The sequence below is a fragment of the Diceros bicornis genome, chromosome 8 (genome assembly GCF_020826845.1).
Source record: "Diceros bicornis minor isolate mBicDic1 chromosome 8, mDicBic1.mat.cur, whole genome shotgun sequence".
Taxonomy (NCBI): domain Eukaryota; kingdom Metazoa; phylum Chordata; class Mammalia; order Perissodactyla; family Rhinocerotidae; genus Diceros; species Diceros bicornis.
The window spans coordinates 708603-773976 of record NC_080747.1 but is presented as its reverse complement, the minus strand read 5'-3'; the positions used below and the strand labels follow the sequence as shown (position 1 = coordinate 773976).

General features: G+C 50.4%; 1 protein-coding gene and 1 long non-coding RNA gene across 4 annotated transcripts; one reads left to right on the top strand and one right to left on the bottom strand.

The window, feature by feature from the left end:
• Nucleotides 1–8095: 8095 nt before the first annotated feature.
• Nucleotides 8096–49263, bottom strand: MAEA (macrophage erythroblast attacher, E3 ubiquitin ligase). Of its 3 annotated transcripts, XM_058546520.1 has the most exons (10): nucleotides 49172–49263; nucleotides 25148–25330; nucleotides 22823–23026; nucleotides 18265–18387; nucleotides 17460–17573; nucleotides 14578–14654; nucleotides 14038–14146; nucleotides 10574–10707; nucleotides 9321–9516; nucleotides 8096–9042 (listed from the first exon to the last, which is right to left on the bottom strand). In XM_058546520.1, exons 1-10 carry the CDS (start codon nucleotides 49238–49240, stop codon nucleotides 8947–8949), a joined length of 1305 nt encoding a protein of 434 aa, XP_058402503.1. In that variant the 5' UTR covers nucleotides 49241–49263; the 3' UTR covers nucleotides 8096–8946. The 3 variants fall into 3 exon arrangements, with proteins under 3 accessions (XP_058402503.1, XP_058402504.1, XP_058402505.1); XM_058546521.1 differs by lacking the exon at nucleotides 17460–17573; XM_058546522.1 differs by lacking the exons at nucleotides 14578–14654; nucleotides 17460–17573; nucleotides 18265–18387 and having other exon boundaries at nucleotides 9321–9512.
• A 1005-nt stretch (nucleotides 49264–50268) lies between these two features.
• LOC131409398 (uncharacterized) lies at nucleotides 50269–54229 on the top strand. The gene is made up of 3 exons (XR_009220916.1): nucleotides 50269–50404; nucleotides 53271–53406; nucleotides 54175–54229. It is a non-coding gene; the product is annotated as an uncharacterized LOC131409398 (long non-coding RNA).
• The last annotated feature ends 11145 nt before the right edge of the window (nucleotides 54230–65374 follow it).

The window sequence follows — 65374 nt, the reverse complement described above, 5'->3', positions numbered from 1 at the left end:
TCAGAACCCGAGCACTTATCACCACCCCGCTGCCACCACCAGGGCCCAGCTGCCACCCCCTCAGCAGCTCACTGCAGTCTCCTGTCTCCCCACTGCTGCCCTCGTACCCCCAGGGTCCATTCACCTTGCAGTGGCCAGACGGACCCTCTAGTCTCAGGTGGATCAGGTGCCACCTCCCCCTCCAATGGCTCCCATCCCAGAGTAAAGCAGACCCTTCCATCTGCCTGTGGGCCTTCCTGACATGTGCTTGCCCCTCTGCTTCCCTCCAGCCTCCTTGGGCTTTGCAGAGCCAGCCACTCTCCCCCTCTCTTGTGCTGTCACAAGGCCTCCCTCTCTCCGTTTTCTTAGAGTCCTCCACTTTGTACCACGGCAGTTACACCATGTGTCACACAAGGCTTGTAATTTTATTATCAGTTTGGGTTTTTTCTGTCTTCTCCACCCCCAGGACATATGCTCCATGAGCACAGGGATCTTTGTTTTGTTTCATGAGGTCAGGCACACAGTAGGTGCTCAATATTTGTTGAATGTTGAATGAATAAAGAAAATCAGCAGAGATGAATTATGGTGAGAACCAGAACATATTTTAAAAGAACCACTTGGAACGTTCAGAGGTGATAAACCCTGAGCAGGATAAACACAAAGAAAATCACCCAAGGCACATAATCAAATCATGGAAAACTGGTGACAAAAATCTTAAAAGCAGTTGGAGAGAAGAGGTGAATACAAACAGTTACAAAGACAAGAAAACGAGATTTCTGGGCTAAGACAATGCGAGCTTGAAGACAATGGAACAAAATCTTTAAGGTAGTAAAAGAAAAAATACCATCAACCTAGAACTGTGTGTGCAGTGAAAGATCCTTCCAAACTAAACTAAGATGAAATAAAACCATTTTCAGACAAATAAAAGCTGAGTGAGTTCATCGCCAGCAGGTCCGCAGTCAAAGAAGTGTTACTGGTGTTCTTCAACTGAAAGGAGAATGCTGTCAGGTGCAAACTTAGATCTATGAAAGGAATGGAGGATGTGTAAATGGTAGGTGTGTCACATCGATTTTATTTTAAATTTCTTTTATAAATCATAGCGTAAAGAAAATATAGCAACAAGATATTGTAGGGTATAGGACATCTGTGGAAGAAAAGTATATGACAACAATAGCGCAAAGAACAGAGGGGGGAGAAATGGTGGTATGTGCTCTAAGAGTTTCATTTTTCCATGAAGTGGTATGATGATGTTTGAAGGTACTTGTGGTAAAAGATGTGCACTGAACCACAAACAAGGAGGTATAGCTAAAAAGCCCACAAAGATGAAATGGAGTCATTTAAAAATACTCAGCCCAAAAGAAGGCAGGTGAAGACAGAGACGGGAACGGAGAACAGGTGGGACACTGGGACTCAAGTGCGAGCCGACAGATGTAACCACAACCATCAGGACTGGGTAAAAGGCAATGACTGTGCAATTGGATTAAGAGACCCAACTATATGCAGTCTATGAGAAACACAATTCAAATTTAAGACTTGGCTTAAGAGTAAAAGAATCAAGAAAGATACCAGGTGCACACACTAAGCCAAGAGCTGGAGTGCGGTGTTCACATCAGACAAAGTGGATTTTATAACCAGAAATGTTACCAGAGATGGGCATTTCCCAATGGAAAAGGGGCGGATCCTTTGGGAAGACATTAATCCTAACTGTGCTTGCACCTGGTAACAGAGACTCGAAATACGTGAAACAAAACTGACAGACCTAAAGGGGAAGTGGACAAATTCACGACTAGAGTTGTAAATTTTAAGACTCTTCTGTCAGTGATGGAACAAGTGAAAAGAGAACCAGTAAGGACACAGAAGACTTAACAACTCCACCAACCACCCTGACCGACTGACAGTGGAACACGCCACCTAACGCAGAAGGACGCACCTTCCTGTGAGGTGCACGTGGAATGTTCACCAGGACACACACGAAACAAGACTCTAAATGTAGAAGGATTGTAACCACACAGAGTATATTTTCTAACAACAGAATTAAATTAGAACTTAATAAGAGAAAATATTTGGGAAATCTTCAAATATTTAGAAATTAGCCAACAGACTTCTAAATAATCCATGGGTCGAAGAAGACATCACAAGGAAAATTATAAAATACTTTGAACTGCATGAAAATGAAAACAACAAAAATTTATGGGATGTTTATATTAGAAAGGAAAAGCCCCAAATCAGTAATCTCATCTTTCTCTTAAGAAGCTAGAAAACAAAACAAAATAAGCAGAAGGAAAAAAATAATAAAGAGCAGAGATCAATCAAATAGAAAGCAGGCAAGCAATGGGGGAAATTAATCAATCAACCAAAAGGTGGGTCTTTGAAATGATCTATAAACCTGATAAGCCTCTAGCGAGACTGATCAAGAAAAAAGAAGAAACAAATGAGCAACATCAGGAACGAGAGGGAGCATCAGGACATATCCTACAGACATGAAAAATAATAGAGTGTGTCAGGAACAACCTGCTTAGCAAAGTACCAGCAAACCGAATCTAGCAATATACAAAAAACAGAACACACCACAATTAGTGCGATTATCTCAGGAACGCAAGGTGTGTCCAACAATTCAAAAATCAATGGATGCAACTCTCCATAGCAACAGAATAAAGGAGAAAAGTCATATGGTAATTTCATCAGATGAAGAAAAGGACATTTGACAGAATTCAACATCCTTTCATGATAACTCAGAAAACGAGAAGCGAACTTCCCCAACCTGATAAAGAACACGAGAACCTACATCGAATGTCATCCTTAATAGTGAAAGACAATGCTTTCCACCCAAGATTGGAAACGACACGGACATCCATCCTCACCCTCCTGTCTGACACTGGGCTGGAGGCTGCAGCTGGCACAGAAGGGAAGAAAAAGAGATGAAAGGCCTGGAGATTAGAAGGAAGAAGCAAAAAAAGCAAAAGTCTTTATTTGCAGACGATATGATCGTGTACATAGAAGATGCTTTACAATTTACCAAAGAGCTACGAGAACTAATGAGTTTAGTAAGGTCACAGGATACAAAATCAATTGTATGTCTATATGTTACCTTATAGGAACAATTGGAAAGTTAAATTTAAAAGTTACATTCACAATAGTGTTAAAAATCCTGAAATAGTTAGGATTAAATTAACAAAATGCATGTAAAAGATGTTCCCTGAGAACTGTACGATGTAGATGAGGGAACTGAAAGGAGACCTGAATACAGAGCTCTCCTGTGATCAAGGACTGGAGGACTCATCTTGTCAAGGTTTTTAAGTCCCTGTTAGGGACTGAATTGTGTCCCTCCTCCTCCAAACTCTTACGTTGAACCCCAACCCCTCATGTGACTGTATTTGGAGGTAATTAAGGTTAAACGAGGTCATAAGGGTGGGGCCTGACCCGATAGGACTGGTGTTGTTATAAGAGGAAGAGCTCTCTCCCTCTCTCTCCTCTCTACCCACCCCCCTCTCTTCCTCTCTCTCCATGTCCATCTCCATCTCTATCCCTCTCTCCCTCTCCACATGAGGACACAGCGAGAAGGCACCGTCTGCAGGCCAGGAAGCGGGCCTTCACCAGGAAGCGACCCTGCCAGCACCTTGATCTTGGACTTCTGGCCTCCAGGACTGTGAGAGAATAATTTTCTGTTGTTTAATCCCCCAGTCTGTGGTCTTTTCATGGCAGCCTGAGCAGATCAGTCCCAAAACTGATCTGTAGATTCAGTGAAATTCCAATTAAAATCTCAGCAGACTTTTCTCTTTTGTTTTTTGGTAGACTTTGACAAGCTGATTCTAAAATTTATGTGGAAATGCAAGGGAACGATATTTATGATTTTTTAGCTGATTCTAAAATTTATGTGGTGTTATGAGAGGTTCAGGGGATTTGATCGGAGACGTAAAAGAAACTTTCCACTCCAAACAAATGGACTGAAGGTATATTTTATTATATAGAGGATAGTAAAGGCGATAGTCTGCAACAGATCCGAATACGTCAAATATTAAGGGGGAAAAACATCAGCTCGACTGGAAAGGGAAAACACCCACATCGACTGAAGAGAAATGACACAAATCAACTGGAAAGAGAAACACCAGGTTGACCGAAAACAGCACACATCAGATCATTACTTCACAATAAATCAATTACTTCACATCAAATCAGTTACTCACAACATCCACGCCCCACTGCTGGGAGAGCCCTGTCAATTGACGCGGCTGGGCAGGGATCACACGTCCTGGGCAAGGCGTCCCTTCCACAGGTGGAACTCTCACCAGGGCTCAGTTTCCAGCAGTTGTTATACCATCAGTAATTTTCAGAATAAGCAGTTACAGAGTTTGCAAAGCAAGCATTTAGTGTTTCCATGCACAAATGGTTATCAGTGGCATACGTGCACTGAGTCCCCTGGCTATCGTCCCAGCCCAGTAGTTGTGTACGTGCATTGTTTTCTCTAGTTATCGTCCCAGCCCGGCACAGATGGCCAGTCCGTCCCGCACCATGACGCCCAAAGAGCCTTGAAATGTTACAACTTGCAACTCTCTCCGTGGGAGAAAGGCCAGTTCCCGGGAAAAGGCCAGTTCCCACCACACAGAAAGCAGCTTTGTATTTCTTTGTGTGCTGGTGGCTATAGGTCAATGGAGTGGCCAAACATGGCTGTACTCATGTCAAGACATGTGGAAACGCAAGGAAACGATAGAAGCAGAGAATAAGTAACACAAAAGAGACTCCTACTGCCTGGTTTCAAGATTTCCTTCAAAGCTGCAGCGACCGAGGGCCTGGAGGGTGGTGTGGGGATGGCCGCAGGGCAGTTACACAGAAGACAGCACCCAGCCATAGACCCAGATGGGTACAGTCGGGGAATTCCTTCCTTCCCTCCCTTCCTCACTCCCTCCCTCCCTTTTTTTTTTTTTTTTTTAACAAAGGAGCCAACATTATTCATTGGGGAGAAAAAATGTCTTTTCCACAAATGATGTTGGAACAATACGATAAACATGGGGAGGGAAGGATCCTCAAGATCCTCCTCTCACCACACACAAAAGTCAATTTGCAATCAGTTACAGACTGTGACAGTTGGTCCAGGGAAACCTCATTTAAAATGGAGTCAGGGGCCGGAAGGAGGAGCTCTGAGGCAGTGCCACTCGAGGTCAATTACAGGAAAGACAGTCAATTACAGACCCCCGCAGAAAGAAGTCATCAACAGGAAAGAACTGCCAATTACAGGAGGAAATGCACATTGCATCACAGACAGAAATTGAGGACCCCAGTGAGAAGCCATCACCACCCTGAACTCTTGCTTTTCTCCAATGGGCTTTCCTTCAAGACAACCCCTCCCAATTTCCTCCTTTTTCTCCATAAAGTAATGTTCCTCTCCCTTGCTTGTTGGATTTGCCCATGGTCCGCCATAGCATACAAATTCTGAATGCAATTCCTTGGCTATTCCCAAATAAACTCGTTTTGCTTGTAAAATAACTAGCTTTTATTTTTAAGGTTGACGAGACCTAAACATAAAAGCAAAAAGTAAACTTTCTAGAAGATGTAAGAGACTGTAAGTGTGACCTTGAGATACAAGTATTTCTTAGAACACAAAAAGCCAATAACCATAAAAGAAAAAATTAGTAAGTTGAACTTCACTAAAATTAAAACCTTTGCTGATGAAATGACACTGTTGTTAAAGATAAAAACATATATCTGACAAAGGATCTGTATCCAGAATATTTAAAAAATTCCTACAAATCAAGAAAAACGAGATAATGGAAGAAAATGGGCAGAAGACTTGAAGAGGTATAGACTAACCAATCAGCACTGGAAGGAGCTTGGAGTCGTCAGGGAAGTGCAGATTAATCCTCCGTGAGCGGCCGCACACCCCCCTGCAGAGCTGCCTCGGGAGAGGAAGTGCTGGCAAACCCGGGGAGCAGCCGGAACCTCACGCACTGCTGACGGATGTCACGGGGTGTCCCCGCTTCTTAGGGGGTCTGTGGCAGCAGCGCCATGACCAGTCATTCTACCCACGAGAAATGGGAACGACGTCCACAAAGACTTGACAGCGGTGTTCACGGCGGCTTCATTCAGAGTAGCTGAAAACTGGAAACATACGTCCAGAAGGGAATGGGTCCACACCATGGTGCACAGGGGAGGGGTTACTCCTCCGCAATGCACAGAGGGCCACGGATGCATGCAGCAGCATGGAGGGGCCTCGGGCACGTGCTGGGGGAAACACGTGGGACACAGAAGAGCAGACAGGCTACAACCAACCTACGTGAAGGCAGAACTGATCTGTGGTGGCAGCCCCCGAGGGTGATCGCATGTGGGAGTGTGGGCTCCAGAGGAGGAGGTGCCGTGTAATGTTCTGGGGTCTGGGAATGCCGTGTGCCCAGGTGGTGACGTGTGCATACATTTACCAAAACTCATCCCACTGTTCACTAACATCTGTGTATTTCAGTGTGCAAACTGGACCTCAGTTTAAAAAGACCCACAGTCAACAGGATGCCTGAAACCACAGCCTCCAGCGCCAAGCGCAGGCAGGATGTGGGGCAGTGGAAGCCCGTGCTACACGGTGCATGTGAGCGGAGCAACCATGTGTGGTGTCTGGTGACCATGGGCCCAGCCATACCACTCCTCAGTACCTCCCCACAGAGTGAGTGTACGTGTCCAGCAAACGTCACGTGTAAGCGTGTCGACCGTGCTCTGTTCACCCAGTGGGACGCCACATGGCAGCGGGTGGCATGAGTGACTGCATCCCCACAGGTGAGCCACTCAGGGTGATTCCCTCTCTCAAGTTTCCAGAACAGGCTGAGCCACTCTGACGATGAAGGATGGTTGGGGAATGTTGCTGGGAAAGGACCTGAGGGCGGCCTGGGGGGCTGGGATGGTCTGTGTGGCTGCATGCGTGTGCACGCATGCAGAACTTCATTACGAGCTGTATGTGCATTGTGTTACGCTTTGATAAAAAAGGAAAGAGGGAGAGGAGCAGGCAGGTGAGGGCCCTGCTCACAGCACCCTGCTGCCCACCTCGGGGCCCAGGGTGGCCGCAGCGAAGGAGCCCCGTTACCCCATCACCGCTGACGACTCAGGGCAGGGCTCCGGGTGGAAAAGGCCAACGAGCAGGCCGAGGCGAGTCCGAGTTGCACAGGTCATGGGAGACCCCAAAGCAGAGCATGGCAAAGGCCCAGAGGCTGTGTCTCTTTGGGACGTGGACCCAGGGCATCAGGGAGCAGAGGAGAGGCGGGACCGGGCCCGGGGTAGGGGTGGGGACTGACAGAGGAGCCCCGGGCAGGCCAGGCAGGAAGAAGGCTGCAAAGGAGCCCACGAGGCATGGCCCACGTGGGGAACAGGTGTGACGGGGTGGCTGTAAGGGCCATGGAGACCTTCTGTGGCCTCAGTAGGAAACACTTAAGGCGCACCGGGGACAGAAGTTAATAGCACAGAGAGTGTCAGGGTCCGGGCACTGGGCAGGTGGGTGGGGCTGGCTCCCCGAATCACCAGTGCCCTGGCTAACCAGGCTGGGATGGTCTCTGGCTGCATCGGAGCCCCACTTTGGCCACAGCAAAGTAAGTTATGCAAATTAAGAGGAATTTGCCAAAGGGCAACTGGGAGCTCCCGGGACTGTGGGGGTGGAATGGGGGCCGGGTCCCCTCCCGGAAGGCAGGACCCCCAGGCAGAGGAGCCTCATGTCATCCAGCACCAGAGTCCTAACTTGGAGCCACCTTCAGCCCGTCCCTGCCCCAGTCCAGGGGTGGATCCGAGCAGTGGGAGGGGCCCTGGGGGTGGCCTTGCGCCTGGGACAGAAGCTCGGAGTGTGGGGCCCCCTCCTGGCCAGGCACCTGCTCAGCAGGAGACCTGCTCTGCTGCAGAGGGGCCCCCGTCACAGGCGCTGTTTGGGGGGCGGCTGTGAGGCGGACAGGGGCCTGGAGCAGGACTCCGAGATGGAGCTCTTGGGGGCGCAGCTGTGTCGTCGTCACATGGGGGCTGGAGGGGCTGCACCGGGGGCTGCCCATGGCCAAGCCAGGCCCCCGTCCCGCCCACCGCTCACCAAAGGGGCTGGCGTGGGGGCGCAGACATGACCCGAGTGTCAGAAATGCACAGCAGCTTCCGCCTCACACAGAAATAAGAAATAGAAAACCCTTTTATTAACATGTTTTACATTTACAGTTTATTAGCTAATCAACATCAACATGCAAAAAGAAGCACTAAATGCAAACCCCTACGTATGATACGGTCAAGTGTGAACTACAACAGTTGTTTGATTTGAAAAATCATCGGTGGTTATTTCAACTGAACTATTAGTTTCTGTAATGAACAGTGTTTAGATCCAGTCACGGAACCATCTGGCAAGGCCTCTGCAGAAACGCAGTCCCGTGGACTTCCACGCGAATACATTCTCAGGCAGGAGATGAGGCGGCACCGACGATGTGACACTGACCCACGTGCGTCCTGATGCCACGGGCAGGAGCAGTCCCTGCCCCTGCCGCGGCCTGGCATTTTGGCAGCAGGTCTACAAGAAGTCACGAGGTCCCTCGTGGCACTGCGTCCCAAGTCGCGGCAGGTCCATCGGCGTGGCCGCCCCTCTCCCAGGCCACAAGAAGGACCAGCCCATTCCCCAGGGTTCATCATTAGCAAAAGGGAGGAGACTGAGAACACGGGGAAATAATCCATTCCGACGTCTGACATGTTCTGAAGTTTCCCTCGGTGTGAAGTCAGTCTTTAAGGAAGTTTCTTTGAAGGTGAAAGTACTTTTCAGAAACATCAAACAGTTGACTCACGTTACAAAATCCTACCAATCAAAACGCTGTTTCAAGTACAAACCTGTTGCATCTCATTCCTTCTCTCCTAAGAGTATCTGTCGTCGCTCACTCATCTTTGGTCGCAAGAAACAGAAACGCCGCAGCAGGGGGGGCGTGAGGGTGAGGGGCTCCCCACCGTCGCCTGACCCCACGGCACGCGCTTGGCGACTTGGGCCTACATGATGTACACTTTCTCAGCTTGCGAGAAGTGGAAGACTTCTTTGGTTCTTGGGCAAACAACTTTATCATCTTGACGGATGGAGAGCAGAGACTGAAAAATAAGACCGAGTGCATTAAGACAAGCCAATGCAACACGCGTTAAGATTTCTATTAAAAATCCACACAACGAACTATCAGGGAATAAATCATTATTCTGCAAAGTTACTTCTGGAAGGTACTCCCATCAAGAAGCCCCAAGCTTCTCACCCACCCTGCCCCCCCAATCCCTCCTTCAAATGACAGCTCAGGGCTGGAGCCCGTCTGCTCCTGCTGCAAACGGAGAGGGGGACAGCCCGCCCTCCCCCGGCCCCCGCCCCCTCCGGCCCTCACATTGTAGCCGTAGACGTAGCCGTTTGGCAGCATCATGGGCGGGTTGTTCTCGTTCATCACATCGCCCGAGATCTTGCAGACCAGGCGGGAGTTGGCGCAGTGGGCCATGGGCAGGGGCTGCGCCAGCTTGTTCAGCGAGCGGCTGCACACGGGGCAGTCGGGGCTCTTGGAGCTGCCGTCCTCCTTGTAGCACTGACTGTGCTTCAGGTTAAGGAAGGGTCGCGGGGTGGCGGGCGACAGGGTGCATTGGGGCTGCTCCCTCCCAGCCGCTCGGGCACCAGGCAGAAAGCCAGTGTGGAGTTTTCTTTCAGGCAAAGAAAACACTACATTTGGCAGGAAACAGCCTCACTGAGGCCTGAGTGGGAACAAGAGCCCAGGGTCCCTCCTGCATTTGGAAAGAGGGAACAGGTAAGCTCGGCAGCCCCACGTGCCCTCCCCACCCCGTGCACCGGGACGGGCTCAGACCCAGAGAAGGCTGAGAGCTACAGAGCAAGTGCTTCTCTCGAAAGCGCTAGACATAGGCTACCCTGGCTCCCCGCCAGGCTCTGCTGGGCACCAGCAGTGGCCCCGGGACAGTCATTAGCCCTCTGGGCCCCTGTCCTCCTCAACAGGACCCAAGTCCTGTCACACATGGGGCCTGTCCAATGTGCCCAGCGTCAGATGACGGTGCTGACAGATGATGACTAAGGGGTCCTGATGGGGAGAAACCTAGGGGCAATCCGGGAGGGGACCACATTCTGTACTCAAGAGGGATCTGCCATCGGGACAGAGGGACCCACATGCTGGGGTAGGAAGGTCTCAGCTCTCTGGGGACAGGACTGCTGCTCCATGAGATGTGACCACCGTTTCATGAGTTCGAGAAGAGAAGACACTTGGCCAGGCCAACAAGGGCTCAGACCAACTAAAGTTCTAGAGGATTCTTGGGAATCTCATGGGAAAGTACTCTGAATGGTTGAAGTCCCAGCTGCCAGGAAACATGCAAACATCTGCTGTCTGATCACCAGGCAGTGCTCCTGGCACGTCTGGAACGAGACGGAGATGGAGCGGGCTCAGTGAGGTTTCTGCAACCAAGCGAAGACAAGACTCTCTGCCTCCGACCGTCTCCACACCGCGGAGCCACAACACAAGTCATGAGCCCAGTCTGCAGTTGGTTCTCCCGACAGAAGACAAAGGTTGGCAAGGAGCAGGATCACGGACGTGAAGCCAGACCGAGTGGGGCCGAGCACAAGGGGCCCCCACAGCCGGAAGGATACGGTGTCTTTATCGCCGAGAGGCCGGCCTGCAGGGTGAGGGTGAACACGGAGTTGTTTCCCAGCTGGTGCAGCCGGTAGTTGTCGTACCGGAACTGCTGGATCAGCATCCGCCACCGGGCCGGGTCCAGCAGGTCCTGTAAGAGACAGGGCAGGGCACACTGGGGACCCTCTGGGGACAGCTTACAGAAGCACGCTGTCATCACTGACAGCACAAACCAACCTGCAGCTCTTTCCCCGTGGATGACACAGGCAACAGACAAACCCCCCGAGAGCCCTCGCTGGGCCCCGACCTCCAGGCGCTGACGGGACCCCGAGACCTAACTTCCTGGAACACTAACGTTCCCGGGGACACGCTGCTCTGGAGGCCTCATGAAAAGAAGAGGACCCAGTGAGCTGGAAGGACAGCTGGGCACAGAGCACGCTCTGGAGTTAAAGGAAAAGCCTCATTCCAGAAAATGACTTGGTAAACGGGACACGCACCTCCACTGCAGGTGGAAGGGCCACAGGACACAGAATTAACCCTGGCTGACGTCTGTCCCTACCATGACCCGGCTCAGACTCAGAGGTCACGTCCTCACGCCAACCAGGAGCCCGCCTGCGAGGAGGCGCCGTCAGCCGCCACGAGGCTCCTCCAAGTCCCAGTTTTGGGACACATCACGCTGCACTTCAACGTTCCAGAAAGTGTGTTTTCAATGTTATTTTTATCAAAACGAAGTCCGTGGAGGTTAAGCCGTGGTCCCGAAGCCCGCACTGAAGGTGACAGCCCCGGCACCAGCTCCCGAGACCCAACTCTTTGGCTCCGGGCGGCCGCCTTGCCCTGCTTCTCGTGTGACATCTAGACACGCGGCCAACATCCCACCCCGAAGGACGAGCGTGCTGCTGCCCTGACATGGCAACTCAGCCGCCTCTCGCGACTGCTCTCGTTCTCTGCTCTGGTCGCTCTGGCTTCAGGACACCCCACTGCCTCGACTCTCCCTTAGGTTTTCTGTACCCTGAACTGCCTGTTTCCTCCAAGCCCAGGTTCTCCCGTGTGCATCTCAGTTTTCGCGTTGCTGAATTCTTCTGACCATCATTCACTGTTAAGTGTCCGTGGGCTGCGCCTGTCACCCGGCCGGCCTGGACTCTGCTGGAGACGCCCACGCAGATGGAGGGCTCTGCTCCGGGGAGGTGACGTGCGCGCTGGCTGCCATGGCTTCTCCTTTGTGCTGGCACGGAGCCTTCCCCGAGGCTCGGCCCTCCTGCCCTGGAGGTGGCGGATGGCAGCACTCCTGGCTCCCTGCTGCCCTGCAAGGCCCCCTCAGGGAGGAAGGAGACACGGACTCCACACCCGTCCTGAGCTGGACGCCTCATCTCCAAGGGCCGGTCAGCCTTTCCTGCATTTCTAACCAATCTTCTCCAGAGCAGGGAAGAGACATGTAAGATGTTATGAGTTAGAATCTGAGTCGACTCCCCCCCTGAAGATCTCTGTGACCTGATGATTTTAATTATAAGATATTCCTAAACCCCGTAGAACTTGTGAATTCAAGCAGGGTGGAGAAGCTTCCAGCCGCCTTCCGATGTGAGGGGGGACCTTCGGAGATGCTTAGGTCATGAGGGTGGAACCCCCACGGATAGGATTAGTGCTCTTATAGAAGGGACCCCACAGAGCCCCTAGACCCTTCCCCCATGCGAGGACACGGGGAGAAGTCTGCACCCGGAAGAGGCCCTCACCTGACCGTGCCAGCACCCTGATCTCAGACTTCCAGCCTCCGGAACCATGAGAAATAAATATCTGCTTTTTCTGTGTGTGTGTGAGGAAGATCAGCCCTGAGCTAACATCCATGCCAACTCTTCTCTTTTTGCTGAGGAAGACCAGCCCTGAGCTAACGTCTATTGCCAATCCTCCTCCTTTTTTTTTCCCCAAAGCCCCAGTAGATAGTTGTATGTCATAGTTGCACATCCTTCTAGTTGCTGTATGTGGGTTGCGGCCTCAGCATGGCCAGAGAAGCGGTGCCTCGGTGCGTGCCCGGGATCTGAACCTGGGCCGCCAGTAGCGGAGCGTGCGCACTTAACTGCTAAGCCATGGGGCTGGCCCCAATTTCTGTTTTTTATAAGCCACCTAGTCTGCGGGATTTTGTTACAGCAGCCGGAACAGACTAAGACAGGGGCCAAGACAGAAAACAAACCAAATAAATAAGCAATATACATATGGAAAAATGTGGATGCGGCTGTGGATTCAGGTAACAGGCAGAGGCCGGGAGTCTGGAGGTGCGTCTAGAAGGAGCCTACACAGCCGGGAACGGACCCTCATGGGTGATGCTGGTGGGAGCACAGGAGGAGAGCTGGAGAGAGAGCCCTGTCTTCTGAGAGAATTCCTCAGGGGCCACAAGCAGAAGGTGGGTGGAAATGCAGACGGAAAAGGCCATTCTGGGAAGTCTGAGACGGAATGAAGAACATGTTACTGGGAACCGAAGGAACGGCGATCATTGTTATACAGAGGCCAAGTGCTCAGCTGAACTGTGTTCCTGTCCCGCTGTCTGCGGAAGGTAGAAGCAGTGACGGATGAAATCGCATACCCGGCTGAAGCTGTTTCTGAGCAGAGTGTTGAAAGGGAAGCTTGGCTTCTCTTGAGTGTTTACAGTAAAATATGAGAAGAGAGAAATGACTTAAAGATGGGATTGTCAGTCAAAAGGAAGAAGAGCTTGAGGATCTGGAAAAGTCTCAGCCTGTCCACTCTGCCAACACTGAGAAAGCCTGCGGAGGAGAGAACTCTCAGGGCGGGCCAAGCGATCCTTCCATAAAGAGACAGTGGGGGTGTGACCAAGAACTTAACCAGCCACCCTGCAGGAACACGGCAGGTCTGACTTGAAGGGGAGGGAGACGGAAGGAACGAGGAAGGCTGTCAGACTGAGATCTGACAAGACAGGACCACAGAGCTACTTGGCTGTCAACGTGCAATATGCTTCAAGACGGGAAGAAGGACCCGAGAGGCGATTCAGAGATCATCAGGGCTGCCCCTAGGTTTCAACAGGCCAGATGACCCCCCCAAAGCCACGGCGGCTGGTTAGCGATGCTGCAGGCCCACACCCCTGCCCAGACCACACCAAGACCACAAGGTCAAGGGCAGCAGGGGCCTCCACAGGGGAGGGACCAAGCACGGAAGACGTGCCCAGTGACCCTGGCACAGGGAAGAGAAAGACCACGACAGAAACAATCGAGGCTGGAAAAGCACCAGCCAGACCACATCTGTCCAGCTTCTGACCAAGGTGTTCCAGACAGAGAAGGGCAAGGAGAGGGCGACGGAGGCAGGCAAGGCACCAGAGCCCAAGCCCTGGGCTTTCTAGGCTGAACACGTGTGACGCTCTCTGATCCAGCAAAACAGGAACGAAACACGGGAGAGAGCCACCTGGAGTGCTGGTCCTGCTCGAGCGTGGGAGCGGCCACAGCCCAGCCCTCTGGAGCCTGAGGGCACAGGCGCAGGTTACCTTGTAGGGGGAGATGTGCGTGTCTGGCGGGAAGGCCAGCATGCCCATGACCTGGCGGACTTCGTCCAGCTGGCTCCCTTCGGCCTGACTGAAGTGCTTTCTTGCGTGTCTAGAAAACAAGACTTTGGTTCATCTAAGTTTGCACTGTCATCTTTAAGACTCTGAGCTCAGTCTACACCACAGCCTCAGGACCAAGGGAGCCCCACCCCGTGCCACCTGGGCCAGGGGCTGCCGGGAGCTCAATGCACTGGGCGCGACCCCACCCAGACGCTGGAGAGCAGCGTCATGGAGAAGCCCCTCAGGGAGATGGGGCCAGGCCCACGCACCAAGCGCAGAATCCCACAGAGGAAACACCCAGGTGCGGCAACCAAGCCGCAAAGGGCACCCGCCCAAGCCCTTCCATGTGGCCCTGGCTACGGGCACCAAACCCCGGCAACACCAACTGCACCCAGATGCCCCTGCCCCACGCCCGCCCTGGGACGTCAGGGAGGGAGCCCCACCCTCCGGTCCAGGGACCATGTGCCCATCTGCACGTCCTACCTCACCGCGTCCAGTCTCTTGTTCTGCCGGATGAGTTCGATGAACTCCTGAATCCTTAGGCTGAACTCCAGGCAGCTCTGGGGACAAAGGCACGACGAAGCTCAGAAGACGCCCCCGCAGAGGCACGCCCCCGCACACCCCGCCAGACCAGCTCGACGCTACGCACACACCGCCACAGACGCTCAGAGCCACCGGGAGGCAGGTCTGACGCCAAAACTGCAATGTCAGCCCTGGCCCACACTGTTGGCTCTGGTGTCCGCGGCCCAGCCTGTGCCTGCACAGCCTTGGGGCAATGTGGCGCGAGCAGCACTGCAAACCAAGGGGCAATGGCCCCGAGCAGCCCCCGTGGGGCTGGGCCCTGGGCGCCTGACAGGAGTCACTGAGGGTGAGAAGCAGCTAGCAGTCACTTCGAGGCGCTGGGGCCACGACTTCCCGAGTGTCCACGTGATGGCAGGTTCCCAACTCATTGAGGACGAAGCGGCTCCCCAGAATGTGTTATCACCAGGAAAGTCACACGAGCCCGAGCATGCCACGCTTCCTTCTCCCAACCCCACTCCCCTCCTTCAGCACAGCCTCGGCAGGGGCCTCGGACTCAGAATCGCGAGCTGCTGGGTCTGTCCCCAGGGTCTGTCCCAGACAGGTGCTGCTCTGGGAGAGGCGGGCCACCCATGCCGAGGCCCTGACGCCTGGTGGAGGAGGTGCGGGATGGTGGCACCTTGCACGGGCAGAAGAGGAGCAACAAGCGCAGAGCGGGTGAGAACCTGGGTCTCTAAGCAGGGCGCACCGGAAGGACTCGTGGCGGGTAGGGGCCCTACGGACGCCTGGGGAGAAGGTTCTAGCCAGAGGAAAGAGCCAGTTCGAGGCCCTGCAGTCGCCAGGACCAGGCAGGTGGGCAGAGGTGGCGAGAGATGGTCAGACGCTGGCTCCTGTGAAAGGCGGGGCCCCAGGGTTTTCGGAGGGTGCGAGGGGCCTGGGGCGGGAGCTGCTGGAAGGAGGTGGGCCAAGGCGGCTGAGTGTCTGGCAGGCGTCCGGAAGGAGGTGGGCCAAGGCGGCTGAGTGTCTGGCAGGCGTCCGTCCAACGGCTCCGCCCGGGGTTCTGAGGGGTGCTAACCGTGCACTAGCGGCCGGGTCACTGGTACTGAAGCCTAAACACGAACACTGAAATCTTAGTGGCATCAATCCAATTTGGGCTAAAACTCTTGTGGCTGAGGGTAGGGAGCAAGCAGGCAAAATTCACTTTTGTAACTGAAGATGAAAAGCTGGATTATTTTACAAAAGAAATAATTTAAACTATATCTTCAACGTGGTTTCAGAAAACACTCAGTATTTCCCACCAGAAACAGTATGTGTGGAATTCATAGAAGAAGCAACTCTTAGGGTTCTTCACTCATTTGTCACTTTGACTTCCAGGGTACCCAGACCACAAGATGGCACCAACGGAAATTCCACACGGCCAGTAGTCAGTCAACCCTGCCCCCACCCCGAGCCTCCAGGGGTGCTTGCTGCATTCTCAGGAAGCACCTCAGCCGGACCCATCAGGGGTGCCCTCCATGCGGCCCCAGCCCACTCCACAGACACAAGGGTGGAGCACCGGCTGACGTGACTGATGATGGACTGTGCTGCCCAGAGCCGGGGGCTGGCCAGGGCAAAGGTGCAGAGAGCCACTCACCTGGCGCCCAGCACGTCCACACCACGGGTGCTCCCGGCAAGGCGGGTGTCCCTGCCCTCCCCCTCCTCCCCACCCTCTGCGCCCAGGCAGCAGTCTGGCCCGACCCCAACTGGGGGAGCATGTGCCGTGTGCTGAGCGGCAGGTGTGGCACAAATCATGAAGAGGAACGAAGTCCTGGCCCCAGTGACGAGCTCCCTTCAAAGGCCAGACCAGCAGGGGCCGAAGGGAGACCGGCAGGAAGAGGCCTTGCCTGCCTCCCCAGGGCAATGGATGATCTCCACTTCTGCACTCAGGGGCACTGGGGGCTGTGTCTAAAAGCAGGAGGGAGCCGCTGGGCGGACGTGCCAGACAAGCAGTGTTACGGGTAAACTCTCACTTTATACAACTGACGCGTTCAAACACGTCGTTATTTACAACAGCCCTTGGCTCTATGTGGTTAACGGTCAAACGGTCCACTAATAGGTAAACTACACATGTACTGAAACTCCAGGATTCAGACTCAAACGTATAACACCACGATTCTAGATGGTCACACCGAGTACTGCACGCTGGCTACATCCTGTGCTATCTGTGACAGGCATGGGGCGGCCACGTGTGTGGTTCCATCTGACTTTCCAGACAGGCAGCGTGGACCCCGCTGCGCCAGTGTCGGGCAGTGACTGGAGGCCTGAGTCAGCCCACAGATGCTAGGATAACTGGCACACCGTTATCCCAGAAGTGTTCTCCAACTACGGGAACTTGGCCTCAAAGTTTCCTTTCTCGTCTGGAGTCTCAGGACTGATCTGAGGGGTCCCGCTTGCGTCTGTGGCCCCTCCATGCTCCTCTCTCCTCTCCCCTCCCCGGCCTGCGTGTGCGCCCGCATGTGTGAGCTCATGCACATACACGAACTGTGTGGTCTGTCCACCTCACCAGGGCGTCTTCCAAATGCATTGTTGTCTGGGTACTTGTGTTCTTTCAAGGCAAATGGAGAGGTGACAGGATCTGCTGTCCTGGATCTGGCTCCCCGCCCCCCGCCCTGCCCCCATGGCTGCGAGGCCCCACCTGAGACCCAGCCCCCGTGGGCACGCCCTCGCCAAGCAGCAGCGTTGTCTGGGAGGCGAGAGGGCTTGCAGAAATGCCCATGAAGACGGGAGGCCTAGCTTCCTTCTGACCTAGCTCCCACCGTGTGCGCAGCTGTGGGGTTGGAGCAGGCGAGCGGGCGAGAGTTACATACCACTTCGGGCTTTCCTTTTATGGTTTCCATACCAAGATCCTCACTCTCTTTAGGGGAGCCACTGGCCACTCTACTTTTCCGTCCTGTCTTCGCGTCGTGCTCACTTTGGCGGCCCTGAGTGGCAGAGAGTGTCACCCTTGGCTGGTGACTGTGTGCACACAACAAGCTCAACCGGGGAGGGGTTAAACGCACTCGGTTTAGAAAAAAGAAAACAAACAGTTTTTCTAACGGAGGCAGGGGAAGGTTAATACCAGTTAACCATTTCTGTAAGCCCCGCGGTGACACTACCTTTTAGTAAGCATGTTCAAATTCTGTAATTTATGTTTATGTGTCTATTTTTTAAGCTGCTTGTGGGTCTCAAGAAAAGCTGTATTTGAGAAGAATATCTGAGCCCGGAACTCGACACCCTTGCCCGGGGGCACCAGCTTCCCCAGGGGCTCCCCGCGTCCTGACTGAACAGCAGGCACACGGCCCCAGGCTCCAACCCAGCAGCGCTGAACATGCTGCGCGCCCGGCCACCACCTCGCCCTTGACTCGCACGCTTGGAACAGTGGTCCAAGCAGTAAGGCAAACGGGCGCGCTCTTCAGGGATTTTATCTAAAAACCAAACATCACCACTGAAAAACCAAGACCCACACCAAACCCCACAAGCCCAGCCCACGAACCAGAACCAAAGAACTCGGAACCAGCAGGTGGAGGCGTGCTGGTTCCGGGGAGCTGGCACAGCCTCCGACCACCCCAGTTCCGCATGAGCGCCCCGCCCCCGCCCCCCAGGCGCGCCCTGCGCCCCCGGAGCCCCGCACACCTTCATCTTGCGCAGCCGGGACTTGTTATCGTGGCACCAGGCCAGGCAGGTGGCGGTCTCGCGCCTCTCCAGGGACTCCTCCACTTCTTTGGCCGTCAGGAACATCTCGATGTTCACTAAGTCCTTAGGGGAAGAAAGCGGTGCGTGCTCAGACCACTGGCACTGGACTCAGGCATTGGACCCCTGGACCCCCGCCTCAAGGGCCGCGGACGCCCTCGGGCTCGCTCCCGGCGGGCTCGCTGCCAGCAACCTCGCCCCGACGCTAACCCTGCGCCCCACTGTGCAGCCTGGCAGAAGGGCTGGGGGTGTTCTGATCTCGCAGGAGCACACCCTGCGGGGTCTGGCCATCGGCAAGGCCTGTGCCGCATTTAGATACCGTCTCCCGAGCCCCACCCAGAACCTTGGGGCCCCGAGGGCAGAGCCCACCCCCCCTTCAGCCCTACACCAGGAAAACCTGGAGACCCCGGCAGCCCACACTCTCACTTTCCGTGTGTTTTCTCTTGTTAAGATTTACCTGAACTCGAGGTTTTTGAGAAGGGGCAGGCTCTGGCCCAGTTTTCTCTCCCCTCCCCTTCTCTCCAATGCCTTCGCTCTTCGGGAAGACCGGCCCAGGGCGTGCATCCCCGAGCTCTGGAGGAGCCCACAGTAAGGAACCTCCACCAACTCAACCACACATCTGCTGCAGTTAAGGGAGCTCCGTGTGGTGCCCGGGGCCTGCAAGGCCGCCAGGAAGGATGACTTCCCCAGCTGCACAGGGTGCAGGGCGGGGTGCTGAATGCGCCCACGCCACACCAGCCAAAAACGTTAGCCGACATCAGTTTCTCAGTGAACGGGTGGAACAGCCAACCCAAGGGATCCCTTGCACTCTCAAGTGACCACGGACGCTCTACGTGCTGGAGTCCCACACCAGCAGGCGAGCCGTGACTCAGACATGTCTCCAGCGTCCCGGTGCAGGCCTCACACTGCGGCTCGGCACTGCTAGAGGGCAAGTCGGCTTCCTTGTCCACTGTCTCAGCCCAAGGTCAGCCATGGCAAAGCAAGTTAGGAGTTCACCACAGAACCTCCACGTCCAAGCAGCCAGGGCAGGCCGACCTCCGCGCAGGAGCTGTGGCTGGAGGAGGCCTCAGAGGCCCCCAGTGAGTGCAGCACGGGATACAAGCTTTTCAAGAGACGCAACCACAGCAACTCAGACACTGTTGTATCTCAGGTAGGCAGTAAGTTAACACACAGAAACAACTACATTATAGCTCATGACTCTGCAGTTAAAACCAGACATTTACAGCAAAATTAACAACAAAAAACAATAATCGGAGTTCATGGCAATGCACAGGCTCAGCATGCACTGCACCCGCGGACCAGCACAGGTCCCCCTGGCTGGCTGGCTGTGCAAACAAGTGCTTGCCGGTGAGGGCAGAAGAGCAGAAGACCAAAAGGGCAAAGGGTGTGCACCAGCGGAGGGCCGGGCGCTGGAGACCACCTGTGAGCGCTCCAGGTTCTGAGGAAGCTCTGCAGCGGGCAGTTCAGGGTGGCCATGCAAGGGCAGCTCTACTGTGCCCTCAGTAAGGATGACAGCTGGGCTGCCAGAGGCTGAGAGTGGGTGGTGCCCCGACGCCACCCCACCTCACACGGCCTGACACCCCACCAGGGCTCCCGGAGCCCATGTCCTGACTGCCAGGCCTGGGGATGAGGGGAGGGCACAGAGCAGGACTCAGGCCAGGAGGACCAGGTGTGTGGCCTGGACAAGCCCCTTTGCCCCCGGCCACACTGCCTCCTCCCCCTGCCCCTCTTGCGGGCCACAGCCCACAGCCCCATAGCCATGTGTGAAGGCCCAGCGTCGGGTTCCTATTCACTGAACAGGGTGAGGCGGCACCTCGCCTCAGAGGAGGTTGTGCTCTTAGATCACTTCTGTGACCTTTTCTCCACCACCTTCTGACTCTTTTCCTGAACCCATCCTGTCAGGCACACGCTGGCTCCTCCCACACGAGGTTCCAAGGCTCTTCCTCTCCTGTTCTCCATCCTTGTTTCTCAGCTCTGCTCTAAATCCCAAGAGGTGGCCTTCCGCCCACACATCACGGTCCACCGTGTGTCCTCCGTCCACACAGCTGCAGTGTCTGGATCTTTCTCTCTCCTGCTGACGGTTTCCCTGACGTCCACATGCCCTTGGCCGTGGAAGTCACAGGAGTGACGTTAAACCAGCTGGCTGGAGGGGTGCCAGCGTGTACAACATAAACCAAAACTAAACATCATCCAAGAAAGCCAGGTGTCCACACACGTGAGGTGCCAGCATTGCGGTTTCTAACCGGATGGACACAGACAGACATGACTGCAGGCATTCCTCTCCTCTGTGACCGTCGGCGCTGCCTGCGGCTCGAGGCCCCCCGTCTGGGCTGGCCTGGTGCTCTCTCTTCATGGTGTCTTTTGATGAACAGATTTCTTAATGAACCCCAATAAACCAGCCTCTTCCTATCCTGCGGGAGGCCCCGCCCCACCCTGAGGGCAGGAGGACATCCTCCTAGAAGTGACTTCAAGGTGCGCATGGTATGAAGCTGGGGGTTTCACATGGAGATCCTGCGGCGCCCCCTGTACAGGATGTCCAGGATCTGACTACCATCTGAGCAGGGCCTGGAGCAGAGCAGCAACTTCTTAGGGGCCCCAGCATCCCCCGCATTCTGTTCTTCACAAAGCAACCAGGGTGAGCGTTTTAAAGCAACTCCTCCACTGCACCCTTCCTGGGCCCATTTCAGTTGAGTGAACCCCCAGTCTCCCAGCTCTGCACGTGCTCTGACCCCATCCCAACACATGGCAGCTCCGGGGCCTGTCCTAGGACCCTCCCCTCATCCCCCTTCAAGCCTAGCCTCGTGTCTCCTCGACAAGGTCTGCCCCAACCAACCTTCTGAAATTCGCCCTCCTCCTGTCCCTCTCTGCCCTGTGCACCTCTGTAAACACGTCACCCTCACACAATCCCACTGGACTCCATGCCTCTCTCCCCCTACAGAGCACACATTCCTTGGAGCCAGGAGGTGCGGGTAGCTTGTGATTCCCCAGCCACTGCAAGGTGCGCTCAGCCATGCCCTCGCAGGTCTCTCTAAACACCACCGCAGATGGATGGGACATGCCAGGCGAACATGAGGCAAGGAGAGCCTGTCAGTCAGGCAGAAGCTGGCTGGTCGGACGGGGAAGAAAGAGGGTGGGTGGGACGGGTGGGAGGGGCTGCTGGGCACCAGAACTGAGACTGGTGGCCCCGCTGTCCACTGCAGGAGCCTGGGCACCTGGGAGCTGCCCAGGGCTGGGGTGCGCACGTGCCCCCTCTGCTGCGTCAGTGTGACGACCACGTCGAAGGAAAGGAGCAGAGCCCACAGGGGCCCAGGGAGCACAGGGGCCTGGGGGTGGGCGAGAAGTGTTGCGAGCAGGACACGGCAGAGGCAGGATGGCAGATGGCCGAGTCCAGGGGATGACAAGGAGCCTGCCTGGGCAGGGGGCTCCTGCCATGGCCTGGGGCTGAGGCCAGGATGGTGACACGGAGATGGTGGATTGGTGGGGCCAGGGCGCACAGCCAGGACCTTTGGACACCTGCGTGGGGTCGAGAGCATAGCACCGAGGGGGACCCGAGGCCACGTCCCAGGACTGGGGGACAGGGGGTCTTATGCTGGGCTTTGGAGCTTCCAGGGCTGAGGCCCATTTGGCCCTAGGTGGGAGCCACACACACGTGGGTGGGATTTAAGCCACAAAATGGGATGGGATCATGGTGGGGGAAGATGGGCCCAGAAAGGCCAGCAGTGTTTAGATTGGCTGAGGAGATAGGGAGGAGCACCCCCAGGACAGAGGGGTGGATTTAGCAAGTCCCAAGGGCATGGCAGAGGCCACAGCTCAAGGACAGAGCTGAGGCAGGATCCCACCCAGGATATGAAGACAATGAAGACACTGCTCTCTATAGAGATTCTGCCACCAGAGATTTCAAAACATGGTCATTTTAGTTAACGTGGGACATGGACATCACCTTAAATCTGGACGGGGCAGAGCAGGGGTGGGGGCGGGCATCTGGGCAGCTCCGACCGCGGTGGGCCCCCCACCATGGTGGGTGCTGCCCTCAGGGGACCAGGGGGACCACAGCCCGACAGCAGAGAGGCAGCCCCCAGCTAAACCAGCCCAAAGGCTAGAGAAAGGCGCAGCCACAGCTGTGAAGGCCTGGTCAGGGGGCGAGGTCACTGAGTGAGGCCACAGAGCCCCGCCCCTGCCGGACGCCTGCGCCACTGCCAAGCAGCCTGCTCTGCAGGCTCCACACTGCCCAGGAGAAGAGCACTGAAGGCAGCAGCACTGTTTATTTCTACGCCTGCACCATGGGTACCACTGAAAACAGACCCACCCTAGAAAAGCGGCCTCACGCCAATAAAAACAGCGCCAGGAGCACACCTGGTGTGGGGCCTCTATTGACCAGGGAACTCTGCCCCCACGGCACAAGCACACACGCCGCGCGGCAACAAGCACGTCCGAGGGTGGCCCGCGCCCTTCCCTCTCCCCGGCAGGCCGCAGGAAGCGAGCGGCGTGGATGCCGGCCCACCTCGATGCCGCTCTGCCGCGCCAGCTTCACGGCCGTGTTGTAGTAGCCACAGCGCAGCAGGTGCTCCACCATCATGCGGTCCATGCGCTTCCTCTTCCACATGCTGGCCGCTGCGGGCTGGTCGCTGCTGTGCTCCTTGAGGTGCTCGATCCTGCGCTTGCACAGCTTGGCGCTCTCGTCCTCGGCCTGGATGGACTCCACCGCCTGAGACACGTAGCACAGAGGAGCGGTCAGGATGGGGCGGTGACCAGGCTGCCCCATCCCGAGCGTCCACAAACAGGGGGCAAGGAAAAGTCAGAGGAAGGCTGGGGAGGTCCCTGGACTGCACAGGGGACGTAAAGGGAGGAGTGTCCCCCTGCCCATGAGGCATGTCTCCGCTCAGCTGTTACACTGCGAGGCATGTCACAGCCCACTCTGGATATTCAGCCTTCTTTCCAGGGACGTTATGTACATTCAGGTATATATCCTGCAGCTATGTTGCCAGATACGTATAATCTCAAATTTGTTATAGCTTCTTGGCCAATTAAACCAGTTATCATTATAAATTGACTTTCTATCTCTTATAGTACTTGTTTCCTTAAAGTCAATTTTGTTCAAAATGAATACAGCTAGACAGAAATGTTCTATTCCTGCACTGCCCAATACAGCAGCCACACTCAATCACCTGAAGTGGCTAGTGCAACTGAGGAACTGAATTCTTAATTTTATTTCATTTAAATATTAATGGCCACATGTGGCTGGCTATTGGCTACACACTGGACAGTGCAGGTCCAGAATTCTCAGTGACCCTGTTTTCTTTCAGCACATTCCACTATTTTCTGGCCTCCAACTGCTGTCAAGAAGTCAGCTGTCGGGTATTTGCTGCTCCTTTAGAAGTGGTCTTTTTCCTCTAGCTGCTTTTAAGATTTTTCTGTCTGTGTTTTCTTAAGTTCCACTAAGTGAAAATCCTACGTAGGTTTATTTTTATTTATCCTGTTGGGACTCTGAACTGGTGACCTCCATCAGCTCTGAAAACCTCTTGGTCGTTCTCCTCACACCATCTCCACTCCCACCCACCTCTCCTTTCCGACTCTGGCTGAACACAGCAGTCTGTTCGCTGATGTCTCCTATCCTCTTATGTATTTTCATCTTTTTACCTCTCTGTGCTGCATTCTAGATAATTTCCTCAGACGTACCTTCCAGTTCACTAATTCTCTCTTTAGCTCTGTCTGATTAAGTGTTAAAATGTTTGTTATAAGCAAATATTTGAGTTTTTCACTTCAGTTATCATATTTTTCATTTCTTGAAGTTTTATTTGGTTCTTTTTAAACTCTGAATCACTTTTTGTACTTTCTTTTCCCTGCAGATATTTTCAAGCTGTTGTGTATTCCTTACTCAGTAAAGTGCAGCATCTGACCGTTTGTATATCTGAAGTCTGCGCAGATCTCTTTCTGTTGTGTCTGCTGTGTCTTGTGCACCTGGTTATCTCTGAGTGTGCTGGGGACTGTACTTGAATAATGTGATACTCAGACTGACACGTCCCCCACACGAGAGAACTGCATCTACTCTGAACAGCATCTACCTGCTGGAACACCCACACCAGGTAGAAGGTGAGGTTCTGGCTCACCCAGGTGTTCTGAACCCAGCCTGCAGTGCTCTGTCTGGGAAGTCTGCTGCTGGGGACCCCTCCCCGATATGTAGTGCTGTAGGGTCCTGCCATCAGGCTTCCCCTCTGCTGCCCCAGGGTCACTGGCTAGCAAGGCCCTCGGAGGAGCTCCCATTGGTGTGGCACGGCTGGCATTCCCAGGCACCAGTGGCTCCTCGCCTCTCTGACCCCCTGCCCTCCGATTCTGGTGATTCCCTTCTGTCTCATGAGCTCTTTGATACAGTCAATAAGATGTTTTAAAATATCTTATCACACTTTTTGGGTTGCTCTCAGTGGCATATTAGTCCAAACACCCTGTCTGCCACTCCCAGAAACAAGAAAGCCTACCTGCTGTTTTGAGGTGAAATTCTAACAATAATCAATCTGCTCCCCGTCCTGGGCTCCCTGTCTGGGCCTGGGACACTCTGGAGCCAGGACAACCAGCCCTACAGGAAGAGGAACATGGGGCTGGAAGCCAGCCCGCCAGAGGCTCGAGAGTGCAGACAGCGCAGAGGGGGACACCTCTCCCATGCTCCTGCCGCGACAGCCCACCTCTCTACTCAGGACTTCCTGGCCCCAGTCGCGACCCTGTTCCCACAGAAGACGTCCCCTCTTCAGGACAGACTGGGTACACGGGGAGGCTGGGTCTGTGGGGCCCACACTGCAGCCTGACGGGAGCACGACCTGGAAGCAGCACTGACCTTCCTTTTGAGGACACTAAGCTTCTCCACCACGCCATCCAGAAGGCTGACGACGGAGTCCACGGCAGGGCAGCTGCTCAAGGTCTTCTCCAGCTCAGCCACCACCATGGTGACGTGGCTGGTCTCCCGGTCAATGTTCTTCTGAGCAGCTCGAAAGCGTTTATTCAGTGTTTCATAGGGCACCTAGAAAGAAAGGAGATGGCTCAGATTCACACCATCATGTGCGAGCACCACATGGGGGACGTGCCGGCTCCTTCATGGCACTTTTTGAGGCAAAAGTCTTAGGCTTCTAGTTCTCTAACAATGTGTCTACTCTAAAATTTGACTGAGGCCCACAAAAGAATGAAGAGTCACTCACTTTCCTGGATGAGGGGACTAATGCAAATATGCATACTGTCCCCAAATCTACAGACACAGTGCCGCCTCCATGCCTTCCAAAAAAATCTTTAAATGTATGTGGACAAAATTATCCCAAGTTCATCTAGGATAACAAATAGTTAAGGAAATGACCACAAAGGAGAGTAGTACCGGGGCTTAAACCGACCAGGTTAGAAAACCCACGATGAACCTGGGAGGAGCCGTGTCGTGCAGCAGAGGCAGGACACTGACAAGACAGATGGGTACCAGGTCAAGGACATACAGAAAGTGGCACCTCAGCTGGACCAGGGTTGAACAGTGAGGGCACCAACACTCACGTGAAATTACAAGTGCACATCGGACCAAGCTCAGCAAGAGAACACTTATCTTTGCCTGGGTATAAAGGTAACCTATTCCCTACACACATGTGAAAAGTGAAACCCATGAAGAATAATGGAGAGTCCTGGTCACTCTCCTGCCGTCTCGACAGAGCTGCAGCTGATGTCCTCTTCCGCCCTGTTCTGTGCTCCGGGCTCGTCACAACACGACGAGGCTGCGGACTCAGCACTGCACCCTCGGGAATCCTATGGAAACCCGTCGAAGACGAGGACTTCCCCACCACCAAGGCTGCTCAAATGGCCTGGCTGCACTGGCAGCAGCGGTCCCCTGCAGAAACCTGCAAGGCTGTTATAAACCACACCCAAGGGAACGCTTCGTCTTCAGCTGTGCCCGGCGATGCGGAAGGACCCCCTCCCAGCAGGCACTGCGGGCTCCACCAACACTCGCTAGGCACCAACTGCGTGCCAGGCACCGTGATCCGCAGGGAGAAGACCGGGCCTGGCTCGGAGCCTGGCTTCCTGGGGGCAGAGATGCTGGGGCGACGGCAGAGACAGGAAGGGCCTGGCCCCAACCAAGGAGGGGGCCACCGCAGCAGGACTGTTCCCCGAAGACCCGCAAGGCCAGCACTGTCCCTGCCCCCAGCTGCCACTCCCACCCAGCCTCCCGTGGGGACTCGGTGGCAGTGGCAAACATTCCCATCCACACCTTGGGTTTTACCAGCCTGAGGGGCAGAACGCCACTGGACGAGCCCCGTCTGCCACACGGGGAGACCTCAGCACATGGCCACCACCGTGCCGGGACTGAGGCCAGTAAACACTTGAACCTGCCACGGGTCAGAGGGAGCTCTCAAACCACAACACAACTAGGAAACCAGACACAGCGGGACATGGGAGGCGGCGCCAGTGTCGCGTGCAGAACCAGCTGGAACCGCCCTTGCTGAGGGAGTGCGGTGCAGGCTCTCGCAGCACGCCGTGACAGCGGTAGCTGCAGGCGGTGAGCGCGGGGTATCAGCTCCCATCCCCACGAGCCGGCCTGCCCGGATCCGTGCTGCTGGCCAGAGTGGTCTGCAGGGCCCTCCATCACCCCACTCGGCCTGCCCTCACGGATGCTTCCTCCTGAGGATTCAGGATTTCTTGTAAAAAATGAGGGGGTTCTTTCTTTCTTTTCGTCTCCACTGGGTGAGGAAGTCAGCCTGAAGACACCCGTTTCCCAGACAGCACTCACCACGGTGCCCGGCCCAGGGGGCTTCTGAACAGACATCAAGTCAATGACCAAAGGAGGGAAAGTGCAGACAGAACCAGGCCCCATGCCCAGCACAACGCTCGGCAGGCTCCCCAACCATGCTCTGCCACGGCACCTGGCACCTTCCCTGGCGTAGGGCCCCCACACTCGACTCCATCTGAGTGTGCCCTGCCATGAGATGGAATTTCTGGAGGTTATGAAGTATGACTTAGTCTTTCCTACGACCATGCCAGGGTCTAGTTTGAGCAAGACACAGTGACAGGGCCATCCTCAACAGGTAGAGACACAGAGCGTCCGCAACACCCACATGTTTCCAAACCACCACCAGGGAAAGGTGTCTGCAGGCATCCTCAGTTGTACTGAGGTCTGTGGCCTAACCGGCCGGTCCTGACTTTACACCCCAAAAGAGCCTTCCGCCTCACAGTCAGCTCCGTGGCGCGTGGGTAAGGTGAAGCCACTAGCAGACAGCCGGCGGCAGATACGAATCCCTGTCCTCCACGTCCAAGCCTTAGTTTCCCAAACGCACCTCAGAATAAAACAACACAACACGGCATAGAGACCTGAGTGCGTGTGTCCACTAGACTCCTGGACGAGACACGAGTAGCTCTTAGAGGAAGGAGCTGGAATCGCGGTTGGTGGCATGCTTACCGACAACTGCATACTCCCTTTCAGAATCTAAGGCTATTTTTTAAATCGAAGTGTAGGCATTAATTTTACTGCTTTGAAAGAGTGAGAGCTCTGAGCTCCGCTCCAAGACCGGGAGCTGGTAAGCCAGCTCTGCCCTGACAGACGGGCAGGCCTCCCAGCATGGGGCTCCCACACACAGAGGGAGGTGCCCACAGCGCACCACGGAGACCCCCAGGGCCAGGACTGAAGACCACGCAGGAGTGCAGAAGGCCGGGAAGGCCTGGCTCCACCAGCACCCTCCTCTCCCAACACAGTGGAGCCAAGGCCTCAGGAGCCACCACCTGCCCCAGGGGCCCTGCAGACTGTGCGAGGACAGTCATGTGTGTCCAGTGTGACCAGGACTGACGCTTTCAGGAAACACAATAAAGCAGAATTACTAAATAATGAACTGAAACAATCCCACAATGCACAATAAACAAAAGCTCCAAAGTTTTATCATCAGACTCAGACATTAAAATTATATTTCAATAAATGTAATCAAAACAACCATAACATAGGAACAGAGACAAGGTCACAGGCCTGCACACACTGTCAGTTCCCGCACCAGTGATCACAATGCTCCTGGTCTGGGTGGCCGAACAGCCGGGCCAGAGTCCCCTTTTGAGCGCCGTTACGCACGCTGTCCTCCCCCAGGCTCCTCAGCACCGGCAGGCTCCCCCATGACGCAAGAGCCTGCTCCTCGGGGACAACTTACCCAATCTTGCTGGACTACAGCACAGTGACGCGCACGAGGGACATGTCTCGGCCACCCTGCCTTCCGTTCTGTAACACCGACCTGGAGAGCTCGCCCCACAGAGCCAAGGGGAATGAAGGGGACATTCCAAAGCAAGCTCCACAGGCTTGGGACACCCACTTCTAACTTCTACCCAAAAAGGAAGCATGAGATGCTATAACACTCCTCTTCAGTCCGTCAGCAGTACCCAGTCCCAACAATTTATATTGTAAGGTTATAGTCACATTTCATTATTTTATCTTTTGACGAAAGAAACCAACTCTGGATCTGGTACACGTCTGGGCTGCAGTTAACAAAACCGCCTCACAGCGTGGCCGGCCAGCCTGAGGGCCCACCGCACTCTTCCACCACACGGCCTGCAGCCCACGTGGCCTCCAGCCCACGTGCTCCACTGGCCCACCCTGGGAAGTCGCAGCAGCATCAACGCCCGTACAGCTGCAAACGCTCACCGTCACCTGAGTGCCAGCCCCTGCATCTCCAGCGACTCTGACCTTCAAACGGCCCCGACCAGGGCTTCCTGCTGCCCCTCCTCCCAGGGAGGACGAGGACTCCTCCCTGTGCTCGCTCTCAGGGCTGCGCTTCCAGGCCCCTGCCTTATGCTGCCTGCACCCCAATCTGTCCCCCGCCCCTCACCAGTCTGTCCTGGGCCCCCCACCAGTCAGTCCCCCAACCGCCACCAGTTGGGCCTGCGCCCCCCACCAGTCTGTCACACACCCCCCACCAGTCTAGCCCGCGCCCCCCACCAGTCGGTCACACATCCCCAACAAGTCTATCACACGCCCCCCTCCAGTTGGTCCCACGACCCCCACCCGTCTGTCACGTGCCCACCTGTCTGTCACACGTCGCCCACTAGTTGGTCCCCCCCACCCCCTGCTCCTGCCAGTCTGGCCTGTGCCAAGAGCTCGAGATGCAGTTCCGGGTCAGGGGTGCAAGTAGCAGCCCTCCTTGCTGCAGGAGCTCCTAGAATTTCTGCCCCGTGTGCTCTGGTGTCTGAGCCACGTGGCAGCCTTCTGTGCCAGTTCCATCCAGAGGACACCGGGCAGCCAGCCTGGGAAGCTCCTCAGCCTTCTGCCCACGGGGCACCCAGCCCGGGGCCCTTGCCTCTCCTGCCTCCCCCAAACTGTCCCCTGATGCTCAGTCACCAACAGCTCCTTCCCAGGCTCCCTCCCACAGGGTTTTTGCCACATGAAAAAATGGAATTTCAGAAATGCTGAAGATCCTACACCAAGCCAAACTGCCCTCAAAAACGAGGGCAGAATGACGACACTTCAGCTCTGCAGGGGCTGCAAGCTCAGCCCCACAAACCCTCTCTGGGAGGAAATTACTTAGCGAGAGTCCTCAGTGAAACACAAATAACAGCACCAAGAAGGGAGATAGCGCGAGATGCAAGGAACGGCAACGAAGAAAGAAACCAATAAAAGATGTGGTCAGGCTAACAAAATATGTAGTTAGCCTAAAAGAAAAAAAAAGACATAGCCTAAATAAATAAACACGGATTAACACGACTATAAACTTAACAGCCTTTGGAAGAATTAAAAAAAGAGAGACAAATATTAAAAATATAATCCTAAAAGCACAGGCACAAAGGCAAACATAGACAAATGGGGCTACATCAAACCCACAATCTCCTGTGCAGCAAAGGAACTGCCCACGGGGTGGAGAGGCTCCCGGGAGCTGCAGGAGATCTGCAAACCACACAACTGAGAAGGGTGAATGTGCAGAACTCCCACAACTCAACAACAACAAAAACAAACAATCTGATTAAAAAAGGGGCAAAGCACTCGAACAGACATTTCTACATTTCCTATGTCATCAAGCACACAAGGACGCTCAGCATCACTACCATCAGGGAAACACACATCAAATCTACCACGAGACACCACCTCACTCGCAGGAGGACGGCCACTACCTAAAAACAGAAACACGTGCTGGCAAGGATGTGGAAACTGGAACTCTGGGCACCGTTGGTGGGAGTGTAAAATGGTGCAGCCGCCGTGGAAAACAGTATGGACGTTCCTCTAACAATTAATATGACCCAGCAATCCCAGTTCTGGGCATATACCCAAAAGAGTTGAAAACAGGATCTCAAAGAGACATTTTCACACCCATGTTCACTGCAGCACTATTCACAACAGCTAAAACGTGGAAGCAGCCTAAATGTCCATCTGTGGATGAATGGATAAAGAAAATGTGGTCTGTCCGTACAATGGAGTATTTTCAGCCTTTTTAAAAAGGAAGGAAATTCTGACACATGCTGCCACATGGATGGACCGTGAGGACATGATGCTAATGAAGTAAGTCAGACAAAAAAAGACAAAAACTGTGTGATTCCCCTTATCTGAGGCGTCTGAAGTAGTCAAACTCTCAGAAACAGAAAGAATGGTCGTTGCCAGGGGCGGGAGGAGGGGAAAATGCGGAGCTGTTATTCAATGGTGCAGTGGACTGAATGTGCCCCCCCCATAATTCATATGTTGAAATACTAACCCCCAATGTGACAGTACTTGGAGATGGGCCTTTGGGAGGTAATTAAGTCATGAGTGTTGAGCCCTCATAAATGGGAATAATGCCCTTAAAAGGGACCCCAGAGAGGGGCCGGCCCAGTGGCGCAAGTGGTTAAGTGCACGTGCTCCGCTGCGGCGGCCCGGGATTCGCCAGTTCAGATCCTGGGCGCACACCAACGCACCGCTTGTCGAGCCATGCTGTGGCGGCGTCCCATATAAAGTAAAGGAAGATGGGCACGGACGTTAGCCTAGGGCCAGTCTTCCTCAGCAAAAAGAGGAGGATTGGTAGATGTTAGCTCAGGGCCAATCCTCCTCACAAAAAAAAAAAAAAAAAAGGGACCCCAGAGAGCTCTCTCATTCTCTTTCTACCACGTGAGGACAGAGAGATGTCAGCAGTCTGCAGCCCGGAAGAGGGCCTCACCAAACCTGACCACATGGGCACCCTTATCTTGGACTTCCACTCTCTAGAACTTTGAGAAATATATTTCCGTTGTTTGTAAGCCACCCAGTCTATGGTAATTTGTTCTAACAGCCTGAATTGACTAAGACAAATGCATATAGTGTTTCAGTCACACAAGATGAAAAAGTTCTAGAGATCTGTTGCACAATGATGTTCATATAGTTAATAGTACTGTACACTTAAAAATGATTAAGATTGTTAATTTTATGTTATGTGTTTTTACCACGATAAAAAAAATATTCCTAATGACTTTGATAATGTATGGGCAATGGTATCTGATTTCAAGACTTACTATAAAGCGACAGCGATCAAGACAATGTGGCACTCGTTTTGGAATGCAGAAAGCGATGGACAGAGGGTGCAGAACCCAGAAGCAGACCCACAGGCACGGTCCACCATGTCCAACCACGGAGCCAGGGCAGATCAGGGCAGAAAGGACCGTCTCTGCAACACTGGTGCCGGGACCAGGTATCTATAGGGGAAAAGGACAGACCTCAACCCATACCTCACACAATCCGCAAAAATTCCCTGGAAATGGATTATAGAGCTAAACATAAAAGCTAAAACTGTAAAACTTCTAGATGGAAACAGAGAGAAAATTTTCACAATCTTGAGGCAGGCAAAGATTTCTTATAAGAACATAGAATGCACTAACTGTAAAAGAAAAACTGGTAAATTAAACCTTATCAAAACTACAACTTCTGCTCTTTGAAAGACAATTTAAGAATAAAGACAATTTAAGGTTAAGCTGCAGACTGGGAGAAAACATTCACCGTACATAAACCTGACACAGGACTTGTATCTAGAGCATATTTAGAACCCTTACAACTCAAGACCAAGAAGACAAACAATCCCATTTTTAAAACAGACAGAAGGTTTTAATAAAAAGTCACAAAAGGAGATATACAAAAGGCTAGTGATAAAGATATGCAACATATTAATCAGAGAAATGCAAATTAAAGCCACAATGGGATGTGGGAGGGTTAATTTAATGTGTCAGCCTGACGGGGTGCCCAGACATGCGGTCAGACATGAGTCTGGGTGTGCGTGGAGGGGATCAGCATTCGAAGGGCAGTGCGAGTAAAGCAGACTGCTCCCCAGTGTGCGCGGGCCTCATCCAGTCCGCTGAAGACTCCGACAGAATGAAAGGCTGAGTCAGAGGAAACTCCTGCCTGGCTGTGGAGCCGGGATGTCAGCTCTGGCTGGGTCTCCAGCCCACTGGCTTTCAGACTGGAGCTACGCCATCGCCTCTCCTGGGTCTCCAGCTTGCGAACTGCAGATCTTGGGACTTCTCAGACTCCATAACCACACGAGCCAACCCTTCATGATAAATCTCACACTCTCTCTCTTTCTCCCTTATTGGTTGTTTCTCTGGAGAACCCTGACTAATACAGGATGCTACTGCACACCAAGAATAGTTCAAGGTAAACAGGCTCATACCACATGTTGGCCAGGCTGAGCACACCTGGACTCTTGCTGGCAGTGGTGTGAGTGATCCTCTGGAAAAGAGTTTGGCCGTTTCTTATAAAGGTAAACATACATCTACCATCTCGCTCAGCAATCCTAATCCCAAGAAAAAGGAACACATAATATCCACAAAGAGACTTGTACACAAATGCTCATAGCAATTTTACTCATAATATCCCAAGACTGGAACCAACTCAGATGTTCATCCACGAGAGGGTAAACAAACTGCAGTGCACCCATCCAGTAGGACCTGACTCAGCCATCCACGGATGGATCATGGATGTGGGGCACAGCACAGAGACCCTCAAACACAGGCAGAATGATAGAAGCGAGACACAGTGCTCCTGTGGGGGTCCCTTTAGGCGACATTCTCACATGGACAGCGCAGTAAGAGGAGTGGCTTTCCACTGGGGCGACTACTCTCCAGGGGACACTTGGCCGGGTCTGGAGACATTTTTGATTTGTCACAACTGGGGTGTGGCTGTGAACTTGCCAAACCACAAGAGGAAACTAAATGGAACAAAGAAAACCTTTTCAAGCCACCAAAAAGGAAACACAAAAACAAAGAAAAAAGCATAGGAAATAGAGAACAAAATAAGATGGTGAGGATAAGTCCACAATATCAGTCATCATTATAAATCCAGACAGCTATGGAAAGACAAAGAGTAGAACAAGGTTTTTCTTTTTAAAATGTCTCTCAGAAACAGAACAAGTAGACAGACAAAAAATAAATGAAAATGATAAAGCCACAGAGCAGTGCTGTCCAAGAGAACTATCATATGAATCACATGTGCATATAATGTTAAATTGTCTAATAGCCATACTAAAAAGTAAAAAGAATAGATTGTTTATTTTAGTATATTTTATTTAACCCAACACATCCCAAATTATTTTCACTTGAACACAAAATCAATATAAATGCAGTCGTCCCTTGGTATTGGGGGGACTGGCTCCAGGAAGTCCTGTGGATACTCAAGTCCCTTCCACGAAATGGCGCAGTGCAAGGAAGACAGGTGGCCCTCCGTACCCGCGGGTTTCACACCCGCAGATCCAACCAACCTCAGAGCGGTCCACAGTTGGCTGAATCCATGGATGCAAAAGCCACCGATACAGAGAGCTGACTAATTATTACATTATTTTACATTCTTTTTTTGCTTGATATGAAATCTTTAAAAACTAGGGCGCATTCTACACGTAGAGCATGTCAATATGCACCAGCACCAATGCAGGTGCTTGACAGCCACACAGGCTCACGGCCGCCGTGCTGGATGGTGCGGCGGCAGAAAACGTATGGTGAGGTGTGGGGACACTTGGACCCCACACACTCCTGGGGGTGGGGAGGACAGGATTTCACGGTAGCGATCAAACCGCACACGACCCGTTGACCCCACTCTTCCACCTCTATGGATGTATCCTAAAAACTAACTGCCTGCGTGTGAACCTGCCTAGCACAGTCCATGAGTATTCCTTAAGTGTTTAGTAAGTTGAATTGTACGCAAATGCTGATATGCCATCATTTTTTATTTTACTAATTTTTAAATTGAGATATAATTCAGATATCATAAAATTCCCCCTTTTAAAGAGTACAATTTAGTGGTTTCTAGTGTAATCATCACTACTATCTACTTCCAGAACGTTTTCATCACCCCAAAAAAGAAACCTCATACCTACTGAAGTCCTCCCATAGCGACGCAGCCAAGCACGAGTCTACTTTCTCCCTGTACGGATCCACCTCTTCTCGACACTGCACAGACGTGGAACCACACATTATGGGGCCTTTTGTGTCTGGCATATTTCACTCAGCATAAGGTTTTCAAGGTTCCTCCATGATGCAGCATGTACTCCATTCCTTTTTATGGCTGAACAGTATTCCTTTAGATGCATATACCACATTTGTTTACGCATTCATAAGCTGATGGACATTTTGGCTGCTTCCACTTTTTGGCTATTATGAATAAGGCTGTGAACATTCCTGTACAGGTTTTTGTGTGGATATGCTGTCATTTCTTTTGGGGATATAGCTAGGAGTAGAATTGGTGGGTCATGTGGTCAGTCTATGTTTAACTTTTCGAAGTACTGCCAGACTGTTCTCCCCAGTGGCTTCACCACTTTACACTCCTCAGTAGCTCACGAGGATTTCCGTCTCCCCATATCCTCATCCAGCACTTGTCAAGGTCCACCTTTCTGATTAGTCATTCTAGTGGGTATAAAGTGGTACCTCATTGTGGTTTTGATTTATATTTTACTAATAACTAATAAGGCTGAGCATCTTCTCATAGGCTTATATGCTCATATACACATGCCATCTGTATATCTTCTTTGGAAAAGTCTATTTAAATGATTTGTCTATTTGTTCTATTTTTTAATGGGGTTCTTTTTTTTTCTTTTTGCTGAGGAAGATCTGCCCTGAGCTAACATCTGTACCAATCTTCCTCTATTTTGTATGTGGGTCACTGCCACAGCACAGCTGCCGAGTGGTGTAGGTCTGCGCCCGGGATCCGAACGCGAGAAGCTGGACCGCTGAAGCAGAACACACTGAACTGAAGCACCACGCCATGGGGCCAGCCCCAGTTATTCATCTCTCTATTGTTGAACTGTAAGAGTTCTCTATAAGTTCTGGACACTAGATCCTTATCAGATACGATTTGCAAATATTTCCTCCCCATTCTGTGAGTAGTCTTTTCACTTGCTTGATAGTGTCCTTTGAAGCGCAAGCTTTTCACTTTAATGAAGTCCAATTTATTGATTTTGTTTTTTTGTGCTTAAAAACTACTGTGTACAGGCTGGCCCAGTGGCATAGCGGTTAAGGGCACGCACTCCGCTTCGGTGGCCTGGGGTTCGCGGGTTCGGATCCCGGGCACACACTGATGCACCGCTTGTCAAGCCATGCTGTGGCGGCGTCCCATATAAAATAGAGGAAGATGGGCACGGATGTTAGCTCAGGGCTAATCTTTCTCACACAAAACAAAACAAAACAAAACTACTGCCGAATCATGAAAATTGACACCTTTATTCTTAGCTAAACTATTTTTAGCTCTTACGTTTAGGTCTTGATCCACTTTGAGTTAATTTTTGTGTGTGGTGTGAGGTAGGGGTCCAACTTCATTCTTTCACATGCGGATATCCAGTTGTCTCAGAATCATTTATCAAAGACTCTGCCTTCCCTATTGAATTGTTTTGACATCCTTGTTGAAAATTTTGTATGGGTTTATGTCTGGACTTGCAATTCTATTCCACTGATCTGTTTTTCTATCCTTTCACCAGTTCCATAGTCTTGATTACTATAGCCAGTAATCAAGTACCGTAGTTTGTAACAAGTTTTGTTGGTTTTTTTTGTTTGTTTTTTGTTAAGAAGATCAGCCCTGAGCTAACATCCATGCTAATCCTCCTCTTTTTGCTGAGGAAGACCGGCTCTGAGCTAACATCTATTGCCAATCCTCCTCCTTTTTTTCCTCCCCAAAGCCCCAGTAGATAGCTGTATGTCACAGTTGCACATCCTTCTAGTTGCTGCATGTGGGACGCGGCCTCAGCATGGCCGGAGAAGCGGTGCGTTGGTGCGCGCCCGGGATCTGAACCCGGGCCGCCAGTAGCGGAGCGCGTGCACTTAACCACTAAGCCATGGGGCCGGCCCCTGTAACAAGTTTTGAAACCAGAAAATGTGAGCCCTACAACTTTGTTCTTTTTCAAGATTGTTATGGACTGAATGATTGGGTCCCCCAATACTCTTATGTTGAAGCCCTAATCCCCGATGTGATGGTATTTGGAGGTGGAGCCTTTGGGATATAATTAGTTTTAGATGAGGTCATGAGCATGGGGCCTCCAAAATGGGACTAGTGTCCTTACAAGACGACGAAAAGAGCAGCACATCCTTTCTTTCACGTGAGGATACAGCGAGAAGGCGGCCTTCTGCAAACCAGGAAGAGGGCCCTCACCAGCAACCAAATCTGCTGGCACCTTGACCGTGGACCTCCAGCCTCCAGAACTGTGAGAAACAAATGTTTTTTTAAGCCATTCCAGTCTATGGCATTTTGTTATAGCAGCCTGAGCTGACTCAGATAATTGTTTTGGCTATTCTGGGTCCCTTGCATTTCCATATGAATTTTAGAATTGGCTTGCCAATTTCTGTAAAAGTGCCAGCTAGGATTTTGATATGGATTGTTTTGAATCCGTAGATCAATTTGGGGAGTATTGCTAGCTTAATAGTAAATCTTATTCCTAAGCCTTTTATTATTTTTGGTGCTATTATAAATAAAATTGTTTTCTTACTTTCCTTTTTGATTGTTCATTTCTAAGATAAAGAAATACATTTTTTTTTTTTTGTGAGGAAGATCAGCCCTGAGCTCACATCCATGCCAATCCTCCTCTTTTTGCTGAGGAAGACCGGCCCTGAGCTAACATCTACTGCCAATCCTCCTTTTTTTCCCCTTTTCTCCCCAAAGCCCAGTAGACAGTTGTATGTCATAGTCGTACATCCTTCTAGTTGCTGTATGTGGGACGCGGCCTCAGCATGGCCGGACAAGCGGTGTGTCAGTGTGCACCCGGGATCCGAACCCGGGCCGCCAGTAGCGGAGTGCACGCACTTAACCGCTAAGCCACGGGACCGGCGCCAAATACAACTTATTTTTATATCTGATCTTGTATCCTGCAAACTTGCTAAACTAGTTTATGTGTTCTAATAGGTTTTGTGGGGTGTGTGGATGTGTGTGTGTCTTAGGATTTTCCATATACAAGATCATTACATCTGCAAAGAGTTTTACTTCTTCCTTTCCAATCTGAATGCCTATTATTTCTTTTTGTTGCCTAACTTCCCTGATTAGAACCTCCAGGACGGTGCTGAACAGCAGTGGTGAGAGCAGGCATCCTCGGCTGACCTTAGGGGGAAAGTTTTCACTACTAAGCATGAGGTCAGCTGGTTTTTTCCATAGATGCCCTTTATAAAGTTGAAGAAGTTCCCTTCTATTTCTAGTTTGTTGAGTGTTTTTACCATGAAGGGGTGTTGGATTTTGTCAAGTGCTTTTTTCTGTCTATTGAGATGATCAAGTGGTTTTTGTCCTTTATACTATCAATATAGTGTATTATATTGATTTTTGCATGTTGAACCAACCCTGCATGCCTGGGGTAAATCCCACTTAGTCATGGTACATACTCCTTTTTATATGTTGTCAGATTCAGTTTTCTAGCATTTTGCTGAGGATTTTAGCACCTATATTGACTCATAAAGAACACTGATTCATAGTTTTCTTGTGATCTTTGTCTGGTTTTGGTATCAGGGTAACACTGATCTCATAGAATGAGCCGGGAAACGTTCCTTCCTCTCCTACTTTTAGAAGAGTTTGTGAAGGATCAATGTTAATTCTCTAAACATTTACTAGAATTCACCAGTGAAGACATCTGGTCCTGGGCTTTTCTTTATGGGAAGTTTTTTTGAATCTCTTTACATGTTATAGGCCTATTCAGCCATCATTTGTGTGTGTGTGTGTGTGTGTGTGTGTGTGTGTGTGTGTGTGTGACAGAGAGAGAGAGGAAGATCAGCCCTGTGCTAACATCTGCCAATCCTCCTTTTTTTTGGCTGAGGAAGACCGGCCCTGGGCTAACATCCGTGCCCATCTTCCTCCACTTTATATGGGACGCCGCCATCGCATGGCTTGCCAAGCGGTGCGTTGGTGCACGCCTGGGATCCGAACCGGCGAACCCCGGGCTGCCGCAGCAGATCGCGTGCACTTAACTGCTTGCACCACTGGGCCGGCCCCCGCCATCATTTTTTAACCTAAAAACCAGCAATTTTATATAGTCCAACTCAACACATTTTTCCTTCTACACATTTTCTGTTTGTGCTCCTTCCCCAACACTCCACAAGGAAGAAAGGTCTTGGGACTTTCTCATCAATTTGTTGCATTACAGCTTTTAAGATACCGGATTTCTCCATTTAGTTAGCTGACGTTAAATTATATTTCCTCCAGTACACCTTTCCCCTTCAGTGATTCACAGAAAGTAATCCTTCCTGTTTTCATAGTTGAAGCAGAATCTAGCAAACGCCCTAAGCGGCGACTTGTATGAAACATCTGTACTTTCATCCAGCTCTACAGCAACCCTCACACACTGCATCATGTGTTTCTTCAAACCTTCTCCAATGTTTGCTGTGGGTTTTCTGACAGTATTTGCTGACAAAGAAATGCATTTTAGTTAGTTTGTCATCATCATGTTTTCAGCCATTTTTACCAGCACAGGAAGGAAGTATTTCCCCAACGGCATGAGGCTTTGTATCCTTCATAATTAAGAAACCTCAGAAGAGGTTTCTAAATATTTATCACAAAGCTAAAAACATCTTCTAAAGTGCTGGACGGAGCCCTAAATGGCAGTACATATCCCTCTGCATCCTGGAGAGCTGTCTGTGTCTGGTGTGTGGCATGGGACTGTCTCACAAACCATGGTGGCTTCATGCTATCCTGAGCCGACCTCCCCAGCAGAGCATACATCCTGAGGGAGGCTCACCACAAACAGGAGTGATTCAAATCCCCTATTTTAACTTGGCTTCTTGAACAATGACACATTTCTGGACAACTTCTAGAGGGATGTGATGAGATAAGACTTTTCACTTCCCAGAGTGGCTGACAAAGCTCGAGGCGGGAAGAGTGCTGTCAGCACCTCCATGCTCTCTCCTCTCAGGTGCTTGCATGATCATCTCATCTGTAATCCACTGGTTACTTACAGAAAACTCTTCGCGCCACTGGCCCATTTTAGAAAGGGCAGTAGAAGTAAAACAATACAAGCTGCAAATACTGAGTCAGCTGGTGCGCACACAATGCAGCACAGCACCAGCCACTGAAGCTGGCGCCACGGAGAGCGCCAGGCCACGCCTCCACACGGTCGAGTGCCCTCACCCCCTGGGATGGCTCATCGACCAAACACAACACACAAGCCACAAGTGGGCATCAGTGTCGATTCGTATACATAACGCCAGCAAAACTTCCTTTCTCACTTTTTAGACAAAATATATAAATGGAAGCCAGCAGTTCCGCAATAAGCTTGTTACTTTAGGCGTTTCATACCCAACTCTGGTGTCTAGCAGGGTCCGGCCCTTCTTGGTTCCTCAATTATAAATAAGAAATATGTGGTCAAGCATACAAAACGTCAGATGCTATCTTTACAGTTGTCATTTGTATTTTCCAACAGAAACACGATATTCTCTGCTGAGGCCAGTCTTCCTTCTGGCCTTTACTAAGAAATGAATGTTGTATCTCCTTCACACTGTCCACCACATTGCCTGGTAAGATTAATCCTGACATTTTATTTCTGTTGTTAGGTTCTTGTGAATGGGTATTTTCCCATGATGTGCTTTATTTGGTTACTGTTGTTATATAGAAAAGTGACTGATTTTTGTATATTTATCATGTGCCCAGTTATTATGTTGATCTTTCTTATTAACTGTAATCATTTTCTAGTTATTTTGCTTGTGTTTCTGGGTACATAAACATGTTATGTGTCATCCATTCTAATAGTTACATTTACTTCTATTTCAGTTCTTAGTGCTTTGAACAGAACTGCCAAAATAATATTTAATGGTTCATTTGTTAATTGAAGAACTATTTCTTCTCTTCCCTCCACAGAGCTTATAATCCCAGTGGTTAGAAACAGACACACAAGCAAAACACAGTATGTCAGATGGCAGGAACAGCAAAGGAGAAAAACAGACCAGGAGAGGGAGATGGGGTGCTTCCAGTGTGAACAAGGTCAGCTCACGGAGAAGGCGACACCTGAGCAAAAATCAGAGGGAGCGAGGAAATGAGCCACATGACGTCTGGGGGGGAGAGGATGCCAGGCAAAGCACACAAGTGCAAAGACTCTGAGGCCCTCCCATGCTGGCCCGTCTTGTTGGAGCAAGGAGGCCACAGTGGCTAAGTGCCCAAGGAGAGTGGAAGAGGAGGAAGGGGGAGGAGGAGAGGGAGGAGGGAAGAGGAGAGGGTGAGGGAGGAGGTGGGGGGAGGAGGAGGGCAGGAGGAGGAGGGAGAGAAGGTGAGAGAGGAGGGGGCAGGAGGACAGGGGAGGGAAGAGGGAGAGGAGGGGGGGCAGGAGGGAGGAGGAAGAGAACAGGAGGAGGAGGGGGAGGAGGAGGGGGGGCAGGAGGATGGGGGGGAAGAGGGAGAGGGTAGAGAGGGAGGAGGAGGAGGAAGTGAGGAGGAGGGAGGGAGGGACGGAGGAGGAGGAGGGGGCGGCAGGGAGCCCAAGTCATGAAGGCCCTGGTGGGCCACTCTAACAAGCATGGTCTTTACCCCAAGTAAGACGGGAAGCTACTAGGACAGATCAATGGCCTTGTCTGGCAATCTGGTGGCTATGTTCAGCATGGGCAGAGCAGGGGACCACTTAGGAGGCCACTTCAACAGCCCCGAGAGGGTGATGGTGGCTTTGGCCACAGTGGCAGCAGGAGAGAAGGTAAGACACAGTCAGATTCTGTATTTATTCTGAAGTTAGAGCAAAGAGGGTGTATGGGTGGGTTGGATGTGAGCTGTGAGCACAGAGGGGTCAAGGCTGACTCCAAGGTTTTAGCCTAAGCCAACTGAGACAAGGATGATGTGGGAAGCAGTTTGGGGAGGAGGCATTTAAGATTAGCAGTTCAGATTTACACATGCTGAGACACCTTACAGAAATCCAAGGGAGGATATCCAATCAGCTACTGGGTCCAGGGTTCTGGGGTTGGGGAGGATCTCAATTTGGGAGTCATCAGTATGTACAGAGGGTCCTCACAGCACATGAGACCACACAAGGTCAGCAAGACAGTGAGAGGTCACAATGAGGAGGGGCCAGAGGTGGGATGAGGAGCAGCTATGAGCTTGGGAGGAAACAGGTGAGGGTGACGTCCTGGGAGCCAAACAGAATCGTGTCTCCAGGAGGAGGGGTGACCAGTGGTGCACACCGCAAGAGGTGGCGACAAGAACCAAGACACCATCGGGGGCTTGAGCAGAACCACGGGGTCACCTGGAGACCCTGGCCAGAGCACTGCCAGGGAGCAATGGGGCAAACTCAGACGAGAAGCCACTCAAGAGACTGCGAGGCAGCTGGTTTGCAGAGGGAGGTGCCCTGCAGGTGTCACCCACTTGTCAACTAGAAGGTAATGGCATGTGTACATCTTCAAACCACGGACGGGGTGGTGCTGCATGTGAACAGAGAGGTGCAGACAACTCCTCCCCACAAGGACAGGGAGTCAGTGAGCGCAGGCTAGGGCTGGAATTCTGTCAGTCACTTCTCGATGGAAGAGAGGGCAGGGAGCTGAAGCTATACCGTGAAGGGGAGAATATGCCAACCCAAAATATGCCACTTTGGCCTATTAATTATTTTTAATTAAAGGTACTTGAGAAATAGCCAGTGTAAGAAGAACACTCTGACCCTCCCTTGTCCCCCTGAAAGCAGGAGATAAATCTCCCATGCGAAAGATACCCTTCCTGTACCAGGAGGGTAGAAGGCATCATTATCACCAGAGATAGGGAATTTAGGGCCGAGAAGGCTGTATAAACAAAACTTGTTACTTCCTCACTAATTTACTACCTCAAGCCCAAACTTCTTTGTCTCGTCAGTTCTTCACAAATTTATTGTTTCTTTGTCTAAAAGCTGCCTGCTTTAGTCACTTCTTTGAGTCTTATATTTTTATGGGCTCCTGTCCATATGAAATTAAATTTGTTTTTTCCTGTTAATCTATCTTATGTCAATTTAATTATTAAGCCAGCCAAAGAACCCAGAGGGAAGAAGTGAAAAGTATTCTGCTCCTACAAGTGCAAGGGCGTGCAGGCTGGAGGAGGGGATGAAAAGGAAAGTCAGAAGGTTGCTGCACCAGAGGGCTGTGCAAGCCTCGGCAGGGTGCGACGGACAAAAGGGAGAGCAAACGTTTACGGAATTTCCCAACCAGACAGAGGGGAAGCTCATTTAGCCAACAACTATTTACCGTGCCCCCTGCAAGCCAGGCACTCCTCTGGGTGCTGGGACTGCAGCAAGGAGCACAGCACAGCCCTCCTGAAGGAGCCAATGTTCTGGTGGGCATCTGACAGAAACAGTGCAGACAGACAGAAGCCCTTCTCTCAGGCTGTGATTCAAAGGATAAAGACAACCAAACAGGAAAAGGGATGGTGCAGCAGGAGCCACAAACCCCAGCTCCATCCAGGACCAGGGCAGCTTAAGCATAAATGCTGAACAGCACTTCCAGGAGGCCCCATGAAGGGAGCTGGCACCTTCCCCCTCCCTGCTGCCCCTGCCGTGACGCCTGGAGCCACAGCAGCCAACGTGGACAAGGAGGGGCTCACAGAAAGATCTGGGAAACACGGGAGTGAAGAGCATCCCCAGGCTTTGACCAAGCGCTGAGCAGTGGCAGGAGGATGCTGTGTCACCAGAGATGGGCTGGCTGGGGGCTGAGGAGCAGGTTTGGGCAGGGGGGCTAAGATCAGGCGCTGTCTGGTTTTGCACACGGTATCTTCCATGCATCTCCCCAACGCCTGAAGAGACCCAGGAGGTGGCTAGCTAACAAGGTGGGAGTTCAGGGAGAGACCTGGCTGGAGTGGGAGTATGGAGACGTAAACACAGAGACCTCCCCAGGGTGAGCTGGTAACGGGAAGACGGAAAAGATCTCCAGACTGGAGGATGCAGAGGAGACAGCAAAGGCATGCGAAGAGGACGAGCAGTGAGAACGGAGAGAACAGTGCCTTGGAGGCCCAGTGAAGGAGGTGATCACCTGGGGACTGGCCACGTGAGCAACATCGAGTTGACAGTGACCTCGACCAACACGTTTTGGTGATGTGTTTGTGGCAAAAATCCCGACTTAGAGACCAGGAAGAGCGACACTGGAGTCGGGGGCAGAGAAAAGCAGCAGCAGTTGGAGGAGGACTCGGGCCCAGAGAGGGGTCTGGTTCAGGATGGCGCAATTAGGGCCACGTACACATGGACGGAATGACCCAGTGAAAAGAGGGAAACTGAGGCAGGAGAGAGAACCAAGTGCTGGAGCTGCAGGCAAGAAGGGGAGGGCTCCAAGCATAAGCTGAAAGCCAACAACGTCAATGGGCAGCTCACCCATACGGGTGAGGGCAGGCGCAGGGGGGCCGGTGGCTGTTGTGATGGGAAAGTGGGTGAGGAGGCGGGCCCTGGGGACTGTGCGCTGGGACAGGAGGCTGGAGAGGGGCACGTGTGAAAGCACCCCCGGGAGCATGCAAGGCTCACGGTCAGGAATTGAAGGTCAGCAAGACCACCAGCACAGCTGGAGGTTTTTCTCCATTCAGCCACCTTCAGTTGAATAGTTCCGGTATTAAACTATTTAGTAACATTTAGTCATTAACTATTAGTTTGTAGTTATTGAAACCATGGATAGTTCTTCTTTTCAGAAAGTTTTCAAACAGTGGTCCCCAGGTAGGGAGATTCTAACACAACGTACAGCTGACGTGCCCCCTGCGAGCCAGGCACTCCTCCTGGAGTCACCTGAGAGAGTCACGATGCAGAAACTGTGCTTCCCCACGTTCAGGCCAGCACCTCACACCCTCCCCCTGAAGCCCACGGAGAATGCCACGCCGCCGAGCTGGGAAGTGCACACTGCCAGCCTCCTCTTTTCTCTGGTGCCAACTGGTCTTCCCAGCTTGCTTCCCATGCCTGCTGACCGGCACCCGCAGTCCGCGTCACTGGCCCAGGCACTCAGGGGCCCCACTGTCATAACCTCTCTGTACGGCTTTGGGAACATCCCAAGCCACACTGCTCCAACGGGACTGTGTGCCTATGTTGTTAGGATCTGCTGAGACTTCAACTAAGCCCACGAAGCTTCTCCCCAAAATATGACTTGCCTGGCCACCCACTAAAGCCACTGCATCCACCCTGTAGGTCCCCACACCTCCCACTGTCCCACACTTGCCTTGACTTTACCACGGTCGTTAAAGGCTCTGAAATGCTTGTGTCCACTTGTTTAATGTCCCCTCCCACCAAGCACAGCTGCACCAGGCAACTTAGTTGTCTTTTTCTTCCCAACATCCCAGAGCCCCCAACAGTGCCCACAAAAGGCTCTCCAAGAGCTGCCGAGGGAGCATGTGCCAGAGCTCGTGGGCATTGGGGTCTGGACTTCAGCTCTGCAGCCTGTGAGATGGAGGCGCCAACAGGACCTGCCTTCTAGGTTTGTTATGAGGATTGCAAGAGAGCAGATGGGATGTGCTCAGCTACCACGGTCACTATACACCCTGAAGCTAGGGGTCCGAGGTGTGGGGGGGGGGATGGGGGGGGTGTGGGTGCATGCGTGTGTGCGTGTGTGTGTGGTGGGTCACATAGCTCCCCACCAGCTGCTGCTACCATGTGCCCAGAGGTTAGCACTGCCTCTGATTCAGCCCATTTGTCATAGAGAACTGGGTATTAGAAAGCCTCTTCCTTTCTGACTAGTTTAAAATACTAATAATACTTACAAACACAAACAGCCCGCAGAGAGCAGGGAACCCAGCCTCACATCAATCTGCGCATGTCCAGGGAGGCCCAGGCATGAGGAGGTCAGCTGCGCTCCGGCACAAAGAGGACACACCACCCAACGGGTCTCGTGTGTCAAATATCTGACGAGGGGTGTGAAAGACAAGAAGAGCGAGAGGTCGGGTGGACACATGCGGTAGGCATGGCTCTCCAGAAAAGAAGGCGTTTCAATTGTGCTTCAGATGTGGTAGGATTCTGGGAGGCCACAGGCAGCAAGAGGCTCCTGTAGGGGAGAGCAGACAGTGCTCTGAAGGTCTGACAGGGAGAGCCTGGGAAGACGAAGGGAATTATGACTTCAGTGCCCAGAGGCCAGAGAGAGGACCAGTGTCTTTAATGTAATACAACTGCCTTCTGAGGGAGGGATCGGCTCACTCTATAAACCAAAAGAGCTAAAGTAAAAAGAAGTTAAGACCTAGCCTACGGCCACCATCTAGGACACAGCATACCCAGGATCAAAACCCACGCGTGCTTGTCTCTCAAGTCCAAGCACCTCATGCTGACCGGTGTTTCCCACTTGAGAACACAAGATCCCCCAAATCCAGCCAAGACCAAGTGTGGAAAACTGCACTGAAAGCTATAACCTGAGGCATATAACTGGCACCCAGACTTTCTACGACAAGTACAAACCCAGGCTTTGAAATCGCAGGGCAATACTTGGTCAACAAAACTGCCACCAAACTAAAAGCAACAAATCTAAACATTCCTGTAGAGAACTAAAAGACACAGGAGACCATGCCCACAGACCCTGTTAGGAGCTGGCCTCGCCCTCCCCAGCCTGTCACACGTGACGAGGAGAGGACAGCTGGAAGGGGGACTGAGCTGGGGACCCCCTGGCTGGGCGAGGCTCCAGGTGAGGGCAGAGGTGAGCCCAGGTGAGACTCAAGGAGAGGAGTCAGGGTCCAGAGCTGGGCTCCCAGTGACCAACGCCCGTCCCCTTCTCCTGGGCTGTGCAGACTCCCTCCTGATTTGGCTGGGGATAAAGACGGTCTCTAAAATATTACTTTACTTCAGCTATTTGAAGGCAAAAAATAGAAGTAAATACACCAAAATATTAATGGGATGATTAGAGAACAATTTGGAGAATAAACATAAATTACTTTGTAATCAGAAAAAACTTTTAAAAATATAATTAAAGCAGGAGTTTCCAGTTTAAGATGGTGGGCTACGCACCCAGGTTTCTCTCCCTTCCCTCGTGGAGGCCCGAGGGACATGACCTACAACCTGATACAGGACGGCACTCAAGAGGGAAGGTTCAGAGCCAGGGCTGGGAAATGAGGGTGCATTCTCATGACAGCTTCCCACCCCCCCGTGCTGCTGTAAGAACATAAGAACAAGTTCCATAAAGCAAGATCCAGCCCAGCGGTTCTCATGGGGGCGATTTTGCCCCCCAGGGGACACCTGGCAGTATCTGGAGACATTTCAGGGGCATGCTACCGGCATTTGGTGGGCAGAGGCCAGAGCTGCTGCTAAACATCCTACAATGCACAGCCCCCAGGACGTGGAACCACCCAGCCCAAAGGTCCGCAGGTGGTGGAAAGGCCTACAGCAGCCCACCCCACGCAGGACCAGGCCCCAGTGAGGAGAGGGGGTGGGTCAGAGCGTGCCAGCAGCAGCAGCTCATGGCCGCTCCACTCTCTTCCCACTTCAGCAGGAAGTAAGTGCAGAAGCGCTCGCCAGGTATCCTGAGGCTGTGAGGAACCGGAGGGAGCTGCCAATCCTCCCAAGAGAGAAGAATCCCCAGCACATTTGAGGAGGATGTGCTGTCAGGACAGCAGCGGGGTTCGGTCTAGCACATGCCTGCTCCTACGACCCGGGAGGAGAACATGCCCTGGACTAGAGAAGCACAACACGTTCTAATCCTGTACTAACAATGCCTCTGAATCAAGGATCCCTCATTTCCCAGTGAGACCTCCTCATTATGCACTAAGAATGACTCCTGAAAACTTCTAGGAAAAAAATGTGGACTCAGCAGTGACACGTGTCAAGAGAAAAGAGGAATTCTTACATGTGATCTAAACAATCTGCAGGGAAAATGGTGGAAGTAGCTTCTCCAATTGCAAAAATTCTGCTTTTAAAATCTTTCTGAAAAAGAAGTAAAACTTGTTTAAAAATCTGGCAAGCTCACTTGAAATGACACCATAATACTTCTTTACCTATATGAGCATCTGCAAGACTGTTTTCATCAAAGGCTATTTAATAACTCCGGAACACAAATCATATTCATGGTTATGAAACAACAGAGGGAGAAACCCTTTCCCATCTGATGCTGCCCACAGTCACCAGCCAGGACCAAAAGATGAACCGCCAGAGTTCTCATCTTTGAACCTTCTTGTCTGTCAGTTCAAATGACAGGCCTGAGGTGAGCTGAGTGCGACAGAAGGTCAGCAGTTAACGGACCCCTCCGTGCCTCTTTTTTTTGGGTGGAGCAGGGGTAAACATCAACCCAAGGGAAGTTTAGTTGGGGGCTTCAGGCAGCAGGGTCCCAGGGTCTCTCTGAGCTGCAGGGTCTTCACGGAGTTGAGTATAAAAACACCAACCACCTACATTTTGAAGGGGTCCAGCAAACAGGCATCTGAACGTGTCAGCAGTGTCTCCCTCCCCTCCCTTCACCAGTAAGGTGCTGCACACGCAAGTCACTGGTTAACAGAGAGCAACAGAACCTGCTGCTGCTGTCCTGTGAAGACCACGCAGCAGGGCAGTCTGACCTCAGCAGAGACGACCGTACAGGCATCTTGTAACAGGTGCCAGCACTGTTCTGAGCAATGTGGAGTCCCTCAGGTGACATAGGTACTATCCTTACCTACGTTTGACAGGAGTAAGCGATCTCAGAGCAGTTAGACAAAGGGGGCAGGATTGAAACCCCTGCAGGCTGGCTCAGAGCTGGCAGCCACCCAGCCACACTGCACCCACCACCACCTGTCACCACCGAGGTGGACGGGGGCGCTGGGGTTCTCCGGGAGGAGAGAAAAGCTACCCGGCTCCCCAGGAAAGGAATCCAGAAGAAGGAGTGCTCAGCCACAGTTCTCCTGGGAATGCTATGACCTTGATCTTGAAGGAATTTATTCCCAGGTGCTTCATTCTAGCCAATCATCGTCAAACCCTTTACTAACCAGGGAAGGAGCAAGTCTGGCCCTTGTACCAGGAAGGCCGATTTCATACTAATGGAATGCGCCTTGGCCAAGTGACCATCCAAGGTCACGCAACCGGCAACCAAGTGGCAAGGGCGGTATTTCAGGTTTGGTGACGCCCCGTAAAACGGGTTCCTCTTAGGTCGCTAGGTCCGTCCTCGCAGCTCCCCTAATGAGTGACTGGAAGCCAGCACACCACCATCTTCTGCACCAAGCTTCCGGGGGCACAGCTGTACACCAACCGCGAGTCCCGCCGGGCACTGGGGCCGGGCGCCCGCGACCCCACACCCCGGGGACCCCGGCCTCCACGCCGGCCCCGAGTCACCAGCCTGCCCACCGCCGGGCTGTCCCCGCCGGTTCACGCTCTTCTGAGGACCCAGAAGAAGCCGCAGTCGGGCTCCGGGGGCGAGGCGGGGCGCCAGGCGGACGCGCTCTCGCCCTGCCGTGAGACCCTCGCAGGCCGGGCGGGGCAGGGACGGCCACACGCCGCACCCGCCCGGCCCGCGGGCCCCGGGACCCCCGGACCCCGGGGAGCCTCCAGACCCCGGGCCCCCACCGCCCCCGGGGAGCCCGGCCCGCAGGCCCCCGCCCCGCCCCCGCGGCCTCAGGCCGGGCGGCCGCCCAGCCCGCAGAACCCACCTTGAGGGTCGGGTACTCCTGCACCTTCAGGGTCATGGACAGCTGGGCAGCCGACTCCTGCACCGCCATCTTGAATCGGCCAAAACAGTAGCGGGCGGAGGGGCAGCGCCGCGCGGCACGCCGGGTAGTGACGTCGCGGGGCGGGGTGGGGCGGGTCCACGCGTCTGCACCAATCGCTTCCGCCCACCGGCCTGGCGGCGGAAGAAGGCGCGGCCGCGGCGTGCGCGCCGAGAGGCGTCCGGTCCAACCAATCATCGCCGACCTTCCCTCGTTAGGCCAATCAGCGTGAAGCCCGGCTGGGTCGTTCCCTCCTTGAACTCGCGGCCGGGCGGGACGGCCTCTTGGGCCCGGCCGGGGACTGTGAGGGGCATGGTTGTGGGGCACCTGGGTTCCTGCGGGGCCCCTCGAGGCAGTGACCCCCCCCCGTGGCAGTGACCCCTGGAGGCGGTGACCCCTCCTGGCAGTGACCCATCGAAGCAGTGACCCCTCGAGGCGGTGACTCCCTGTGGCAGAGACCCCTCATGGCAGTGACCCCCCTGTGGCAGTGGCCCCGTGGCATTGGTCCCCGGTGGTAGTGTGGCCACGTCTGCAGGCCCCCGTGCCTGCCAGCCGACTGCTCTCCGCTGGGCCGTCCCGCGTGCAGCGCGGACTCCACTGGGAGAGCAGAGGCCGAGCGCTTAAACCACTTACGGGAAAGCAGCCCCCGCAGCGGAACAAGGGCTGTGTGTGGCCCCGCACCTCGCGCCGCATTCTTATCCTTTCAGATGCGACTGGTCCTTCGATTCCCTTGTTTAAATAGAAATGAAATTAGGTTTCATTAATTAGAAGACTTCCACATTAAACCATCTCTTGTGTTTCACATTTCACGCTCATTTCTGAAAGAATTCTTAAAAAAAAATAAAGTCTAGCGTTGGAAAAAACCCCTAAGACGACACAAGGGAAGCCGCTGTCCCCAGAGTGGGAGCAGCCAGGACCCAGGACGGCAGAACCACGAGGGTGAGAAGCAACTTCCCGTGCTAATGAAGCAAGTTCCTGTCCCGGATCATGTCCACGTGGCTGGATTCGTCGAGACAATCAGGCGCTCACAGCTCCACGCTAATCGGGCTGCTTCCTGTTGGTGAGCAGACAGCGTGGTGAGCGTGTCCACGCCCAGGTCTCAAGTGTGTGAAAGTGCGGCTGAAGATGGGCTCCTGTGTGGGGTACCTCTCAGGAGACTTTGGAAGGAAATTGTTGGTATGAGGCTAGAAAAATGCACCTATTCTAGAATTTTTTTTTTTTTTTTTTTTGTGAGGAGATCAGCCCTGTGCTAACATCCGCCAATCCTCCTCTTTTTTTTTTTTTTTTTTGCTGAGGAAGACGGCAACCCTTACGAAGGAAAAAAAGGGATGTTCCCCACTGAGATGGGTCAGTTCATCTAATCACAGATCATCAGAACAGTGTTCCTGCCTAAGTTTCAGGAAGTTGTTTTTGTAGTTCAAGCAGAAAAGCTGAGCTCGAAATGAGCACACACAGCTTTGGAAAACTATATTATTTAACCTAGGCTCTCGTTTTCAAATTTCGGAAGTTTAAGAATAAAATACTTTGCATTCTAAGTTGCCAATGAAATAGACCGTCGAGTAATTGAATGCACTTTCCCCAATAGGATCTTGCAATCTGAGCACTCAGAGAGACATTAAGTTTCTCTCTAGGTTCATAGAACCAGCCAACTTTTTTTTTTTAATTGAGATATATTTGACATTCAACACTGTGTGTAAGTTTAAGGTGTAAGAGGTATTGATTTGATACATTTATACTGCAAGATGATTGCCATAGTAGTGTTACCTAACACCTCTATTGCGTCACATAGTTATCATTTCTTCTAGTGTTAAGAACTATTAAGATCTGGTCACTTAGCAAGTTTGTTTATAATACAGTTTTGTTGTCTATAATCTCTATGCCATGCATTAGATATCCAGGACTTATTTATCTACTAGTTGCAAGTATGTACCCTTAAACAACATTTCTCCCATTCCCCCACCCCCTAGCCCCTGGTAACCAGCATTTTACTCTGCTTTTACAATTTCAGCTTTTTTAGATTCCACATATAGGGGATATCACACAGTATTTGTCTTTCTCTGACTGACTTCTCTCACTTAGCATAATGTCCTCAAGGTCCATCCATGTTGTTGCAAATGGCAAAACTTCCTTTTCTCTCATGGCAGAATAATAGTCCTTTGTATATATATACCACATCTTCTTTATCCATTCATCCATTGACAGGCACTTAGGTTGTTTCCATATCTTGGCTACTGTGAATAATGCTGCAGTGAATATAGGAATGCACGTGTGTCTTTGATAATCTGTTTTCATTTCCGTCGGATAAATACCAAGAAGTGGGACTGTGGGATCATACGATATTTCCATTTTTAATTTTTTTTTAAATTTATCTTTTTTCCCCAAAGCCCCAGTAGATAGTTGTATGTCATAGCTGCACATCCCTCTAGCTGCTGCATGTGGGACGCGGCCTCAGCATGGCTGGAGAAGCGGTGCGTCGGTGCGCACCCGGGACCTGAACCCAGGCTGCCAGCAGCGGAGCACGCGCACTTAACCGCTAAGCCACGGAGCCGGCCCAACCATTTTTAATTTTTGAGGAACCTCCATATTGTTTTCCATAGTGGCTGCACCAATTTACATTCCTACCAACAGTGCACAAGGGTTCCCTTTTCTCCACGTCCTCGCCAGCACTTGTTTCTTGTCTTTTTGATAAAGCTGTTTTGACAGGTGTGAGGTGATAGCTCACCATGGATTTTATTTGCATTTCCCTGATGGTTAGTGATGTTGAGCACCTTTTCATGTGCCTGTTTGCCATTTGTATATCTTCTTTAGAGAAACGTCTGTTTAAGTCCTTTGCCCATCTTTTAATTGGGCTGTTTTTTTTGTTATTGAGTTGTATGAATTCTTTATAGATTTTGGATATTAACCCCTTATGTGACACAAGGTTTACAAAACTTTTCTCCCATTCTGTAGGTTGCCTTTTCATTTTGTTGATTGCTTCTTTTGCAGTGCAGAAGCTTTTAAGTTTGATGTAATCTCACTTACTGATTTTTCTTTTGTTGTTTGTCCTTTTGGTGTCATATCAAAAAAAATCATTGCCAAGAACAATGTTGAGGAGCTTCTTCCCTATGTTTTCTTCTAGGAGTTTTAGGGTTTCAGGTCTTATGTTTAAGTCTGACGCATTTCAAGTTAATTTTTGTGAGTGGAGTATGATGGAGGTCCAGTTTCATTCTTCTGCATGTGGTTGTCCCAGCACCATTTGTGGAAGAGACTATCCTTTCCCTACTGGATGTTCTGGCTCCCTTGTCAAATATTAGTTGACTGTATATGCAGAGGTTTAATTCTGGGCTCTCTTTTCTGTTCCATTGGTCCACGTGTCTATTTTTATGCCCGTATGACACTGTTTTAATTCTATAGCTTTGTAGTATAGCTTCCAATCACAGCCAACTTTTTATAGACGGATTCTACTCAACTAGAGAAATCTTCTTAAGAGGATCTTTAAGCATAAATTGTCAAGCAAGGCCTCCCCAAAATGCCTTGGGTATTTGGGTAGCAGAGTAAATGGGGATGTGTGAGAAAACTCAGAGCTGCTGCTCAAGGTTCTCGATCCTTAGAGAAGTGCACCCCAAGGGGACACTCTTGCGTGTTGAGAAGGTCTTCCTGGGTCTGTTCTATAGACATAGAATGCACACAGCCAAACACCACTGCCCCACAGGAACCTTGAATAAGTTATAAATGTTGTCTAGTTTCTTAAAAGGCCCAGAGAAAAAACGAGTGGCATTTATTCTGTTTTGGATTTTCTCTGATCTCAGAGCTCAGACTTGAGCCGCTCTGAGAAAGGAACAAGCAGTTGTGTCAGCTTCATTCCTGAGGACAGTGTAGACAGCTCAGAACACTGAGACCAAGAGCATTAATGTTCAGATGCACTCCCTCGGCCTTTTGTCTTACGTTATAGGTGATCTGTGTTTTATGTTAACTGTGGCGAAAATGTCATTAAAGCTCTTATATTTTTATATAAGTATTATACTTATATAAATCTTATATTTATATTTATCTTATATTTCAGTTATCCCTTTTAGGTCAAACACAAAATTCCCTACTCTAAGTGCCCGTCAATTGTGAAGAAAACACAGCAAAAGGAGAAATGTGCTCTTCACAGATATTAAAGTCAAGAGTTAGACATCTTCCACGCCCAAGCTAAGGTGAGTGATGCGTGCCCCCTCCACCTGCTGGAGTCACGATCTGTTCTTCCTGTGGGAGTGCCACAGAAGGTCACAGCGAGGCCACTTCAGACTCTGCACCTAGCAGGTCACAGCTCACGCTTGTGTACTTATGCATGTGGAATATCTGTGTGTCAGTGGACATTCTTTACACTAATGAAGGTGGAGGGAAGCAACGTTACTGCAAATGTGCCCTCGACCCCAGCCTCCCACCACCTGCTCCTCCTGCTGCGTGCATCTGTCACATGGCTCGTGTTTAATGTGTACACTTTTACACGATGTAAACAGTGAATCAGCCTGTCTTGTGTATATTGTACACTTCATTATATCTGACATTCTTGTAACTACTGTGTGATCAATAAGTTCCTATAAGATACAGCTTTTTTTTTTCTTGTTTTCTGTGAGGAAGATGAGCCCTGTGCTAACATCTGTTGCCAATCCTCCTCTTTTTGCTGAGGAAGACTAGCCCTGAGATAACATCCATGCCCACCTTCCTCTGCTTTATATGGGATGCCACCACAGCATGGCTTGACAAGCGGTGTGTTGGTCCGCGCCTGGGATCCGCACCCGCGAACCCTGGTCTGCTGAAGCGGAGGGCACGCACTCAACCGCTACACCACCAGGCTGGCCCCGAGCAATACTGCTTTTTAAAAAACAAAAATACCCCACTGAGAGGGATGACATATCCCACATTTTGGTGGTGGTCACTTTATATATAGGATCTTTAACACAAGTACTTTTTTTTTTTAGAGAGGATTCTGGGAAGATGGTGGAGCACCTATGAAGTGAGAATCTGTCTCCCCACTGGACAACAACTGCACTGGCAGAATCTGTCTGATGTAACTATTTTAGAACTCTGGAGTCTATTGAAGGCTTGCAACTTCCAGGGGAAGTCTTGGACAATAAAAGTGGTTAATTTTTCAATTTCAGCTCTTAGCACAGTAGCCGCTACCCATCCCGTCCCCCAACCATGCAGTGGGCAGCTGTGCACGTGTTCCTGGAGCAGCTTGCGCACAGCTTGCGGGAACCAAGGTGGGCAAAGAGGACCCTGTCCTCCAAATATCAGGGGTCTGTGCTCTGATGGCTGCTTCTGATCAAGAGGTGCAGACGAAGAGCCACTGTTGTTGCACCGCCCCCACTGTTGCAAGCCCCTTCCGCTCCAATGAAGTGACTTCCAGGGGGTTTAAAGGGCCAGTGCCCTTTTTCCTCCTCCTTTGTTTTTTGCTTTTTCTCCTCTCGGGAGCCAGACGTTAAAGACAAGGACATTCAAAAGCAACCGCATCTATGGGGGGAAATAGAAAGTGACTGTGCGTGCCCAGAGAAAGGCTCAGAAAACAACTGAGAACACCTTAAGTTTACACCTCAGGCTGAACCTCAAAACAGAGGCAACCTACAACATGCAAAACAACAAGCAAACAAACAATAACACAAAATGAGCAAACCCTGGGGAAAGGGAAGAATCTGATTCCAGACTTACCACATCATTAGATTCAAATGTCCATGTTTAACAAAAAAAAATCACAAGGCACACAAAGAAACAGGAAATACAGACCATTCAAAGGGAAAAAATCAACAGAAACTGTCCCTGAGAAAAAGACCTGATGGCAGATCTACTAGACAAAGACTTTAAAACAACTGTCTTAAAGATGCTCAAAGAACTAAAGGAAGATGTGGGAAAAGTCAAGAAAATGATGTGTGAACAAAACAGAAATACCAATAAAGAGACAGAAAATGTAAAAAGAAACCAAAAAGAAATTCTGGAGCTGAAAAGTACAATAACTGAAATCTAAAATTCACTAGAGGGATTAAAAGGCAGGTTTTAGCAGGCAGGAGAATCAGTGAACTTGAAGACAGGACGATGGGAATTATTGAGACTGAGGAACAGAAAGAAAAATGATTGAGGAAAAGTGAACAGAGCCTAAGGGACCTGGAGGACACCATCAAGTGGACCAACATATGCACTGTAGGAATCCCAGAAGGAGGAGAGAGAGAGAAAGCGGCAGCAAGAACATTTGGAGAAATGATGGCTGAAAACGTCCCAAATTTGATGAAAGACATTAATATAAACATCCAAGGGACTCAACAAACTCCAGCTAAGATGAACTCAAAGAGACCCACACCAAGACACATTATAATCAAACTTATGGAAGTCAAAGACAGACAGAAATTTGAAAGCAGCAAGAGAAAAGTGAATCATCACATACAAGGGACTCTCAATAAGATTATTAGCAGATTTCTCATCAGACACTTTGGAGGCCAGAAGGCCAATATTTTCAAAGTGCTAAAAGAAAAAAAAACTGTCAATTAAGAATCCTATACTTGATAAAACTGTCCTTCAAGAGTGAGGGAGAAATTAAGACTTTCCCAGATAAACAAAAGCTGAGAGACATGTGACCACTACATCTGCCCTGGAAGAAATGCTCAGGGGGCCCTACAAGGTGAGTCAGAGGACACTAGACAGTAACTTGAAGCCACATGGAGAAATAAAGATCTCAATAAAGGTAAATACATGGGCAACTATAAAAGCTAGTATTGTTGTGACAGTTTGTAACTGCACTTTTTGTTTACTACATGATTTAAGGAAAAAAACTATTATGAGTGTAAAAGCTAGTATTACTGTAACTTTAGTTTGTAACAACAAATCTTATTTTCTACATAATTTGAGACTAATAAACAAAAAATTAAAAAAATTAAAAAAAGAGTCTAATGCATTTAAAAAATTATTAGTTTATGTTTTGGGGCACACGATGTGTAAAGATGTAATTTTGTGACATCAACAACCAAAAGGGGTGGGATGGAGCTGTAAAGGAGCAGAGTTTGTATGTTATTGAAGTTAAGCTGCTATAAATTCAAATTACAGTGTTATAACTTTAGGATGTTAAATATAGTCCCCATGGCAACCACAAAGAAAAAAGCTACAGAATATACACAAAAAGAATTTAAACACTTCACTACAAAAAAAAAAAATCAACTAAACACAAAGAAGACAATAATGCAGGAAATGAGAGACAAAAAAGCTATAAGGCATATAGAAAACAAATAGCACAAAGATGGAAGTAAGTCCCTCCTTATCAGTAATTACTTAAATGTAAATGGATTAAACTCTTCAATCAAAAGACAGAGATTGGCGGAATGGATAAAAACACATGATCCAACCATATACTGTCTATAAGAGACTCACTTTAAATCCAAATACACAATTAGATTGAAAGTGAAAGGATGAAAAAGATATTCCATGCAAATAGTAACCAAAAGAGAACAAGGGTGGCTATACTAATATCATATAAAATAGACTTTAAATCAAAAAAGGACATTACATATTGATAAAAGGCTCAATACAGCAAGAACACATAACAACTATAAGTGTTTACACACCTAATGACAGACCATCAAACTATATGAAGTAAAGATTGACAGAATTGAAGGGAGAATTGGCTCTATAATAACAGATGGAGGCTTCAATACCCCACTCGCAATAACAGATACAACAACCAGACTGAAGAGAAGTAAGGAAACAGAGGACTCGACACAATAAACCAACCAGATCTAACAGACATATACAGAACACTCCACCCAACAACAGCATACACATTCTTCTCAAGTGCACATGGGACATTTTCCAGGACAGACTGTACGTTAGGCCACATATTAAGTCTCAATAGATTTAAAAAGATACATATCATACAAAGTATCTTCTCCAACCACAACAGGATGAAGTTAGAAATCAACAACAGAAGGAAAACTGGAAAAGTCACAAAATTGTGGAAATTAAATAAAACACTTTTAAACAACCAATAGATCAAAGAATAAATCATAGGGAAATTAGAAAATAATTAGAGATGAATGAAAAAGAAAACACAACTTATCAAAACCAATGGACTCATTGAAAGTGGTGCTTACGCGGAAATTTATAGCTATAAACACAATGAAAAACAAGAAAGATCTCCAATCAACAACCTAACTTTACAACTTAAGGAACTAGAGAAAGAACAAACTAAACCAAAGCTAGCAGCAGGGAGGAAATAATAAAGATCAGAGCAGAGATAAACAAAATAGAGAACAGAAAAACAATAGAGAAAATCAATGAAACTAAAAGTTGGTTCTTTGGAAAGATCAACATAATTGACAAAACTTTAGCTAGATGAGAGAGAAGACTCCAATTACTAAAATCAGGAATGAAAGTGGAAACATTAATTCTACAGAAATAGAAAGGATTATAGGAGAATTGTACACCAAAAAATTGGAACCTAGATGAAATGGACAGATTCTTAGAAACACAAAACCTACCAAGACTGGCATTCACCCTCCCAGCACCTCGATGTGGTCACCAACCCCGTTGCTCTCTGAATCTCGTTATTCAAGAGTTTTTATAACCCAATCTCCAGCCCCATCCCCTCCCTGGAGAGTTCCCACCCTCTGATCACTCTGGTCACTTTCTGGTGACCAGCCTCATCATGAAGCTGTCCAGGGGCCCCACCCAAGTCACTGCATTGGCATAAACTCAGGTGTGAGGGAAAGGAGCTTGTTAGGAGTAACTGAAGACATTCCTGTCACTCAAGAAATCCCGAGTTTCAGGAGTTCAGCCAGGAGCCAGGAACAAAACCACATATATTTTATTACACCATAGCGCCCAATGGCTGCCAGGTTCTCTTGATTCAAACTTCCAAAATCTTAAGATCCAAAGTCTGACTGGCCCAGCTTGGGTCAGCTGTCTGTCTGCATAGTGGTCGTGGAGCACACTCACGGCTCCCGGCAGCCCCTTCTGTGGGCGGGTCAGGAGGGGCCGGAGGAGAGGAGCCGACATCTCCCCTACAGGTCATAGGAGGGTGGTTCCCCAGCCCCAGCTCTGAAGATGAGGATGGGGGACTGTCACAGGGTGCAGGCCATCTGCTGAGAAGACCTGCCCAGACCCCGGAGGGCCCCTTCTTTCATCTCAACTGCCCACAGAACACTCAGTACTTAAAACAACTCCACAGGGCTCAGGGGATGGCTCTGCCCAGAGCTGCCACCAGGCCACTTCCTCTTACCCGCCCAGATCCATGTTCCCAACTGGAACTGACCCATGTTAATTAGTTTGATTTTCACATCTCATAGGAGGTGGCTAACCCTGCCAATTCTGTTTAAAAAATTGATTCTTGGGGCTGGCCCAGTGGCATAGTGGTTAAGTTCTTACACTCTGCTTTGGCGGCCCAGAGTTTGTGGGTTCAGATCCTGGGCATGGACCTACACACTACTCATCAGGCCATGCTCTGGCGGTGTCCCACAAACAAAAAATAGAGGAAGATTGGCACAGATGTTGTTAGCTCAGGGCCAATCTTCCTCACACACAAAAAAAAGAAAAAAATTGATTCTTGAATAAAACATGTACCCACACTGGATGATAAGACTTTACACATAGTTGACTGTCTTATTGGTAAGAAAATAACATTGTTTGATTTGCCTCTGAAATCATTTAGTAATACAACCTATAATTAGTTTCTATGATTAGCTGTAGAGATTGAATCCACCCAAACCACATAATTGGTATTTTCACAACATCTGCTTATAAACTCTCCAAGGAAATGGGTTCCAGCTGCCACAAGGCTGGAGCCCAAGCGGTGCTGCCCGGGGCAGCTGGGCATCCTGGGGGGCCTCTGGTCCTGAGTGGGGCTCAAACATGTGCTGGATGTTGGCGGGAGTTCCCGGGAGGGCCTGGGACGGTGGAAGTTCCTTTAAAAAGGTGCTATGAGCGCTAAAATAAAAGGCTGGGGCCCAGGACAAAGTTAGGAAAGACCTACCAGGTGTGGCCAGTGTCACTAGCAGAGGGGCAGCCCTGCAGGGACTCAGGAGCCGAGGAGACCACGGGGAGAGGCGCTGACCCTGGCTAAATAAATTGGGCATTCGTGTGCACCCGTGCGTGCGTGCGTGCGTGCATGTAAGGGTTCCCTCTCCCCAACGTGAAGCCTGCCTGGAAGGATGCAATCGGTGTCCATGGCAAGATGTGCATGAAGACACCCCACCCCACGGTGGTTTTCTGTTGGAAATGGGTTTTGGGCAGGAGAAAATAGTGACGGGGGGGGGAGAATGAATCGTCTGTGGCAAGGGTAGGGGGCAAGGTGGTCTGAAATGGTTGGAGGTGAAGAGAGATGAGGTAATTGATGATCTGCGCAAGCGTAGTCGGGCTTCACGCCTCTTCATAGGAGGCATGTTCACACAATGGCTGCATTAGAATGCCCTGAGGCTGGAGTCTTAACCTCTTGACATCAAAAGGTCACTTATCAGACATATGTCTTCGTGGCCCCAATTGATAGGTTGGTGGTCTCAACCAGCCTGAAGTGGCCAAGGGGTTCCAATTCCTGAAAAAATAGCTCAAACACCCATTACTATGGTGACCCAGGCTCCAGGGAGATGTCATCTATAGGAACCTAGTGGGAATCAGATAGCATATTGCCCAAATAGCACAGTTTACAATGAGTAAGTTTATCATGCAGATTTAAGTCCTCACCTTTCGCCTTCCCTTCTGATAAGTTTCTAGGTAAGGCCATCCCCCTCTTCTTTCTGGTACAGGGAAGAACATACCTTTACAAATGGAGATTTTCTTTACAAATGTAAATATCTCTTACAAAGAGAGGGTAACCAGAACTAAGAATGGGCTTAGCCAGGACCCTCCCAGATACCCAGAGATGTCTATGGTGATGGCCTGTTCTGGGGGCAGGCCTCCCATCCCAAACTCCTTTGGTCAGTTAGTGGGGGGTGTGGTCAAAATGTCTTTCAGGCAGAGACATATTTAGAGGTGGCCAATCCCGATCCCCCATAGTTACTAGCTGCTTAATCATCAATGGCTAATTGTTTGCCGGTTTCACCAACAGCAGATTAAGTGAATGACTGTCCAGGAAAGCAAACCACTGGACTGAAGGTTCACGAGGAGCTATTTTAGTCTCCACTTGGGCTGAGGACAGTAAAGGCCACCCTCCCACGGGAGGAGTGGGACCCAGGCAGGCCATGTGAAGCGGGGCTGGGACTCTGCGCTAGCCTCCCAGCCCCAGCGTGTATGTGAGGCAGAAGACAGAGGTTGGGAGGTGTTTGGAGACTGCACTCGCCTGCCAGGGCCCTCGCGGCCTCTCCTCCCTTCTCCCCACCTACCACCTCCACTGCCAGCCCAGGAACCTGACAGAACCAGTGGACCTCGGAGAAGTGGCCGGCTGGCTGCTCTGAAGGCAGCGAGTGGAGAAGAGGCTAGGTTTCCCTTGGCTGCTCTGCAGAGCTGGTTAGGGCTGCGGGCAGAGCTGACATGGGCTGGGGCTGTGGCGGAGAGTGGCGGGGCCTTGTTTGAGGTCCTGTCCAAGGGGTCACCTGGAGAGTCAGGAGGGCCTCAGCAGCTGGGAGAAATAGCTGCTGTCAACGTGTGAATTTGGGGAGGACACACACATTTGGTCCATAGCAACCACAAAACTGGGGAGAAATGAAGGAGACCTGAATATTGGAGAGCTATCCCATATTCGTGGTTTAGAAGACTCAATATCATTAACATGTCTATTCTCCCTCAGACTGATCAGCAAATTCAATGCAATCTAAACCAAAACCCCAAAAAGACTATTTTTGTTTTGAAATCGACAAACTGATTCTAAAATTTAAATGGAAATGAAGACGATCTAAAATAGTCAAGACAATCTTAAAGGGAAAAGGAAATTTGGAAGACCTACAGTCTGTGATTTCAAGACTTACTTATTATAAAGGTACAGAAAACAGGACAGCATGGTTTGGTGTAGGGATAGGCAGACAGATCAATGGAACAGAAACAAGAGCCCAAAATAGACCAGCACAAAAGCAATCAATTGATTTTCAACGAGGCTGCCCATGCAGTCCAACGTGGAGAGGACAACATTTTGAACACCCCGTGCTGGGACAGCTGGACATCTGCGTAGAAATGAGCGTTGACCACTGCATCACACAACTCACAAAATTAACTCAAGGTGGGTCAGAGGCCCTGGTGTACAAACTGAAGTTACTGAGCTTCCAGAAGAGAGAGCTTTATCATTGTGGGCAGTCAAAGATTTCCTAGAAAACAAAAAAAAAAGCATGATCCATAAAAGAAAAAAATTGGATAAATTAGACTTCAGCATAATTAACATCTTCTGCTCGTTGAAAGGTTCATTTAGTAAATAAAAAGGCAAGCAGATTGGGAGGAAAATGTCACAAAACATACACCTGGCAAAAGATTTGTAGTCAGAATATACGAAGAACTCCTACAAATCAGCAATAAGAGGGCAAACACCACAATTTAAACATAAGCAAATCATTTGAACAGAATTCACAAAAGAACGTGTAGGAAAAAACTATCAGCACATGAAAGGTGCTCAACGTCGCTAGCGAGGTAAAATGTGGATTAAAGACACCGAGACCCCCAAAATTGAAAAGACTGGGAGAGTTGAGCGCCTGGAACTCTCACACTGCTGGTGGGCATGCACAATGGGACAACCACTCTGCAAAACAGTCTGCCAGTTTCTAATGTAGTTAAACTCCAGCAAGTCCACCTGTAGACATTTCCTGAGAGAAACGAGTGCTGGCACACCAGAGGACTGGCACAGGGGTGTTCAAACCACCTCATCTGTAGGAGCCCCAAGCTGGAAACCGCACCAACACTCACCCACACCGGATGGATGAACAGGCTGGGGTCACCATGGAGAGGATACACTTGGCGATGAGAAGGAAGGAAGCCCTGGTTTGCACAAGACGGGGGGCAGTCTCACCTACTGTGCTTGATAATGGGAGTCAGGTGAGAAAGTCTACACATCGTGCGGTTCCATTTAACTCAGATTTAAGGACGAACGGAACTAACCTGTGCGTCGCAACCCGAGCAGCGGCGTCTCCGTGGTGCTGGTGATGGAGTAGAAAGACAACGCACAGCTTTCCAAGGGAAGGAATCAAGATGTTGGAGGTGGTGACGTTACCACTGGGGTATATGTTTGTCAAAACTCATCACATAGTATATTTAAGCTCTGGGTATTTTGCTGCATGTAAATTATATTCCCATTTAAGATCAAAATAATAATTTAAACTGTTTTGAGCAATGACTTTAAATATAGGAAATAGATGAGATTGTTGCATTCTCTCAGGTTGGCTACAGACTGGTGAGAAGTGACTGCCCTCACTCACTCAGCCGACAGTGGAAGCCAGGCGTGGCAACCAGAGCGCACTGCCACACAGCTTTCCCAGGCCCCAGGGTGCTGATTAGGGTGCAAGGCAGGGTTTTGCTCATTTCTAGAAGCTTCTGACCTCTTGTGATTCCTGTAACTCCTTTTATTTCCTGGCGGTTTTCCCTCTGTCGCTTCTTCTTTTCCATATTTCTGACATCTAGGTCAGCTAGCGGGCTTATCTACTTTATTCATTCATTCATTCGTTTATTTGTTTATTTATTTATTTATTTATTTATTTGAGGAAGGTTAGCTCTGGCTAACATCTGTGCCCATCTTCCTCTATTTTGTGTGTGGGACGCCGCCAAAGCATGGCTTGAGGAGTGGTGTGTAAGTCCTCACCAGGGATCCCAACCTTCGAACCCCGGGCCGCTGAAGCAGAGCTCGTGAACTTAACCGCTACACCACCTGGCCGGCCCCTTTCTACTTTGTTTTTGAACAACCACATTTGCATTTCTACACTACATTTTTGCACTGCTTCTTCCATTGCAAAATTTTCCAACCTTTCTTTTCTGATTGTATCTTTCTTATTTCTGCTTCCTTTTGTTGTTGTTGTCTTTGTAAATATTTTCAATAGAATGCGTAGGTTATTCTTTCTTTCTTCCTTTTGTGATTAACACAGCTCTTCAGAGCTGTGACCTTTCCTCTCAGCACCGCTGTGAGCAGTACCCACTAGTGCTCATCTACATACGGTTTTGTTATTACTGTTTTCTAGAAATTCTGCGGTGTCTGTTTCTGTCTCCGCTCTGCCTCGAGGGAGAGGTTTCTCCATTTCTGGGTGGGAGCACTTTGTTTTCTTCTAGCTTGGGTGCAACCTGATCAAGAATGTCATTGGTACTGCTTCTGCTTTTTGCTATATACTGTCATTTTCATAGTGACCTAATGTACGGACAATTTTAGTGACTCTTCTGTGAGCACCCTCTAATTATCTGCTGGCTCAGTTGTGGAGAGTTAGGGAAACAGTGGATTGATTCCACTAACGTGACCCCCAAATAAGAAGAAACTTTTACTCAGTACCCCTGAGTCCCTACTTTGGGGAAGCGGATTTGAGATTCATTCTCCCGTTTCCTCACTTGGCTGCCTTGTGATTAATAAACTCTCTGTATCTGCAATCTCGTCATCTCGGTGATTGGCCTTCTGGGCGGCGGGCAAAAATGGACCTGGTGCGGTAACATTAGAATCTGGAGTAATACAATTGTTCATAGAATTCCCTCATAATACATAACTACTGTATAACACCCTTTTCAATCTGAATATTTATCGTTCTCTTGTTTTTCATTTTTTTAAAAAAACCCAGATGGGCCAGAAGTTCGCCTGTTTTTCTTAAAGACCAAACTCTCTTTTAATTGGTTAAATTATATGAATCTGCTGTTTTTATAGATCAAAAATTGTAAAATATCAGCAATTTTTGGTGGCTCAACCTAATATTAGTTTTACTTTAAAGAAACAGACTTTATTTTTTAGAGCAGTTTTAGATTCACAGCAAAATCAAGAGGAAGGTACAGAGATGTCCCATATACCCCTTGCCCCCACACATGCATAGCCTCCTCCATTATCAACATTCCTCACCAGATGGTACATTTGTTACAATGGATGAACCTATATCGACACATCATAATCACCAGAAGTCCATAGTTTACATAAGGGTTCACTCTTGGTGTTGCATATTCTGTGGGTTCGGACAAATGTGTAATGACATGTATTCACCATTGCAGTATCATACAGAGTAGTTTCACTACCCTAAAAATCCTCCGTGTTCCGCCTACTCATCCCTCCCTCCCCCAACCCCTGGCAACCACTGATCTTTTCACGGTCTCCATAGTTTTGCCTTTTCCAGAATGTCATCTAATTGGAATCATACAGTATATCGTCTTTTCAGACCGGCTTCTTTCACTTAGTGATATGCATTTAAGGTTCCTCCACGTCTTTTCATGGCTTGATAGCGCATTTCTTTTTAGCCCTGAATAATATTCCATTGTCTGGATGAACGACAGTTTATTTATTCATCCCCCTTCCGAAAGGCCATCTTGGTTGCTTCCAAGTTTTGGCAATTATGAATAAAAATGCTATAAACATTTGTGTGCAGGTTGTGTGTGGACACAAGTTTTCAACTCCCTTGGGTAAATACCAAGGAGTGGGACTGCTGGATCGTACGTTAAGTGTATATTTAGTTCTGTAAGAAACCACCAAACTGTCTTCCAAAGGGGCTGTACCATTTTGCATTCCCACCAGCAATGAATGAGAGTTTCTGTTGTTCCACATCCTCACTAGCATTTGGTATTGTCAGTGTTCCAGATTTGGCCATTCTGACAGGTGTGTAGTGGTATCTTGTTGTTTTAATTTGCATTTCCTTGATGACATATGATGTGGAGCATCTCTTCATATGCTTATTTGCCACCTGTATATTTTCTTTGGTGTCTTTTAAGATCTTTGACCCATTTTTCAATTGGATTGTTTTCTTACTGTTGAGTTTTAAGAGTTCTTTCCATATTTTAGATACCAGTCCTTTATCAGATATGTGATTTGCAAGTATTTCCTCCCAGTCTGTAGCTTGCCTTTTCATTCTCTTGAAAGTGTCTTTCACAGAGAATAAATTTTTAATTTAAAAAAAAACAATTTGATTAAAAAATGTCAGAGGAACTCAACAGACATTTTTCCAAAGAAGATATATGAATAGCCAACAGGTACATGAAAAGGTGCTCAACATCACTAATCACCAGGGAAACGCAAATCAAAACCACAATGAGACATCACCTCACACCTGTTAGAATGGCCAT

Coding starts and splice junctions, on each gene's coding strand:
- MAEA (XM_058546520.1), bottom strand. CDS start 49,240: ATGGCGGTGCAGGAGTCGGCTGCCCAGCTGTCCATGACCCTGAAGGTG. Junction 18,388..22,822: donor CGCGGCAGAGCGGCATCGAG/GTGGGCCGGCAT, acceptor TCTTCCCCTAAG/GACTTAGTGAACATCGAGAT. Junction 10,708..14,037: donor CGCACATCTCCCCCTACAAG/GTAACCTGCGCC, acceptor TGTCTCTTACAG/GACCTGCTGGACCCGGCCCG.